Genomic DNA, 72,089 nt, shown 5'->3' on the forward strand with positions numbered 1-72,089 from the left:
TTGGTAAAATACACCTTAAAATGAAACAGAGAAAAGCGTGGTTTTAATGAAGATCTCATTTATTTCATGTGTGGCCCTAAAATGATGAAGCAAAATAACTTAATTGTTAGAAACTTACTTGCTATTTTTTCTCGGTGCTTAAAAAATGAATGTGAAAAATAGACAGTAATGACAATACTACTTGCATTCGTAAAATCGACAACTGAAAGAAATTAGAAGTCGTTTTTATGAAGAGCATAATTTAACCGTTTGTGGCCGTAAGGAGATGGAGCAAAACAATTATAATATTAAAAATTATCAGTCCTATAATTTCTCAATGTTTATCCTAGCATTGCAAAAAGAGATAACAATTACAATGGTACAACCAAGTGAAATAAGACAGCGCTTATGATGCTGTAAGCACAATGATGCTACTTGCTTGACTAGGTAAATTCAGAAACTTTGTTGTGATTCGTGACTCTAAGCTTTAACACAAAAACGACTGCCCACTTTCAACTATTCGTGAAAAAACTGAATGAAAACAGAGAAAAGCGTGGTTTTTATGGAGAGCTCAATTAATTCATGTGTGGCCGTAAAATGATGTAGCAAAATAATTATATTGTTAAAAACTTACTTGTTATATTTTCTCGATGCTTAAAAAAGAAATGTGAAAAATAGACATCAATGACAATGTTACTTGCAGAATGATACTATTTTCTTGACCAATTAATTTTTAAATAAAAATTTGATGCCAGTCGATGATCCCAGGCAGTACTGTAAAACTGATTCGCTGTTTTAATCGTTCGTAAAATCGACAACTGAAAGAACTTAAATGTCGTTTTTATAAAGAGCTTAACTTAACCGTATGTGGCCGTTAGGAGATGGAGCAAAATAATTATATTAATAAAATATATCAGTCCTTTAATTTCTCAAGGCTTATCCTAGCATCGCAAAATAAGACAACAATTAAAATGCTACAATAATGTGAAATAAGACAGCATTTGTAATGCTGTTAGCATAACGATGCTACTTGCTTGACTAGGTAACTTCAGAAACTTTGATGCGATTCGATGACTCTAGGCATTAACACAAAAACCACTGAAAAGTTTCAAGCATTCGTAAAAAAGACCTTAAAATTAAAGAGAGAAGAGCGTGGTTTTAATGAAGAGCTCAATTATTCCATGTGTGGCCGTAAAATGATGAAGCAAGCTAGTTATGATTTTAAAAAATCTTTTGGAATACTTTCTCGATGCATAACAAAGAAACGTGAGAAAAAACAGCTATGATAATGCTCTTTGGAGAATGATGCTACTTGCTTGACAAAGTATTTTCTAAAAATTTGATGTGATTCGATGGTCCCTGGTAGTAATATCAAAAACGACTCGCTGTTTCAATCATTCGTAAAATCGACAACTGAAAGAAATTAGAGGTCGTTTTTATGAAGATCATAACTTATCCGTATGTGGCCGTTATGAGATGGAGCAAAATAATTATATTAATAAAATATATCAGTCCTTTAATTTCTCAAGGCTTATCCTAGCATCGCAAAATAAGACAACAATTAAAAGGCTACAACAATGTGAAATAAGACAGCATTTATGATGCTTTTAGCATAACGATGCTACTTGCTTGAGTAGGTAACTTCAGAAACTTTGATGTGATTCAATGACTCTATGCGCTAACACAAAAACGACTGAATAGTTTCAACCATTCGTAAAATAGACTTGAAAATAAAACAGAGAAAAGCGTGGTTCTAATGAAGAGCTCAATTAATCCATGTGTGGCCGTAATATGATGAAGCAAAATAGCTACGATGTTAAAATATTACTTGGTACACTTTCTCGATGCATAACAAAGAAATGTGAAAAAAAACAGCTATGATAATGCTACTGACAGAATGATGATATTTGCTTGATCGAGTTGTTTTTTAAAAATTTGATGCAATTCGCTGTTTCAATCATTCGTAAAATCGACAACCGAAACAAAAAGGAGGTCGTTTTCATGAAGAGCATAACTTATCCGTATGTGGCCGTAAGGAGATGCTCAAAATAATTATTTTATTAAAAATTATCAGTGCTATAGTTTCTCAATGATTATTCTAGCATTTCAAAATAAGACAACAAATAAAAGGCTACCTGCAAATTGAAGCTACATGCTTGACTAGGTAAAATTGAGAAACTTGATCTGATTCGAAAACCCTAGGTAAAAAGTATAAAATTGACTTGATGCATATTTTCAACTATTCTTATCACATCAAAAAATATACATTCGATGAAAACAATAGTTTTCCAGGCCATTAATGATAATATTGAGCGATTAGATGATAAGCAGGTGAGTTTTCAAGGCTTAGAAATTGTTTTGAACTTGAACTCAAAAATCTTGACGTTTATCTGAGGAGTATTGCGGCTGTAACCCGCAATTTGTAATATTTTTGATTATTTCCACTGATTTAAAACATTTTCTGTTAATGTTGACTTCGATTTTGTGAGAATGGCGTTTAGCCAATAGGAACGCTTAGCGATTTTGATTGGTTGAAACTTTTCAAGCATTCGGTCCTTCAAGCATGAGAACCCTCACTGAAATTAGTATGCTCGAAATTTAAAATTTTGAACAATACTAAGAGGTTTTAAAATTTCAAGCAGTTTTCAAACAAACTTTCAAGTCGATTCGTTTAACCAATTTTTCGCAACTGAGGCATTTTATTCGAAATTTTTGATTATCATTCGAAACTCGAATGGAAAGACTTAAAACGATATATTTGCAATCAATTCTGTTGTTTTTTTTTTCATTACTGGATTTTGCGTGGAAAAAATTAGAATTAGCTGGTTGCTGCGCTACTGACCACAGTCATCTTCCGACCACATTCATCAAAATTCTTTGAAAATGTTTTCATGAGAGATCAATACGACGCGTATACTGTAATTGATTTAGGCAGAATCGACTAAAGTTGTTTTCAAAAAGTAAATAACAAACACAAAAGGAAAAAAACCCGAAATTTTTTCTTAACCTGGTTTTAGTTTTCGCAGGAAACTATTTTATACATGAAAACTTTTAATTGCCATGGAAGCGCAAGCTATGCTTCCAATACAATTTTTCCTGAAGCAAATCTAATTTTTCCGCTAGTTAAATAATCATAAAAATTCTGTCTCGCTGGTTTAACTCACAAATAAGACGTCCTCGCTCGCTTTACCAGCTCGAAGTGAATCTAAAACTCAGAAACTTAATACCGGTTTTAGCACCATTTAGCCCCCACCGGAACACATTTTTGCTCCTCAATTTTTAGAGTCACCATTGTTTGGTATGTTCAGACCGTGTGGACTAAAAACCGTGGCAAATATCTTGGAGACCGCAGTTTTTTTTTCATTTGTCAATTTTATTAGATTTTGGTTTTAAAATCTCTAAAGGAAATTTCTTTTAAAAAAATAAATATTTCAACATCTGAAATTTTTTCTGGAATGTTGTGTGTTTTTATTGTATTTCGCGGCTATACTCTTCTACTTTTAGTCTGGCTTTCTTTTACAAATTATAGATAAGATTTTAGCCGGTCTCAGACAACTGATCCTTATACTGAAAACGTTTTAGCCAGCGTTTTTTGGACTCAACGTTTCAGTATTCAACTTTGCGCAACTTTCATGCAAGACCTTAGACTACAATACTTTGAGTACATTTTTTTGATGAAAAAACTTGTGAAAAAAAATTGAGACTTAGACAAGAGTTTTCTCGCATGTAACTTGACACCTGATTTCATATTTTGATTCTTCTGATATTTCATAATTGTCATTTTTTATCTGACGAATAACATGTCATTTTAAGACAGTTTCATGTTCACCGGTTGTTGCTATCTCGATTAGGGAAGGAACTTTGCATTCTGGTGTTTAAGGACAATTTTTTATTCTATAACTGTTTCTCCTCACGTGACGTTAGTCATCAGACTGATTCCAATCTTCACTTTGGTTGTAAGCCGTGGTGTCAACCGTGAACTTAAAAGTTCCATAACACAGCGAACGTTGTTAAGTTTTGTATCTTCCGTTTTTGACCCCACATGTCTCGTAGCGCCCTATACCGTAAAAGCGCGATTATTGTTGAAAGAAATCTGACGCATTCAGGGCCAACAATGGGATCATGAGCTACCCATTAATATCAAGACAAAATTTCTTGCCTGGCACTCTGGTTTGCCATCTCTAGGAAAAATGAGTATAAAGCGCAGCTACTTCACCGCACCAGTTGAATATGTTGAATTACACATACACATGTTCGTTGACAGCTCAGAAAACGTTTTTCGTGCTGTAGCTTTTCTTCGCGCCCGTGTGAAAATTTCACTCGAAACACAAGTTGCCTTTGTATTTGGAAAATTAAGAGTGGCGCCCATGAACGCGCTTTTCATCACGAAGCTTGAACTGCAGGGTGCGTTACTCGCTACCCGCTTGAGGAAGATATCCTCAAAGTTCTAACGATTCCTGTGTCAAACACGTTCATGAGGACTGACAGCACCATTGTGCTCCAGTGGTTAAACTCAGGTAGTAAGCAACCCACGTTCGTGGCAAACCGGATTGGAGAGATTCTGGAAAGTACGACCGTAGACTAGTGGTTTCACGTTTTGAGTGGGGACAACCCTGCTGATACGGGAACTATGGTTTTGAGATTGTTGAGAACGTTTTGATATCACGTTAACCAAAAAATGTTTTCCCTATTTTTTCAGATAGTATTTATTTCTTGTTTATCGGTTTAAAAATGCCGATAAATTGCAGACGTTGAAGCAGAATTTTTAGATCCCGAGTCCTACAGGATACCAGAGTGAACCACACTGTCAGACTGACAATTTCAATTTTATAGCTTAGATTTTTTTGTCGCATGGAGAATTTTTTTCTCCGATTATTCGAGAAAAATTCACTCCGATCCAAAACTTAATGAACATGGTGATAACTGGCAACTTCAAACCCGGAAAGAACTGGTGAGTGCTTCAAATCACAAATTGAGACTTTCAGATGCGATAAGGCACAGTTTATAGTGCCAGTGAAAGTTGTCTAAAACTATTCTTGAAAAACAAGTAGTTTAAGTAATTATGTCCACTAGTGTAATTAAACGGGGCTGCACACCTATAGTTGATTTTTTGTTTAATCAGACAAGGTAAAACAATTAGAATGGTTACATAGCAGTAGATCAGCAACCTGGTAAACAGACAAGTCAGCAGCCTTTTGCAAAGCCACATATTTTGCAAAGCCACAAGTTTTCCAAACAAAGGGTGAATAAACCACTCATCTACTCACTGGCAAATTCGAACTACCCACCGCGACCTAAATGGGAAAGGCGCTAAACTCAGTAGTGGATCTAGGAGGATCTAAGATTTTCCAAATGGGCGGAGTTTCGAAAGTATTTCAAAAAGTTTGTCGACTTTTTTTAGGTCGACTAATTTGATTTTACGAGCTCTCCCAAATCACTAAAAAGCAGTAGCAGGTAAATTTAGCAGTAAAATAGCAGTAACAAGCAAATAAGTGTTAAAAGTATTAATATTAATTCGACTGTAGAAAAATTGCCTACTTTTCCGTTTTTAGACCAAATTTTGTAGTCGTAGCGCGGTTCAAATTAAGTTAAGTTTGCGGTGTGCAAATTCGAACCACGCCACGACTACAAAAATTTATAGATCCGACTAAATACTGTGACTTCTTTCTGGAGCTGGGGTTGAAAAGCCTGAGCGAATATTTGGGCGAAAATTACTCAATCATTCTATATATGAGTTAATTTGAAAAGATATGGATTGGTCCGATCTCTCGCAAAAAACGCCAATCAGCTTTCTTCCCCCGGATCTTTGGAATCAGTTTGAGAGAGCCCTAAATCAAAAGCCCTTCGACACGATCGAATAACGTGTACAAAAATTGTACTTGTTAAGTTTTTCCAGGTGGGGGGAAAAGGAAAAAAAGCAAAAAAAGGTCTACAAAAACTTAAAATTTCTCAAAAAACCGCCCCCTTCCTCTAAAAAACTTGTGCAAGCCACTGCACGATTAACCTCAAACACTTGGCATAGATAAAATTTTTGGTCCCGAACTTCATGTAAACCAGGAAATAAGTGTTTAAACAGAAGTAAACGTAAGTTATTTTCCAGTTTCCCGCACATCCCTCTCGTAAAATTGCGACAGAATTTTGTCAAAAACAGTCAAGCAAAAATTTGCTTAAAAGAAAAATTATTCAAATCTTTTCATTTTTTCACACTGCGGATATACTTTAGTTTAAAACTGAGAACAGCAAAATTCATTTGAATCGTAACTTAGGTATTATTTTAGCAAAAACCAAGAGTGAACTGAAAAGGAACCAATATTTCATTTTAATGTTTCAACTTTATATTGGACACTCTATATGTGACTCTGTGATGCCGGATGATGTATGAACACAAGTGCATCTTCGAAGTTTGGCTTTTTCGAAGGAATCACATCCGATCAAGGAGGTGAGTGCGGCATATATGTCATACCAGCCTGAGAGACAGTCACGAAAAGCATCTTCGCACTCCTCTTTATTCGAAGAACACTCCTCGTAGCAATAGTCGTGCTGGTCGCAACATCGTTCGGCTGAATCGGGGCTTATGGCGGCTATTAGCATTTTTAGCCACCCTGGTAGATCCCGTGGACCGCACCCGTTCATGGCTGGTTTAGGACAGCGTTTGATTGGCACTAAGTGCTCATCTGATCTACAAATATTTTCGCACTCGCTCAAGAACCGTCTGTCTGAAAATATCTATTTCTGAAGCAATATACTGGATAAAATGTTTTGGTCATTTTTTTATTATAGCCCGATTATGGCGATACTGACATTTGATTTGCTGATACTCAACTTGGTCGAATTTAAAAAAAACTTATGGTATTTAATATTTCTGTTTTCATAATTTTTAAAAAAAATTCTGCGAGAAACGGGACAATAACGTCAAATTGTGAATTTTAACGATAGGACCAATTTTTTATTCAAAGCTACTGCAAAAAATATATACATAACTTACCCGAATTGTTTCTAGCCTTTTGTGAATATCGCTTTATGAGCCGATCGTATCCATTATTAGAGAAATTGGGCGTCCCCCGCGTCACCCGTGCGCCTTTAACATTAATATTTAAATATTTCAAAACTACCAGGAATAGCAGGGACTGATAAAGGATGGGGTTTATCAACATTGTTGTGAGGTTAAAAACGAAATCTTGCTATTAATTCATTCGTCTAAAATAAATAAACCAAAACTTAACCGTGCTTGGTAAAAAAAAATTGTAAAATAATCAGTGCGAATTGGCGCCAAAGCTTCGGCGCCAATATGCACGGATGATTGTGTGAAAAAAAAAACAAATTGCGGTTATTTTTTGCTTTTGTAGTTTAAATTTTCCGGGCGATTAGGTCAAAAAGTTGATAAAGGTTCCTTTCAGAGGCGGATCTAGGATCTCTCGGGGGGGGGGGGGGGGGGCGGGTATGGCGGTCAAAAAAGTTTCAAAATTCTTTCAACCTTTTTTCTTTTTTTTAGGTCGACCTAATTGGATTTCCCGAGCTCTCACGCGGGTGACACGGTTACTTTTTGCTTTTGTAGTTTAAATTTTCCGGGCGATTAGGTCAAAAAGTTAATAAAGGTTCCTTACAGGGGCGGATCTAGGATTTCTCTCGAAGAGGAGGGGGGGGCAAAAAAAGTTTCAAAATTCGATCAACTTTTTTTCTTTTTTTTTAGGCCGACCTAATTGGATTTCCCGAGCTCTCACAAAATACTAGAAAGACCTTATTTTGACCAAAATTTCTACGCACACTTTACCCACTAATTGAGTATATACTGGCGCCGAAGGTGCCTTTAGAAAACATTTAGGGTCCGTCAGCCAAAAATGAAGATCTTGAAACAGTACAAAGGGGGACCTTTTGGGTCGGCAGGGCGTCGAACCCCTGAGGGGGCAAGGCGTCCTCCGCCCCCCCCCCCCCCCCCCCCCAAGTCCACTGGTGGTTCCTTACTTGCCTAACGCACACTATTTTGACAAGCCAACTCAACAAATTTTTGAAGGCACATAAGTTTAAGTAGTGTTGGGTTAGCTTGTCTAGAGTTTATGCCCATGGCAAGTACGGAAAAGTTGGATGAAGAGTTCAAATTCATGACTGGACGCGCTCACTCATCTACCTTCGCCCTTAACCATGAACGCGAATTTAACCATGAATCACCTCAAAACACACCTCTACAAACTGTATTCGAATTATGTACATTCATTTGTGTTGATTTTTATACCAGGAAGATTGTGAGATAAAGATAGTATAATAGCACCATTTCTCCACAAAAAACCGCACCAGACAATTTGATCATCAAGAACCGCTATTAGGCGCCCAATTGATGCCGACAATTGGGATGCTTGGGATGTCATGGGACAAGCTTGTCGGGATAAGCTTGTCATGGGCCGGTTTAGGAGAAATTCGATCATGTGCAAAAAAACGCTCAAAAGACATTTTACGGCAAATGAAGAAGAGAATTCAAGAGCATAAAAAGAAGATATGATTAACATTTTTTTTTTTCAAAAAAAAATGGATTCAAGATAGTATAAATTTAATACCAATTTGTTTGTTCAACAGTAAACCCTGAGAATTAATTGTCCTCAAAACCGATCTTTTTCTAGAAAAGAAAAATCAAATGGAACATTAACAGAGGCGAAGTCGCATACACAATCAAAAATATGACCTATAACGCTACTGGGAAAAACTGAAATAGTAACTCTCTTATTTCACTGCTGGTCTCCTTCCCTACCTCTATACTACAGATCAAAGATGCCATGAAGCTTAAGTGCTAATTATAATATAATAGTCTGTGTTAATATCCTTAGCATTGGCAAAAAGAAAGTTCATACTATAACACAAGCTATTTGTGTTTGTGTAAATAAGCGTACCAGAAAAAAAAACAGTATTTTTAAAACTGAAGGTCAAAATTTTGTTTCAGATATCTCGGAGTCAACCAAACTGGCACAGGAAGAAGGTCTTTGTCGTGCCTAATAAATGTCGTCGCCATTATTGAAACTGAGGGAGGAACAGTTGCCATATTTGAAGTGCGAAGGAACTGAAGTACGTGTCCAAAAAGGTCGGTGCTGTTTCCCTTTAACTTTGCTGTCACCACATCATGAAATAATTCAGTGAATAAAAAATTGAAAGGGAATCAAGGCTCCACAAAAATGAAATTCAATTGAAACAATATTTATAATTCGAATTATGTGAATATTTGTTTGATATTGCTCAGTTGAGTATTCAACAATAATAAAATAACAATGCGGTCGTTGCTATTTTCCTTAGCGTAGTTGATTCTTTTACCTCCAATTTTAAGATAAACACACCAGTTGGTTTGCTTATTATGTAAATAAATGCAAATGAACGCAAGCAAGTGCAAGGTAATACGCAAAGCAAAGCCGTATATTTGAGTGGTGAATTTTCAATGGTAGGCCGGCTTAGTCAAAGGGATACTTCGAATTTCAATTTCAAACATGCTTGTACGAGAGGACCGCTAGTTCGAATCCGCCTCGGCGCCTAAATTTGCATCTCAGTTTGTACCGGAGCATTCAATACTTACTAGCTCTGTTCAATACAGTAGCTTGAGTGAATCACTGCCGGTGGAATTAGATGTGAGAAGTGGTGCTAGTGTGGTTAGATGTGTTCAGGGGGCTGAGACCTCCCGTCAGGTAGCCACGGAAGTTGGCATCCTCTAAAGAGTGTGTAATAACTCAGCGGGACTAGCCCCCCACAATCAATGGCCACACTCGCAGACTCAAAACCCCCCTGAATCCCTTGACGCAAATCGGCTTTTTGCATTCTGAGTACATAACTCCATGTTGAATGCACATTGTTTAAACTGTACATGTTTTGAGCGGTGAAATTTCTGTGTTTTATGTAATTAATTAAATTGCACATTGTACAGTTATTTTATCATTCAGACTGCTGCTCGCAAAAATAGTCACCTAAGAACAAATTATTTAAGAAACACACAATGAAGCGAAGTAATCGTCATAGAATCAATTCAATAATCAGAAAAATAAATTTAAAATAGACTTAAATTTACGGTCTACGAAAAAGTACTGCAACTATTGAAAAATTTGGTTCTCGCACTTTCATTGCCATGACAAGGTATCGAATAAACTTCAAATGAACGCATTGTCACTATGCTTTATTGCAAACTGTTTTGGTGTCTATATTTAGACACTGAACTAAGATCAAATCTTGGTGGGCTGTCGGATGTCGCGACGACTATGATTTACCTCTGGAACAAGTGGCGAAGAGACTTATCAGAATCAAGGGCGCCTGCAAGGACCGTCGCCGATGTTCTGTACACGTACGAATATACGAAAACGATTATACGCATTCTTATTGGCTGAAATCATAAGTTGATATAATGATATTGTAAGATTGATTGCTACTTAGAGCAATTCAGGTGAAAATGAGAAAATTAACTCCCTGGTGATATTACAATGAGAGATATTATTAAGCCAAGACAAAACGGAGCTTTGCACCCATTTCAGAAATAATTTGATAAAATCAAGAAAATTGCAGCGTTTTATTTTTTTTTGAAAAATATCAGCAGAAAATATTCAAAGAAAATAATACAAGGAACGAAAAACGAGCAAAAAAATTATCAATTCATTGGTAAATTGCGTAAAAGACTGAAAAAAGTTCAAAACTCACTGTTTACTGATTCATTTTTCAAATCAGACAAAGATATCTAAACACTGGTCAATATTGATATAATTTTACAAGATAAATTAAGACAAAGAAAACAATGCAAAAACACGAAACCAATATAGTATACAAAGAAAGCTCACTAACAAACTATTACTTGAATAAGTGAAACTAAAAATGAAACACAGAGGCGAAGCTGAGCTTCGCACCACTTGCGTTTCTCCAGACAGGTAAAAGACTGATAAAACAAAAAACACTGCAGTATACTCCAAACTTTCAAAATCTACGGCAACTACGAAATATTCCCTAAATTAACTTGAAGGAAAAATAGCTGAAAAAATTAAGCAAAAAATAAATCTACAATTTTTCAGCAAATTTTATTGAAAAAATACTACTACCGGTTGAAATAGGAAAAATTTCCCAGGTTTGTCAATACATTAGCTCTAAATGACCGAAATCAGTTGTTTCTACAGACTGACTTTATAAAGTAAATTTTAAAAAATGAAAGACAGAATACTAAAAATTGCTAACATTCAGGTGCCGCCAATTGGTGTTAGTCGTGTAGAGGATCGCACAGAAACTGCGCTCATAACTATCCAAAATTTCAGAAAAAGTGAGGCAAAACTTTTCTCAACAGAAACCAGTGTTCTCAATATCCAGAAATAATTTCAAAAGATTGAATTCGAGACCAATAAACGGACGATAAATAAGGCAAATCAGAATCAAGGAAATTGGAAAAAAAACGATGCAAAACGAAAATCAAAAATTGCATTTTTTAACAAAGATTTTGAAGAAAAATTCAGATATGATCGAAAGAAATCTCGAATATGTTAATTACATGCAGTCAATGTTTGAACTAAGTCTTCAAAATTTATTAAACATTTTAATTAAAACAAGTATTTTGAGACAAACCGATTAATCGGATAAAACCGACAATTTTGTTTGATGAAGTTTGAACTGGAAATGGAGGTTTTGTGTATCACTCTAGAAAATGAAGGAACGTGAAGTAACCGGCCTTTGAAAAGTATCCGAACCTAAGCCGACAAAAATTAAACTAAATAAAGAGAAACCGAAAAATTAAAAAAAAAAAAAAGTTTAAGTTAAACATTTACCGCATATAGTTTGGCAACAATATATAGTAATTTCTAAAAAAGGACACTATAATTTATATTTAAGCCGTTCAACGAACGAAGTAGAACGTGAATCGCAGAACGGACGCATGTGAACACAATAGCAAGAACGCATACTGGAATCTGTTAACAAGTTGTTTACGGGAAAAAAACTCTAGTACCTTGTAGCAAGACACTTGCTATCGCAAGTGTAAATAAGCATGGAAAAAACTATACACTTGAAATTAATCAAAAAATCTTATGATGAACAAATTTCAAAAACTTAATTTTGAACTTTGTTTTATCGCTTTTAATAGATGAAAAATGAGAGAAAATTAACAACCGTATAAGGACAAAAAACAATCAATCAAATATTACGTTTCAAAAACTAATATTTCAGCAAGCATTATCTTAGCCAAAAAACGGTTTGAAAAACTATACTCAGAAAATTGTTCTCATAAACTCTTTTACAACACCAAAAAAGATGTGAGCAAAAATGCACTCTGCTCAATAGATTCATTGAAAATGAGAGATCCATTGAAAATTTTGCACAGAATTGAGATTGATTTTGAGTTATGGAAACAAATTGTCCGAATTAAATCGACTTCAAATAAAACTACCAGAAAACAATAAAACACTTTAATTAACCTTAATTTTTGTCGCCGTTATTGCAGTACACTTCACTGAAGTGTTTGATTTTGGCCTTTGCTCTTTGATGTGTTATAGCAACGAGTTATTGGTTATAATTTTACTTTATCTTCAAGCTCGTGGTTCGAGTTAATTTATTCCACTATCTGTTGTTGAAACAAAAATTCATCATCTTGATTTAAAAATACAAGCTAAGTTGGTTAACCACGCATATTCTGAAAAACTTCAGTGGCTAGTGTTGGGAGATTTTAATATTCCGTCTGTCAAAATCGAGGATGTGATGTCAAGCCGCTCAGATGATCAACATTTGTTTGAACTAGGGAATGAGAATTGTCACAGATAGTCGCCACCCCTACTCATAAAGTGTGGTAATTTTCTTGATCTGGCCTTCTTTTCCAATATTGATCCTTGGGGTTACCAAATATTGTTCTCCACTATTTTCTTTGATCATTATCCTATCATCCTTTCGCGTAATGCAGAAATAAACGAGAGAAATTTTGGCAACACAACTCAATTTTCGGTCAACTCCTTTCATCACAAAAAATTTAGACTGTTTCTTGAATTCGACAATCATATATGAAATATGCATCGCTATAATTAAGAAGCTTTCAGTTTCATCGATACGTAAGAAGTTTTCAGTCGACATCTTCCTTTTTATTATTCTTCTCTAACTGTACATGAGCTTAACAAGCTGGAAACAACGCGGCGTGGCAGAAGTGCTCTGAAACAATTGCATGTTTTTGAAGCCAATGTAAAAAGTTTTTTAGAATTAGATGAAACAGTGCTTCTTCAGAAAACTGGTTTTTTTGACAACCAAGGAAGCTTTTCCATTATTTAAAACCTTGAACAGTGCAAAAACGTTTCCCTCAATTATATATTGGGATGACAATAACGCTAATAATGATTTTGAGAAAGTCAAATTGATCAACCAACTGATTCGCCCAAAATTTTTCTTAAAAAATTGACGTTAACGTTAAGATTATAACAAAGTATCTTGCCGCAGTTCCTAATAAAGGTTTCAGTGTCTGTGGTAAAATTCCAAGTTTTGTCTGCAACCGCAACTCAGTTTACATGGTCCCATTCGTCTATCTTTTATTTAGAGGAATCCTTGATTCTTGTTCTCGGCCCAATTTTTGAAAAACTGCACATATATCTCCAATTCATAAAGAGGAGCACACAACTTGCCAATCTCGACTTTACCACGGTTGTCGTTAATTTTTCTCCCAATCTCGATTTTACCACGGTTGTCATTAATTTTTGAAAGATTTTTATTTAATTTTATCTATGATCAAGTAAGCCTTGAACTTAACAGCAAGCAACATGGCTTTCGCTAAGGTCATTTTTGTATTACGCAAACCCTGACTTTTTTGATAAAGTCTATTCGAACTTCGACGACAATGTGGAGCAACTGGTGTTAAATCTCGACTTTAAGAAAGCATTTGACTCAGTGTCGCATGCCATCCTCCTTACAAAACTCTCTTTAATCGGTTTTGACAACGGCTCTTTGCTTTTATTCAGATCGTACTCAGTGAAAATTAATGGAGCCTTGTCAAGCATTTTTTCTGTTACAAGCGGAGCAACACAGGGCAGTGTTCTTGGACCTTTACTCTTCCTGATATTCATCAACGACATGTTATATTTACCCATGAACTCGCTGTACTATTGCTTTATAGATGATACTAAATTTAAGTTCCTTTCCATTGTTTTAAGCAATATGCAGGCAGATTTAGATGTTCTAGGATTATGGTCGTCCGATCATGAGCTGAATTTCAATGCATCAAAATGCGGCTCGCTACCAATTGGCCTTAAACATCGCGCTCCACTGTTTCTGGCAATAACGAAGTCTCATTTCTTGATCACAGGACTGATTTAGGCCTTGAATCTACTAGCATCTTAAAATGGAACTTCCATGCTAGATCTATGTGACAAAAAATGGAAGGCTTTTAATTACCTTCGGCACAGTGTACCTATAAGTATTCCGCGAAACCTAATATTTAACGATCATGCGTGTTATCAGTTTTGATGTATGGTTACCCTGTGTGGTTCTTAGACAATACGACTCTCCAAACGTTTGAGAATTTCAACTCTGGAACACAGGGCAGTGTTCTTGGACCTTTACTCTTCCTGATATTCATCAACGACATGTTATATTTACCCATGAACTCGCTGTACTATTGCTTTATAGATGATACTAAATTTAAGTTCCTTTCCATTGTTTTAAGCAATATGCAGGCAGATTTAGATGTTCTAGGATTATGGTCGGCCGATCATGAGCTGAATTTCAATGCATCAAAATGCGGCTCGCTACCAATTGGCCTTAAACATCGCGCTCCACTGTTTCTGGCAATAACGAAGTCTCATTTCTTGATCACAGGACTGATTTAGGCCTTGAATCTACTAGCATCTTAAAATGGAACTTCCATGCTAGATCTATGTGACAAAAAATGGAAGGCTTTTAATTACCTTCGGCACAGTGTACCTATAAGTATTCCGCGAAACCTAATATTTAACGATCATGCGTGTTATCAGTTTTGATGTATGGTTACCCTGTGTGGTTCTTAGACAATACGACTCTCCAAACGTTTGAGAATTTCAACTCTGCTGGTTTTAAATGGTGCTACGGGTCCAATTCTTACATCTATTTGCTGACTTTACTTAATTCATTGCCAATATGCTAACAACTAATTGAACGAGATCTCAGGTTTTTCTCTTCTTGTCAACTTGGGAAAAAATGCCGAAATTTCAATAGTTTCATTGAGATTCAGCAACCTACTCGGTCATTACAAAACACCCACTTCATGAGGTTGAAGCCGCAAAAACCCTCGAAAAATCTCACTTCAAAGTTGAGATGTCCGCACAATACTATAGACTCATCAGAAGTGCCAAACAGGCAGATTCGGATCTTTCTTAACAAATTATGCTCATCTAAATTTAACTTAGACGTTTCTTAAACGTGGTCTTTGAAATGCCGATTTTCTTTTAGTACATAATGTTGCAACAAATTTTGACTGTACTTTTGCTCATTATTAGTAATTCGCCAAGGAGTAAATTGAAGTTTTTTTTTTTACTAAAACTACTGACTACTACTAAAACGACACTCAAAAATTGAACATCAATCGAACATTTTTAGCGAAAAAAAAATTCGAACGCAATAATCTGCATACATCTACATATTATCCACGAACGATAAAATACTAGTAAAATAAAATAGTACGACAGAAAAATCAATATTGCTAATTTTCGCTGTTTAGTGGCAAAGTTTCAACGAAAAAAAGTCTAGGGTACGGTAGCACTACCCTTGCTTGCGTCAAGAGGTAGTTCAAATAACCAAAAGAGTAGTTTGAATAAGTGCCAATGATTTAGGAAACCGAATTATTTGGAATTTTGAAAAAAAAAACGCATCACATCAAAGCGGAATTTCAAGAATCTTTTATGATTGACAGTTTTTACATAAAACTATTTCAATAAGATCAAACTGGGTCAATAGGAGTTTTAAAGTCTATAATTTATTCTAAAAATTGAAATATACATTCGACCTTGAGGTCACTCACGTTTTTTGCGCCATTTGCATTTTCGTAATTGGAGCGTAACACTTTCCTTTCAGTAAATGAATTGGAAATTCAAACGAAATTATAAACCATTGAGCGTTAACAAACTGAAACTGAGACTTAATCTTGAAAAAAAACACACTGCCTATTTAATTGTCCTCATCTTGTTCATTGACACTTAACAATAAAACGTAAGCAAATAAATTCCTATGAAAACTTGAAGCAGCAGTAGTTTAATAAGAGTATTAACTTCAATTTTTACGCTTATACCATATGCCATTTAAACAGCAACTAGAATAAATTACTAAGTCTTGCAAGATTGTCGGGATAAACTATTAAGCAAAATCGTGCATAATTTATTTCAGCAAACTGCCTATTTACAAAACTTCAGGAAAAAATAATCGTTCAATAAATTGCTTTTTACTGTTGAACTCAGGCTGCTCTACTTTTGAATTCAAAATGCTCTCAGAATTTAAAAAACGCTTGAGAAGATTTTTTGAAGACTTCACATCGCAAACCCAAGCAAATGCTCTCAAAATGAAAAACAAAAATATGCCAGGAAAATCTTTTAGCAGACTTGAAGATTAAGAGTCACTGGCCTTAATAGCTTCGCCATACGAAGTTCCTGAACTATGAATAAGAGCAGTACAGAATACGTCTAAATTCAACTAATTGCCGATATAGCTCGTTTAATATACAAATGACAAACAAACTAAACGGCGAGGGTTTCTTGAGTAAAAAGTGGTATTGTTCCAAAATATGCATATCTAAACAGGTCTGCTGGCTGCGTATCATAGCCTCAAACAACATTTATTGCACCATCAGTTTATCGACAATTGAGCAGGTAGAGCATTTTATGTTCATGGGTCTCTTTATGAATGGTCGAGTGGTGTTCACAAGATTACCGAGAATTTCTTCACCATAATCGTACGTTCAAGATTCTAGCAAGCCATGACATCCTTAATCATTACGCCAAATTCTGGGCGAGAACAAAGATATGCCTTCTCAAAGACACAAGAATACTGAGAATGATGAAACCTATGGAAGAAATTAGGAGAACAGGAACATTTCCTCCAGAAATTGATAAAATTTAGGCCATAATAAAAATTTGAAAAAAATAATGACCTCATGGAACTGACCGTCCAATGGTAGCGAATTTAAGGAGATGAGGGATCCCTTAGCAACTCGAACCCTTGACCACCCCCTTTGTTACTATTTTATGACATCCATTTATCGCCGCCCAACCCTAAAAACTTAAAAGGCGCCAAATTCTACTAATTTTGAGGATGAAGCGCGTGCCAAACAACGCAATTTTTGTTTAAACTGTTTCAGTCGCGTTTTTAGCCTGTTTTTTAAACCTTTGCCTGCAGCGCAAAAAAAATTGTCAAAACGGATCGATATTGTTTGGGGAGAGCTCGGAAAATCAATTTGCGGACCTATCAAAACTTGTAAGAAATCCGCACCCCTCGAGAAAATTCTAATACCAGGCCTGAGTATGGTTGCTCCTCTGTAGATATAGGTCAACTCAGTGCTGAAAAAATTGGTTTTAACTTAATCAATTGTTCAATTAAATAAATTCACTAGTTTACCGAAAATAAAAACAACGCCACTCACTTATTTCAAATTTCAGTTCATCCAATCAAATCTCATCCGAAAACCAAGTCCAAGTTTTTATTTTTTCGTTCCTTTTCCAGTGGCCTTTTTAGCAGTCGTCTTTCCACCTTTACCGCCTCGAGAACCTCCTGAAGCTTTACCCTTCGATGATGCTCCTCCCGTACTTGACGTTTTCGGCACTTTCTTAGAAATCAATCCTGGTATGAAATCGTCATCTTCATCATCCTTACCATCCACTTCGTTCTTTCCAGCAATAGTTCCTTCTTCTCCCTCGCCAGGAAGCAATCCGCTCTCTTCCGTATCTCCTAATTTTCTCTTTTTAGGCACCGAATTAGCGTTGGCACTTTTGAATGACTGCTTATTATACAGTCTCGTAAATGCCGACTTGTTTTTAGTGCTCACGCGTTTCCAAGGATCTTCATTTTCGCTCATTTGACTCATCGAAAAAATTGTGTCCAAATCGTCACGAGTTAAGTCAAGACCAAGCAATGTGTTCACGCCGTTCTCAATTCCGTTTTCTTGATCAGAGTGCAAACAGTCGACAAACTTCTTTCGCAAAACGGGCATTATCTGCATGTTCAAATCCTGTTTTGAGGCGTTAAAATGAAGGCGGGTGTGCACTTGCAGATCCTGAAATAAATACATTTGTTTATTAGTTAACATTTCGTGGGCATGATGAAAAAAAATGGGATTTTTCTTCAAGTAAACAGTCAATTGTGTCAAGTATAGCATCATATTAAAAATTTTCAGCCTTGATTTACAATGCATTCCAAATTACCGGATTTTTTTGTCGAATTTGGAAAGGATTTGAAAAGTATTGTTATATCCCAAGAAACGAATCTCAGAAAACATGTGCATTAAAAATTGCATCTCTTCGATTTTTCAAAAATTTCGAGTGAAATGAACTTCAAGTTAGAAATTTAGAGATGAACTTCAAGTCAAGTAAATATTCTGCTTTCTCACTCATCAACCGTTTTTTATTTGACTTAAATAACCGATCCCCAAAAATATTCAACTAAAGCAAATGCTATTAGATTATAGCGTGCAATTTCAATATTATTCCAAAACAGTTGTTCTTTCAATGGAAAATATTTCCTCTTTATGATTAGCAAGAACTTAATTGCATCAAAAATAATAATTTTCAATTACTATTGTAATGATTGTCATTTTTTTCAATTGTCATGTTTTTTTAATACATACCTGCAATAGTCTGTCGTTTTTCGACCTCTTTGAGTTCTGTCCTAGCCACTGAGGAAAAGCCACAAACTGGCCCATTCCCCCTTGACACAATTCACCCGGAATCACACATGTATACATGCCCACTTTGGGCAGAAGGGACCAGCTGTTCGTGGACCTGATGAGCTTCGAAGCCAAATCTCCATAGACAAAAGAGTCCGCGGCTTTAGAAATAGAGGCTAAAGTCGATTTGTTGCTTCCGCGGTTCATATTAGTTTGCAGGTAGTTTTCCTGCATGAAAAGAGGCATCATACTGTAATCGTAGAAAAAGTAGTTGAGTTTAATTCCTAAGGACAGTTTTCGTCTTTCTTCTCCAAAACAGAAGGAAGCTCGACAAGCATCGAAAGGCCCCATTTTCTGATCTTTTTTGGCGGCTGTTGCCTTTTCTTTCGCTGTATCATAGTTCAAAGGCTTTTGCATACAGAACCACGCTTGCAAATGGTGAATGACTTGCCTGACGTCTTGATTAGCCCCAATAATTAATTGCTCCAATGCGTTCGGTTGGATCTTGAGACCCTCTTTGAAACACATGGACATCATTGCACTTTTCAACTGTTCAATTCTTGGTCGCTGGAACCTCAAATCTAGGCAATAATTGGCCAAGCTTCTCACTTTCTGGTGTTGGCGGTCATTGCAAATACAAATTACTGGGATTTTAGATTTCTTAATTAGGTTAATTAACTCGCTCATTCCGCCTCTGTCTTCATTGCCCGCCATTCCATCAACTTCGTCCATAATCAAAACGTGTTTCAAATCAGCATCATTCGAGCCTCCAGTCACGTGATTACTAGACGTCACAACTGACTTCGATGACGTCATTAATGCGGTTAGAGTTCCTGACTTGAGAGTTTCGGCAACTACATTGTTCAATAACTTCTGAGATCTGGTGTCACTGGCATTCATACAGATCATTTCATATCCCAACTCTTTGCAAACGATCGTCGCTGTTGTAGTTTTACCTATTCCAGCCACCCCTGAAAGAAGAGCAGCTCTGAACATCAAACCATTTTCTTTGTTTGGCGGCACCCCGCGGTACGATTTATGCGTGAAAAGGGCGTGCCAATTTTGAAGCCAATAGCTCAATTTTCGTGCATTACTTTTATCGCCCTGCTGACCGATGATTTGTTTCATGGATTTCGCTTGATATTTGTCAACCCATAACAACGTGCGAGCTGGATTGTTATCAATAGGAGCATTTCGAGTGGCAGAAGCGCTAGATCCGGGCATAGCATCAAAAATGGTTGACTTTGAAGTTTCTCTCAGGGTTTCTTCTTTCACATGCTGTTTGGGTGACTTTTTCAGCTCCAGTGAAGTTTTTGGAGAATTTTTGTTCATGTCATGTGAACAAATAATTTTGACCTGCATTGGCTCGTCTTCAATTTTGGCCTTATTATCAGACAGTTTATTCGGAGAATTTGACTTCTTTTTCTCCTTACCACGCGGCAGTACTTGATCAACTTTCTGTTCACTCATTTTTGGTGGCAAAAACTCTTCCTTTACTTCTTTTTTCACGTGTTTTGAAACCAGATCCAAAAGCTGATCTTCGTCCAACTTTTCAGTTCCGCACTTTTCAGCCTTCGATGTTTTCGACTCTCCTGCGTCTCGACCAATCACAATATACGACGTTTTCGAGCTCACTGTTGTCACAACTTTTCCTCCGTGCCTCTCAATGAAAGATTTCACATCGTCTCTCTCGAAACTTTCCAAAACACCCGTCAGAACGAAAGACTTCCCGACTAAACAATCATCCGGTCCACTGGGCAATTTCTTAGAACCTACATTTTGGGGTCCCTGACGGTTCTGAAAGGCGAAATAGGCTGCTCGGCTACTGCTCTTCTTCTCAGAATGATCGGCCTTATCGCCTTTATTTGAAACATCCTGAGTTTTGGGAGTTTTGGTAATGACTGAGGGAGTTTTTTCCAAGGTTGGGGTTTTTGTCAAGAATGGCGTTTTGGTCAACGTTGGAGTTTTTGTCAACTGTTTTGAGCTTACAGAAGTTTCTGAGCTCTCTTTCTTTTCGGCTTTTCCTAGAGTTGCCACCATATTCGATGTAACTGCACTGCTGTCAACGTTAGCTGTTGGAGGCGATTTGTTCTCTCCTACTTTCTCAACAGATGTCTGTTTTTTCGGACTTGATTTTACTTTCTTAGAAACATTAACTTGGGCTTCATCGTACTTCAATGACAACATAGGATCATTGTCCAACTGAACCAAAGCTTCTTTAAATTTGGGATTCCTATGGACTTCAGCGTCGATAGGTAGGTTTTTCTTGGGACTAACTTGCTTAGCTTCACTTCTATCGCTCTTCGAAACTTCATGGGAGCTTTTGAAATCACCTTTATTCGAGCTTGTATTCGCATTTTTGCTTTTGGTAGATCCCTTTTTGAAATCATCTATTGGTTTCTTGGCCTGCTTGACCGTCGTTGATCCGAAAAAGTCATCAGCTGTAGTCAATTGCACAGATTTCTTCGGCGATGCGCCTTTGGACGTGACTCCACTAGAGCCCACATCTTGGTGTTGCTTTTTCGGAGCTGGGTTGTCATCTGCGTTTTCGTCATCAGAGTCTAACATAATCACTCGTTTCTTCTTTGTTTTAGACTTCGATGAGCTACTTGATTCATCGCTGCTTGACGTTGGAGGAGCTTTCGGCCTGCCAAAAAAGTCCCTAATATCTTCTAATCTCTGCATTGTTTAATTTCTCATCCTTTCAACATTATTTCTAAAATCAATATGAAACTTAATCCATTTTCTTCAAAGTCACATCTTAAACTTAGGTATTCCATTGAAAGGCTATTTTATACAACTAGGAAAACCCATACAAAACTTCGACGCTAAGAAATGAATTTCTGTTCTTATACGCGACGAAATAGTCATACAGATAAGGAGAGACAGCTAAACCGAAGACACATAAAATGATAGCATTTTTTAATATTGACAACAGTAGCTAGCGGCTGTAAGAAAGTTTAAACATCCCATTCAACTCAAGAACTCAAATATTTCGATAAGTTTTTCGTAATTACCGAGCAGCCACTATATCAACAAAACGTGGGTAACCGCCCATTGAACCGAAAACACAAAAATACCATAGGAAACTGTTGTCATATAAGACTTTGAGCTATTAAGTTGAAAAACTTTTAACTTTGACACCACAACCGACTAACATCATAACTCAATTGTTCCCCTTCAAACCACACAAAATAAGTCGACAAAGCCAACAAAACATAAGCCAAAACTATTCAGGTCGAATAACAAGTTACAGACGTAAATCATCAACACTTGTAGTTACAATGAAATTAACTGAAAGCACAAGAAAAAACCATGTGGCAGCTAAGTCGACAAAACATGAACAGACGAACAAACGAAAGTGCTACAATTCAATTTCAGTTTCGCATATACTGAACAAAACAAGGTCGGGAGGTGACTCGAAACCCAAATTTTAGGGTGCTAAGGAAACCGCTAGACCAAATGGGAAGAAACTTGGAAATTGTTTAACTTCAATAAAAAAGCAAGTTCAATTTTCTTTCACAGATTTGTAAGACGATCTGTTTACTGGAAAAAAAGTCAACATCCCGGTTACAAGCCACTTGCTTTTAAAGTATAAACAATATTCAGGTAGCAGTCCGCGCCATGATAACGTAATTTCCTGGTCAAAACCTTCCAAAAAAGCCCAAAACAGCTCTTAAAAGAGTCCAACAAAACACTCAAAGCTACAGGAAAAAAATTACTGCTAAATACGCTTCCTAACGGAAATCTTACTTTTGCCTGATTGATTACATTTCAACCTAGTTTTATCAATACTCGCTTTAAATTCTAGGTTTTCGTAGTTTCAGCATATATTTTTACAGTGAAAAAGTAACAGGGCAAGCTTCATCTATGTGCACAAAAACAGTTTCAGTAAAACTGTTGCTAATTACATTTTTCAACTCAAAAAGTGCTCACTAAAAAGATTCTCTTTGCTACAAGGAAATGATCTGCTCACCACACAATAGACCTTTAGTCTTATTTTACGACATCCGACCCTATAATCTTTCTTAAGGCCAAAACTATCTGATCCCAAATATTTATAGCAAATTAAATCATTTAAGCAGATTCCTGTTAGATATTCCTGATCCAAAGTTTTGAAGCAATGAAACAAACCAATTTAGTACCAATTAAAACTAGCTATTCCACTGAGAATTTTTGAAATTAAATTACAGTGGTAACAGAAACAGCAGGTTACTGTGCAAGAAGTCGACAAGTTCCAAAAAATTAACAAGAACAATCAAATGAAATTTTTAAAAACTTTGTTGAAGAGGGCTAAAAGGATTTATTTGATTCATTCGGCAATTTTATGTTTTCTCTATCACTCGACGCTAATGACGTTTTTTTGCGGTAAAAGATTTAGCGCGTGAAAAAATCACGCTCTTATCGAAAGAGCAATATTTCGTGCCATTTCTGCAATCGATCTGGAAATACTTACATTAAACAGTTTCGCTTGAAAAACTCGACCGGCTTGAAAAGTAATACGACTAAATAAAACATGAAAACAAAAAGCACGCTTAAGTATCTTAATAACTTTAGATAACACTTTAAAAAAGACTGCGATTAGTTATAATGGAGCCGATGAAATTTTTGCTGAATTTATGAAATGAAGCAATTTGGCCCTAACTTGATAACGAACGGTGTGCTGAAGCTGCTCTTTTAGGCTCAAGCTGATGCTGGAATGCGGGGTTCGACAGAAATCCATAACTCCCCAAGTTTAGGTGCTGATGGTTTCGTTCTCCGTCAATTTCAAAAGATGTTTGTAGCAAATTTACAATTTGAAATATTATACCAGAGACTAACTGTATTCGGTGGGTATTTTCATCATGGTGGACGGCTCGAATGATGGAAAAAGTTCAGCAAATCAGAATCTTTGGCCATTCCTATTCGCTTAATAATTTTTGCTTAAAAACTAAGTCAAATTTAGCAGAAAAAGAATTTTAGAAGTACAGCCAATTGTTGTTATACAATTCGTCCAGATATGGAATACATTTATCGTTTTTTCAATTTTATAGCTTAATCTTTTATAGCTTAATTTTTCTCAATGAAATTTCATTTGTCTGTTTTTTTTGCAATCGGTCAATAATAACGTTAGTGGCCTGGATTTATTTTTTGAACACTCAAATTTGATTGTTTGAAAATAACTTGAAAGTTGTTTCTATCATTCGATCCCTCCATCACGAGGGACTCCACCATAATGTTCACCAAAAGTAACGATTCTCATGATGGAGGGACCAAATGATAAAAGAAAACTTGAACAAATCAGAATCATTAGACGTTCCTATTGGCTAAATATCTGTTACACAAACTGAAGCCATTATTAACAAAAAATGACTTAGCAGCACAACAAAGTTTTGCTGTACAATTCGTGCAGGTATACAATAAAATGTTTGTTTCATTTTCAGTTTCTTAAAATCGGTTTCAGGTTTTTTCCATTAGCCGACTTCGATTTTGCAAAATTTGGAAATTCATTAATCTGCTCCTTCTCAAAATAGTCAATATTGATTCTAATCGCCTGGATTTAGAGGAGCGCCACCACAAAATAGTTTTGCGTTATTGGAACATTATGACAGAAGCGTAGCAATAAGCAGAATGGTCCAAGAGCAGACAGGGTCTAATAAAAGAAAAAATTTGATTATTATCGGCTATTCGCCAAAAACAACTACTAAAATTGGCAATACTACAGGTGAAATGAATAAATTATACACTGTTTGGGTAATTGCATCAATTTTAACCTACTCATTTATTCACAATTTAATCTTTTCATTGGTAATATTGAAAACTCTTATACTCGTTTTGATCGATTAGCTCGTTTAATTCAATTTCGTCTGTTTTTCTTCTCTTTTTGCTTTTCTGCTCTTAGAATATTTCTGCTTTTCCTGCTCATTAACCCGTTACCTGTCCCGACAAGCTGAAATGAAAGATTTCACGAATCCGAAATCTTTCATTGTTCCGACTTTCGAAGAAAAAGCGGATTATTTTTGCTTCGGCTGTTGTTTTTTATTCAGCCAATTTTCGACTTTTATACTGAGAGTTTTTGTTTAAAACTGTTTACATCATCTGATTTTTGTCCGAAGCTCAAATATTTAAACAAATTTCACCTGTGATCTTTTTCCTTTAAGCTCGGGGGGTTTGAAAGTTTGGGATAATTAACCCGCAATATATTGCGTTCTTATAATACGGGTACGTGACAGATTAATGTGTTCCAAATTGAATAGAGGCAAATCATTAGTTCTTATTATTAGGATTCGAGAAAATGAATACATCACTTTGCAGTTTACATTATCGAGTGGGGGATCAATTGAAGACAACAAAAATGAAAAAAAAAAATAAACTTTTTTTGATAATGTCAATTTTTCTGACGCAAAAGTTTTTAATTGGCCTCATGCTGCCGTCGAAACATTCAGGAATTTGCACTGATTTACGAGCAGTCCTGTCTAAATTAAGGATACTTTGAAAACAACTTGAACAAAAGTGGTTGCATTAAATTCGATCTCATACACCAAATCTCCAATTAAGACGTATGTCGGTCGCTCTGGCATGCAAGTTGATTCCATGTACATTGTACGTGGATTTCGAGTGATCACAACAAGTTCCACTAAATTTCTAAAATACTTTGAAACTTAATGCAGCCTGGCGACAAAGAATTCAAAAATGAACAGTTAAAACTTGGCAACTCTTCTTCATTTGTGACCATATCAAGACAAAGCCTTGAACGTTCCAACTGCCCTTCAATCTATCTCATTTTTTAGATTTAACAGCGAGGCAAACCGGAGATTCGCATTATTGCAATCCATTACAAAAAAGTATCTAAAGCTAGCCGACAAAAATGAGACAAAGTCACGAAGTCAGCAAAAATTTAATCTATTAAAATTTTCATAGCCCAATTTGTCTCGACTGAAGTTCTTTGCGAAGAAAACATGTCAAGACGTCACAGCCTAAAAAGACTTAATGAGTATCGACCAAAACAGGTAACATTTCGAAACTTTTAGAGTTCAAGCCAAGACTTTAAAAAGGCTTTAAATTATTATGCCCCATTCAAACCATCTGACCTAGTTATTCGCAGTGGAAAAAAAAAGATAGTCCCTGAAAAAAATTGAGGTCGCCCGATGACTCGACAGGTTGATAACAAAAGCTTGTTTTCAAGAAGAACAATGATGTGGAGTCGAAGCTTTAATTTAGGGTCGTCCACAGAAATAGCTCTGAACAAATCTTTTGAAGCTTAAGACTGGGTATATCAAAATAAATTCAACTGTAGTATTACTACCACAAACTAAAAGCATGAACACGCATGCATCTTATATTACAGAATAACACTTTGGTGTCCTTGTCAACTCTAACGTCGACATCCAGAATTTGGAACAGAAACTGGCTTTCGATATCCGAGTGATACATCTGCGCCATAGGTTCCACCTGGAACATGCTTTTCCAGCCTCTCACTTTGAACCCACTGACAATTGGATAGTTTAGAGAGGCCAGATGACTGTCGAGGTGGTGCAGTTTAGCGCAGAGATGTTTGTCTTCAACCTTCAGAAGGGTTTTGACCTCATCGAATTCTGCTACGAGTTGGTGACCCGAGAACCTGGCGATGAATGGGCTTCCCATTATGACCAGAAACGCCGATATAACATCTTCTTTCAGCTCGCTCATAAGAATTTCTACTGCTTTGATTTGCTTAGCCATTAACGAAATGTTGATAATACTTTCTTAAGCACAAGGGTACAATTTTTTACTTCTGGCAATTTTTGTGATCGAAGAAGGAAGTAATTGTTAAATACTACTCGAACATGGACAGCGAGAAATAAAACAAATAAGCGATTAAATAATAATTTTTAATTTCTGTGATCCGATGAGGATTGATTATATATTTTTTTCAGAATCTATCGCTGTTTTGCTTTTGATGAAATGCGGAAGGGAACAATAAATTCAAACGATTAAAGAAATTCAGTGAAAATTGGGCTATAATTACTACTAGAGGCGAATTTCCTTATCACGCTTGATGTCATTTACCACGTTAGAAAATGCTTCATTTTCTAAAGCTTGCGGTAAAAATTTATCTTTTCAAAACTCATTAAAATGTGTCAAAACAATTTAATGCGTCCAATTGTAAAACAGAAACTGATGCCTCGAACCTAACCCGATAAAAATTACTTCCCATCCAAAAAATAGCTTCTAATCATATTTTAAAACCCAAACGCATTTCAAAGCACTGCATTAAGACCTGGTGAAAGAACCGTCCATGGAAACTTAACAATCAACAATTGTTAATTGGTTCCATCTCAAAAGCTTTTCTCTTAAAGGCAAATGTCATTCAGAGCAATTTAAAAGCGTTATTCAAATGTACCTAAACAGAGGTTAAAATCACCACCTTCAGCAAAAATAGAGAAAACGAACTTGCTCGCTTTGGTCAAAAAATACTCAGAATGAAACTATATGTTAAATTCGTACATAAGAATTCCTTCCATCACAAAATTATGTCACTCAACTCACAGGATTGGATTGTACATTTTTTGGACTAGAAAAGTTTTTTCAATGCGAGGGGTTAAAATATCAGTGGGGTCAGTAATTCTGTAATTCTAAATCCCATTTGATTTAGATCATGCCGAAATTGGCCAAAAATTTTAAACATTAAAGTTCCATGAAATTTTAAAGCTTCAATTGTTTGGGTTGCAAAAACAATTATTTTTTATTCGGAGCTCTAGAAAACGGCATAATTTTTAAAACTCTGGGAAAATTTTCTTGGTATAACAAATCCGGTGGTGTCTTCAGATCCGTGATTCTTCCGATAAATTCTCATTCAAAGCAAGGCTGTTCAAAAGTTAAAAGAAAAAAATCGTCAAAATTTCAAAAAAAAAACGCAAGGAACGCAATTTCTTGTACCCATAAACGAAAATAAAACAAAGCGTCCAGATTAATTTTTTTAAAGTTATTTTAAGACGATACATACAAGATGATTCTATTATAATTTCATAGAGAGGCGCAGCGAAGCTTTGCAAAATTTGCAATAAAACAAACACATCTTGAAAAAAATTTGAGAAAGCATAGGTAAAGTTTTTAATCCGCTGGAAAACCTAAAAATTAAATCCACTTTCGACATTAAAAATCGATCACGATTTTCTTTTTTGTAATTGGAGAGCGAATTTTGCCTGCCTTTCAGCATAGCAAGTGAACTTGAATTGATCTCAAAAGTAGTTTAAACCTACGGGCATTCATAAATGCATTAATATGTATTATTATGTAGCTATTAAAGCATTTTGAGACTTATCCTGAAAAAAAAATCATCACGACAAAAAAAAATAGTCTGAACTACGTTCATCGAATCTTAAAAACGGACTTATACTTTCGCATATGCGTTACTTAGTTATAGCGATCATTTAAAAAAAATTATAGATTGGCCTTGCTTTAAATTGCAAAAAAACTTTAAAAAAATGGAAAAATTTTCAAACTCTTTCATTAAATATGCAAAAAATTCCGTTATACATCATTTATAATGGAAGGCCTTTATAAGTCTTGCTCTGCTCCTATTACAATACTTTGCATACTTGAATACTCAGAACTAAAAAGGTTTAGATTTAAGACTGAAATTAGCTTTAAATTCTGTTAAGTTCATCAATAGAAAAAGGCAAATTGCATTTGAAAAACATTGAACTATGCCATGAGGTCAAAACAGTCCAGAAACCAAAATTTTGAAACTTGTGAGGGAAAATGCTAAATCGACAGGCAAAAAGTTTTGTTCCCGATTTTTAGGCACTTGCTTCCACGAGGGAAAACTAGAACGAAACGAGATAAAAAACGACCGAAAGACACGCACGATTTTAATCTATCATAAAACACAATCGGCAGCATTATATATGCTTTTGGTAATAAACGAGCGGCCACAAAGCCAAAATTTCGTGGGTAGACACTCATTAATCCGCAAACGAAAAAAATGCCACAAGCAATTGTGGTCATTAAAAAATTTTGAGCAACTTAGTTTTAAAATTTTGAACTTTTACTCCGCAAACTATTTGAATCATTCTTAAAAACAAAAATCAGTTACGCGCTTCAAATGAATCACAATAAGTTTATTGATTCGACAAAACAAAGGCCCAAAAGTGAGTCCGAATAAAGCGAAAAAAAAGGAAATATATAAAATCAGGCTCAATAAAATTACAGGAGAAAATCAAAAAATACTTATAAATACAATCGTAAAATCCTTACAGCACAAGAAACGGCCATGATGTGGCAACTAAGCCCATAAAAATAAGCAGACAAACAAAAGTCAAACCCTTCAACTTTTTCGCTATTTTTTCTTAAAAAAGGTGCGGTCGGGAATCGGACCCTTGAGCGTAGGTTACAAATGCAACCGCGTTACCTCCAACCAAGTGGAAAGGAGTCTAGAAAACATTAAGTTCAATAATTGAGCAATTTCAATTTCTTATATATTTGTTTAAAAAAAACCTTGTTTACGGTCTAATTTCCGATTACCAGTTCCAGAGCAAAAAATAGTGCCTGGGCATTGGTCGATTTCATTAAAGATCAATTAGTAGGTCCACTGCAGCTAAAACTGCTACTGAAAAATGGCAAGTTAATCCGAAAAATAAGTTGGAGGGATGGATGGCTATCTGGTTGTAGGGATGGCTGGATAGGAGAATAGATTGCGGGCAGGATGAATTGATGGATAACTGAATGGACGCATGGGTGGCTGTTTAGATGGATGGCTGGTTGGATGGAAGGTTGGAGGGAAAATAGCTTGAGTGAACTGGCTGGATTTATGGATGGCTGAATTCAGAAGAGCACCGATGGATGCGTTAGATGAATGGATGACTGGTTGGTTGAATGGCTACGTGGACTTATGGCTGGATAGATGGCTGGCTGAAGGTGGATAGCGGGATAACTGAATGGATGGGTGGCTTGTTGGATGGAGAGATGGCTAGTTCGATGGATGGCTAGAACGATGATGGATGGTTGAAAATGGAGGACTGGTGGAATGTATGGATGGTTAGAATGATGCATGGCCTGATGGGTGAATGCGGGATAGATGGATATCCAGATGTATGGAGGAGTAGATCGATGATGAATCACTGGATGAATGACTGTCTAAATGTGTGGATAAACTGCCGGATGGATTGCCGGATGATTTTTGGCTGTCTAATGCGTAGATAAATGGATGAACTGAAAGATGGCCAGATGGATGAAGGGCTAGATTGATAGATGGATGGATGAATGGCTGATCAATAGATTGCTTCGAGGATGGATGGATGGGTCGACGGATGGCTAGAAAGATGTATGGCTGTTTGGATGGATCAATTGATCGCTAGATAGATGGCAGCTTGATATGGATGGCCAGTTGAGTGGATGCATCGGAGTATGGAGAAAAGCTATCTGGCCATTCAGCGGATGAATCGATCAACGCATGAATGGCCAGATAGATGAACGAATGGATAGCTAGATGACTGTAGCCAGTAATAGATGGCGAAAAGATGGCTGAGTAATAGATGGCTTGAATGATGGATGACCGTTTGGAAGGATGGATGGATAGCTTGTTAGGTAGATGATTAGTTGGTTGGATGGTTAAACAGGTGATTGGCTGTATGGCTTTATGAATGGACGAAAGGATGAATGGACAAAAGGAAGAATGGATGGATGACCTGATGAATGGATGGGTTGCTTGATGAAAAAATGGCTTGATAGATGGATGGATGGCTGAATGGATGCCCGGATGAATGGATCGAAAAATGACTAAAAGGATGGACCAATTTCTGAAAAATTGGCTTGATGGCTGGTTTAATGGATTAATGGCTGAAAGGATCGATGACTTGATGAACGACTAGCTAGTTGGATGGATCGTTTGATGGATGACTGTTTGGATTGATGGATGTGTGGATGGATGAATGGTTGAATTGATGGATTATTAAACTGCTAGATAAAAGGATAGCTAGATGGATGGCTGACTTGCTGGAAAGATCGAATGATGGTTGAAATGGCTCACTGGGTCGATGGAATGCTGGTTAGAACTGAGAGGACTGAAACGAATCTAGGCTGCCACGTAGGGAAGTCTGCAACCACTGAAAGTAACGCCATAGCTCGAGAATTTCAAAGTAAAGATTTTTTAAACTTTGAAATATGAAAAAAAACGTCACGTCTCGGATAGTACATAAGTTTGAGCTTAAAACGCATGCAGATCACATTTTCAACTGCTGATAGTAAACTGACATCGCCTAATTATAGAATTAAAAATTTCAAACTTCTCGAAGTTAATGAAATCTAAAATCAATTTTTTGAAAATTTTCGAAAAATCAAAAAGTCATATCGCAGAAATTATAAATTAGTTATTCCTATTTGAAAGCCAATTTAGCATCTTCTGGTACTATACTAAAAGTGCCCCACGATTGGGTTCCTAATTTCAAACTTGAAATAAACGCTGCAACGAAAAACGAATGTATTGATGGATGAATCCGAACTTTACAGTACTACACTCCGCTTTCCGGCTCCTCCCTTCCCATGCTGGCATCATAACTACAACCTTCCATTCGGTGCTTCCAATTGGCCTAGCAATCATAAACTGGAACACGAAAAAAATTTCTGAAGCCTTGCAATATACGATATAGCTTGAACGTGCAAAAACTATTTCGTTTTACATGCAAAAACTGATACGCTTTGACATTATGAATTACGTGTCACGCGCATTTAAATCAAGTAAGACAGACATTGATAAAGATATACAGTCACGAGACATGGAAATGCAACTTTTTGCTTTCAACGAGCAACTGAACGGATTTTTTTTCACGATTTTTTTTTTATGATTTTCATTTTCTTTTCATGATTTTTTTTCACGATTTATCTTTTTCTGTGCAACTATTGAAGATATCAGATTGAACATTTGACACATGCTAGATGATGCTAATTAAAAAAAGCTAACCGAATCAAATATTCAGAAATTCAGTGCGTAAAATAGCCAGTTAATCATAACTAGTTTCAGAAGTGTTTTGCTCTGGAAACTTTCTCTGGAAAAAACAAAGAATTTGAATTTATGGGCTCAAATGGGTTCTTTGGGAAGCTGATGATCTTCACTTACTCTATTGGTTAGGATTCGATTAGCTGCTTTCAATTAGTTTAATCTAGCATGTGTCAAATTTTCAATCCGATATCTTAAATAGTTGCAGAGAAAACAACTAAAACTAGAAGAAAAAATCTGTTCATTAGTTAATTGAAAGCAAAAAGTTACAACTTCAATGTCCCGTGACTGTAGATAGATAACAACCTCTCTTTGCCTATAAGTGTTTTGGTATGTATGGTAACGCCCAAAAAATGCTGTGTGATCAGCAAGAGATAACATTCAGCATTAAAGGCAGTTATTTTTTAGTGCAGAATTTTATTTTTAAAGATGCAGCGTGGTAATTTGGCCAAATAAATATGAGACAAGATTTCAAGTCACAAAAACTAATCAAGTTGGAAATGCCACTACGAGCGTAAACATCGACACTTTCTTCGAAAGTTGAAACAAAAACAATACACGAAATAGATGGTATACGACAAGCAGAACTTCTGCCAGTTGCAAAATTTCGATGTAAAAAAGTTTTCTTTTAGACAACGAGAAAATAATAATACGTGGCCGGAAAATTTCAAGTTTGTGGTGAACAGTTTATGAAGACAATAGTATCCATCTTCTCGGAAACAGCACCAGGCACGTTCCAAAATGTTGCCAGAGATAATCAGTGAGCTGCTGGCAGCTAAAATGATAACCTTACAATTATTATATTGGTCACACAGCTCTGTTGCAAAGATTGTATAAAATAATTTTGAAGATAAAGTGAAACCGAATTGCTCTTACTGACAACAACGTGTCTCAGTAATCAGGCCCAGTGAGAAATAATTACAACTGCTCTCCCTGAAATCAGGAAAGGTTATATGGCACTACATCCGGTATAATATTCTGACTGTACTGCAGTCCCTATCAAAATGGAGTTATCATTAATTGAATTCCATCCCTGAAAAATTGGGGCTCAATTATCAAATTACGGAAAGGGAACATACATTTTACATTGGAAATACACGAAACAAAAATCAAAAACTCTTGATTGAGGAGCTCAATTGCGGAAAGAGATGCTTATTTTAGCTGAGCTATGATTTTGCTACTACGATTAGAAAGATTAGCGAGTACTTTGCCAAGATCAAATCAAACATAGCGGAAGAAAACTTCACACTGGATGTTGCAAATTTAAGCTCTTTTTCTTTTTCCTTCAACCCCCCCCCCCCCCCAACATGCAAATTTTTTAAAGTAATTTTTCTGTTCACATTGTCGAATTGTTATAAAATACGCACTAATTAGGCCATGACAAACATATTTGGTCTTCATACTTAACCTTGTAAAACCACTCGTTACACCATGAGAAATCGATACGTATGTGAGGTAGGGAAAGGGGGGAAGGAAAAAGAGCCCAAATTTATACGCTACTATTTCTCGACCATCTTTTCTTAAGGCCCTAATTTCTTCGAGCAGGAGAAAACGAACGAAAGGGACAAGATTTCACTTTGCTTGATCTGGACTGGTTTCTACCAAGCACGACACTTTTTCTCTATTTGATTTGTCCAAAAAGTCGAAATAGTGACTTTATAATTGAACGAGAGTAACAAAGACTAAATAACATTTAGAAAAATATTTGTCGCAATAAGAATTAAATTTACGTTCAAAAGAAAAAAAATCTGTTCAAAGCATTGTTCAACACCCATCTTCATACAACTTGAAGACCAGCGAGCCTTTAACTTAGCTTCGCCTCCGGCATCTCGACTGGACTCGGAATCCTCGAAAGAAAGATCAGAAAACTTTTTCAAAATTTGCTCTAATTTAAGGATCCTCTGCATAGCGGACTGGCACATAGACAGGGGATCTTTTCGTCCTCTAGTGGGAATTTGTAGTCATACGTGATTTCTCCTCCAGCCGGAATTTCCTCTTTTGAATAAATCACAATCCGTTTCGTGTCATCTACTGTCAATATTTTGGCCGTGCAGTTTGGCGTGCATGAATGATTTATGAACCTTCCAAAATTTCCACATTTAGTTGCATCAATTATAGTCTCGCTGTCGATTCTGAACATGTAGCTGCTGCCTATTCCTATTTTCTCGTATCCCTTTTCTCTTGTGTCGGCCACTTGTTGGCGTATCACTTGACCAACGTACTCGATCACCATTTCGTCCGCAGGTATGGTCTCCAGAGCAAACAAGCCCCAGTTATGGATTCTGCTTCTTCCAAATGTCAGTTTCTTTTTCCTGAAGTGAAGCTGATTGTATTTCATTAATTCAGAGTCGTAATCTGCCATTTGTGATATGGACATGAGCTGTCTCTGTTCTAGTCTAGCACCGCGTGACAGAGTTGTCGAGCTTGAGGTTGAGGAGGAAGTTGAGGCTGATAATCTGCTATCTAATTCTGTAACATATTCCACTTGGCGCACCAACAGTTGGTTGGAGGAACTGCGTTTCGTGGGTGCTTTTTGTGCCGCTTTCTTGGCGTCTTTGTCGTACAACCGACACCTCGAACAGGTGCCGGGCGGTGGAAGTTCTTCCGAAGTGTGCTGTGTTGCTTTTTTCCTCTTCGTAGGTCGTTCAGGAGGCGGCCCTGGAACACAATTCGAGTCAATCCATTGACCTCCATGCAACTCCGGGTGAGACTCCATCATCATGTAAGCTTCTTTCAGAAACTTCAGATCCTCGGAATCCAATCCTTCTGCTAAGAAACTTCGCAAAATATCCATTTCTTCGTCGGTATCTCGCAACCGGCTCTCAACTTTGGGTTTTTCTGGTAAACTATTGCCGCTATTTGAATTGTCTCTACCCATTCTGGACACCTGATCAAACGTTTCTTCAATTAATTTCTCCAACGCCGTTTTCCTCTTTTTCAACTTGGGTTGAATTTCTTCAACTACCTCTGGAATCTCTTCTTTAACCTCTATTGCACGTTTTCTACAAACTTCTGGTTTATTCACAATTTCACTTTGATCTCTTTCTATACTGATTGATAAAGGCAGCGGTTTTATTTCTTGAGCATAATTGTGATCCGACATTATACTAGAAACAACCGATATTTGATTCTCAGATTCAACCTCATCTGTGGGTGACACGCTAATGCTTTGATCGTTTTCGAGGCGTGAAAAAATTCCACCTTTCGACACTTCGCTTCCATCAGATCGTAATTCATTGTTAATTTCATCATCTTCGTTATTGTCTACTGAAAGAGGAACTAAAGTGTCGTCCGACACATCAATGCCACTTTCCGGTTCTTTTTTCGTTTTTGAAACCATGTGCGCTTCATTTTCTTCGTCTTTTTCGCCAACCACTCGAACCAGTGTTCGATTCTCAATCGAGTCTTCAACCTTTTCACTTTCAGACTCATCGGATTCTTCTTCCTCTTCACTTTCAGACGATTCGTCGCCTGATTCTTCCGACTCTGAGGTTTCGACTTTGATTCCTGGTGCCCTCGTTCTTTTTCGAGGCGTCACCTCTTCGTCTTCACTATCCGAATAGATTTTGTCCGAAGCTTTCTCCGACCAATCAGATTTGTTCTCTTTTGCACTTATAGTCTCAATACTGTCTTTATTCTTATCAACAGATAAAGAATCATCCGCAGCATCGGCAAGATTCTTTAAGTTACTAAAAAGTGGTTCAATTTTAGGTTCAAGTCTACTATCATTTGTCAGGTTTTCACTGTTTCTCAATGCCTCTGGTTTCTTTCGAATCCTGAAGCTCGCCATAGACATGACACCCGATTTGAAGCCAAAGCCAGAAAGATTTCTTGAAGTTCTGCCATTCATCAGTGAGGATAAATCTAGAAGAGGAGCCAATGTTTCTGGTTCTTTGAACGCAGTTGTTGGTTTCTTATTTTCCTGATCTTCTCTTGTTAGCTTCACTGCTTGCTCTTGGAGCCTTTTCAACTTTTCCGTTTCATCTTCGAACCAATAATCAAGTTCTCTGTAAGCCACACTTTCAACCATCTTTCTATAAATATCTCCCTTTAATTTGGATCTAATGTCCTGTAAGAGTCTTCGGACAGCTTCATTAGTCAAAATATCCATTTTGGCGCGCATTGGAGGTTTTTTTGTGATCATACTTTGGTTGTCTATAGCAACTGGTGCCAGTAAAGGCGTACCGTCAGGGCCAAAGGCCTGCATTAAGCTAGGCTGCCGAGGGAGCACCAAGTTTGTCGTCAAACTCGGTTGCGGGTAATTCATATTCATCTGGTTCATTTGCTGATGCTGGGCTTGGTAGTTGTTTTGCGGGTTAATTTGATAGCTGTTGTGGAAATTCTGCTGTAAAAGAATCTTTGACTGCTTCTGTTGATCTTCAGCGTCGCTCAGCGGCGACAGCATCATGTCGTCATCGGCTGAGGGCTGGGTCACTACTGGAACAGTACTCGACAAATACGTCTGCCCGTTGGGTAAAACCACAGCTCCGGATTGTGTCAAAGGTGGCGGCTGTACGAAACTCGGCTGCTGAATCATAGCAGCATTTACCTGGTTCGATGGTAGCGCTTGCTGCGCTAGCCCAATAACATTCTGCGCCGGAACTTCAGATTGTAAGGTCGCAACAGGAGGCGCCGATTCTTTACTGCTATTGTGTTCCTCTTGCTCTAAAAGTTCCTCGTCCGAAGAAAACTCGTCGTAATCCGGGTTCGACTTGGTGCTCTTTCCGAGTAATTCGTTGATGCGGTCGTCCAAACTTTTCTGGTTATGCTGAATCGTGACAGCCATTTCAGGTTCCTCCTCGCTTTCATTTTCCGTCCCATCTTTTTCGTCATTTGTCTCAATGGCGTCACTTTCCGAGTCAATTTTCTCATCCGCAACTCCATTCACCACATCATCTTCGTCTTCTTCTTTCTCTTCCGAACTTCGGGGTGGCTTTGGGACAAAATCTCCCATTGGAGATTTCGCATTTTCAATTTCTTTCATAACTTCTGCTTTTTCAGAGTTGTAATTCGAGGGAAGAAACTGTGGATTCTGGACTATTTTTTGCATAAGTTCATTTAATTTTTCCATCCCAGAGGGTAAGTTCAGAACTTTAGTATTCGATTTGTTTTCCATAGGAGGTTCGGGGGGATTTAGGGGTGGACTAGGCGACGGCGGTCGTTCCTGAGATGTTTCTTCTTTCGTTGGCTTACTACTGTTAATAGTAATAGATTCTGGATAATTACTAGAGGGCTGGATCAGTGCCGCCTCTGAACTTGGTCGACCTATTTTCTTCAATGAAGGTTCAGCAATGTGGTTGTAATTTGAGTTGTGGTTCTTATGGTTATTTATTATAGAGCTATTATTATGATGGCTATGATTATTTTGCCGATTTTTTGGAGCACCTACTGAGAAAGTGAGATTCGGTTTTCCTGAGAGAGTATCGAAAGTCAATTTATTTTGCATGGCCAACTCGTAAGCTTCTTGTAGTATTGTTCCTTTGGAGTCAACCATTACATATAAAATATTTCCCATTGTCGGTTTTTGGTGCAGAGCGTGTACCGCCGACTTGCATGACGTAACTGCTTGATAAACCACACGTCCGATACCCAAATGTTTCTTAGTTTTGGGGTTAGTATATATTTTCGTTTTCTCCAAGGCGCCAAAAGCAGAGCACATTTCCTGGAGGAAGTCATTATTTATATTGTCGTTGAGGTTACATATCGTTAACTCCCGAGGGGGTGGGGTACCGACGTAGTTCTCGTCGACTGTGAACTTCGGAAGCGGAAGGTCGGCAATTTCTACCGACAAAAGTCGAACGAAAGAGTTTCTCGGATCATGTACGAGGTTCAAACTACTATTATGGACTCCGCCAATAAGCGAATCCCCGGGTTCTTTGCCATCGTATCTGTAAACAAGTTTGGACCCTTCATCTATCATGGGGTCCGAGACGACTCTATAGGCACTGAAACTATGCGGTCTATGCGAGCTTGGTGTCTGTAACGATGATACATGTTGAGGATGAACAGTCAATTGTGATTGGTGGTGTAGCGTGGAAGGGTTGAGAATAGGCGCCGCTGGCATGGTTGAGATGATCTGATCTTCTTCTGCATGCGAATTGGAAAAGTTATGATAGACAGCTTCAGCTGTAAATTTACCGACTGGGGTCGAAATGGATCCGCAGTTACTATTCACGCAGCATAACATCAAATTTGTACCTGAAACGAATATTCAATGAAAAATACACCCAGCTTAAAAATTTATTCATTTCTAGGCTATTTCGCCCTCGCCGAAAAAAAAGTTTGATTTCAAATCTCAGCTTTCAAAGTGTACATTTACAGTCACTTTCATCTACTAAGAAAAACTCGCAGTTCTTGGCAATTCAAATTCACAATTTGCAAATGTTGCTGTGCACTGCTGCAATGCATTAATTCCACAGCAAGAGCATACACATTAGCAACATAATTCAGAAAAAGTGTTTCTTCAATAATGATTTAGTTCTTATTTATTGCTACGACCAATCTCAATGAGTGAAAAGTAGCTATGGCAAAGTTTTGTCTTTTCCGCGCAGTTTCAGGTACCACGAAGAATACTTTTGGGGAGCCGAGTGTGGTGTACTAAAAATCATGTCAGTCGCTCTTGGGATTCCAAGTAGATATTTCAAACCGGCTATCGCAATGTTGAAACTTTCTGCGCTAAGAAGATTCTTTGATATTCAGGTTTACCGATGGGGAAGTAGATCTGATACTCGCGAAAAGATGGAACCTGAACCTTCTTTCTTTTTTTTAACAATAGTTATTACTAACAATGGAGTATATTTCATCTACTATTACCTAATTCCTGTAGTTTCATCTCAACCCTTCTAATTGCCCAAGAAAACAGAAGAAACTGAAATTTTCTTATCTACTGTGGTCGTAACACTCTGTGCTCCTAGCAGAGAGACCGGGTTACTCCTGTTTCGTTTAAAGCTGTTCACATTGCCCCAAAAAGAAGAAGATAAAAGCAATAATATAAAAACCATTTTAGAAAAATTTAAAAACAGGAGATTCCTAGCTCCTCACCTCTTGCCAGACAAATATATAGGTAATCAAAATGTATTATAACAAGTGTAGCCGGTTACTGTGCAAGTAGCACAGAATGTTCCGACCACAGTCTTGAAAAAATACAAAGTTTTCTCAATTTGCTGTTTTTTTCTACTTTTAAAAATTTGAACGAAAAAAGAGCAATTAGGCATATTTGAGAATCATAGTTAAATTATTCAATTAGAAAACAGTTTCTGAAGAAAAATGGCTAGAAAAACGAAAAAAAAAATGTAGATGCTGGTAATGTTCGAAAATCAACAATTCCGTCAAGTACAAAAATTATTTAAAGCAGCAACAGTCTATCAACTCTTTATCATTGGAAGCTCTGAGTATTTCCCAGTTACGACCATCCATCAATACTCGCGACTAATTCAAATCGAAGGACTTGTTAGCGAGATTCCATTGACTCGAACGGGGGCATACGTGGTTCAGTATTGTTGCAACTTCGTTGTCGCCTACCCATAACGTTTACAAAACTTCTTTCTGGTGCTGACAGTGTGTGTAATTTTATTGCTCTTTTTACAGTGTTTTTTTGTTCTTCAGATACGTCCTGATGATGAGTTCTGTTACTCGAAATGCATTGACCTTTTTCATCTTTTCGTTTTTTATGAAAAAAATTGCTGAAATTTGCAAAAAATTTTCCAAAAAAATCGTTTTGCAGAAAGTTTTTGAAATTTCAAACTTTCGATTCTCAAAATTGCACTAAAAAATCCAAAAAAATCCTTTACCCGAGTAAAAATAAGTTTTCGCGGCTTAAATTAAGCTTAAATAAGCTATTGCAATTACAAACTATCTTACTAATTAACTCGAAATTAGACCAAAAATTTCAAACCGGTTTTTCTCAACACTGTGAAATTTTTTACAAACTTCTAAAATTTCGTTCGAATCACTAAAAGGGCTTTAATTTGATATAACACTTCACCCTGTCGATGAATAATTGTGGTAGCTGATTTTGCGTAGAAAAAAAAATAACACACCCGAATCCAGTTCCTCCCCATTTTCAATGGTCGGAACAAAAAGATGACTTTGCGACATACTTCCTGTTTGTTCAAGATTGACCACTATCACTGAACCATGAAACCACAATCAATCCTTTGAATCAAAAACCTAGCCAACTAGCAGTTGGAAAAGAGTAATGAACGCAATGAGCTGAAAAAAAAATTGACTTGTTTTTTCAAGGGCCTTCAACTTTTGAATTTTGAAGAAAAACAATAGATGGCCTAAGAGCTCTTTGAATTTTAAAAAAACAATTTGAGAAAACTGGATCCATAGGTAAAATTTTTATTTCGCTGGGAAATCTGAAAATTAATTTCCATTTTCGAAATTACAAGTCGATCACGTTTTTCGTGACCATAACACTTTTGCTGTTCGATAGTGGAATTTGCCTTCCTTTTAACAATGGAAATGCACTGATTTAAAAAAAAATCACAAGTCAAACCGCGAAAAATCAAAACTGAGCGTGAACAAATTTTAAGACTTTCATAAAACTAACCAAGCTTGAGAATTCTGGGTCAAAGGGTAATTTTTTTTATTCCGCTGGAACTTAAAATTCCTCAATCGAAACTATAATTGGATCTTGTTAACTATTTCACCCACTTAATTGTTGATATTTTTGAAATGCATATTTTATACAGATATGGTTGTGCAGAAAATAATACATGCATAGGGGGGAAATAGTTATCAAGGTCCAAAAGGGGGGATAGTTAACAAGATCCCTAAAATTCAATCACGTTTTTGTGCTATTTGATTTTGTAATTGGATAGCGTAATTTATCTTTCTCCCAGCAAATGAATTTGGATTGATCTTAACAATTAAATCGAAAGAGAAACCGAAAAAAAAACTTTGCTACTTTCGTCACTTCGTTCTATGAACGTTAAAAGATCAGCTTCTGGTCGGACTCAAACCTCGACCGTTGTCGTCCCAATCATCTCTACGTCAAAATAAGTAAACGAAACTTGGTAAGGTAATAAAGTAAGCTAATGAAGTTTGTGAATAAGTGTTGACATTAAAAAAAGGGTTATAAATGGCCATTGCTGAGCAAGTTGGCGGAGCAGAAAAATGCTTTTTGAACCTTAAAACTTTCCTCAAGAAGGACATTCAACGAAGCCTATGATTCATAGGATCCATAATTCGGAGTCAATGTCAATCATTATTCATGACAATTTCGGGAAAATCCGAGTCTGATCTCACCAATACATGAAATACCGATCACATCAGCTTTTCTAACAATTTGCTGTTAAGCCAGGTGGGATGTCTAATTCTAGTGGCTTCCAACACCTATCTGAACGGCAAGCGCAATGCAAGAATGTCCTTGGTAACGCCCCCGAAGAAAGGTTCGCAGTTGACAGTTATAAGGCATCGGAAAAAAAATAGTGCCTACCGTTAACAGAAAAGGCCATGTTTCAAACAGACGGCCATGTTTCAACCTGACTCGGGAAGTACAACACCCCAAATTAATTCATTTGTTCAAAAAAGCGCTACTTATGGCAAGAATAACTTTGAAAGCGATAAAAAAAAGCACTTGAATATTTTGTTTATTTGACTGAGTCCGAACGGAGCTTCGCACCATAAAATACAAGAAAGCCGGAAAAACCAAAAAAAAAATCGAATAAGTCAGAAAAACTAGATCAATCAAAACAAAGAAAAAAAATACGCGAAGACAAGAAAATGTAAAAGTATAATCGGAAGAAAATTGACCCAACGGTAACAAAGCCGAAGAAGCCTGTGCACAAACCCTTTGCCAAAAAGAATCAAAGATTTAACAACAATGAAAAATTTTCAAGTTCCCGTCCCTCTCAAAAACACACGCACACAAACACTTTTTTCCGCTCATCAAATGAGGCAAAATGAGCACACTAAGCCGCTATAGTAAGAGTCGACATCTATCAAGCCAAAACAAAAGCAAAGAACAAAAAAATGCCATTTTAGAAATTCGACAATTAACATTAAAAAGAAACATATTTCGAATAGGGCGGAAATTTAAAACGCTTCGAAGTATTTTTGTTGCAGTAAAGGGCCCACAGAGATAATTCTTACGATGCTTTATTACAGGATATAAGTCCTGTGAACAAGATTATTCATGGGGAAAATTCTAGTATCCGATTACAATACCCTTGCAAATCGCAACGGCAAAAAAAACTTCCAATTTTTTTGAAATATCCATATCACGGAGCTTAGCTTTAAGACTCTCATTCATTCAATCTCTTTTCACAGCCCTATAAATGATTATATAAACAGAAAGTTATATTGAGAGCGATAAAAAAGCAATTGCATTGGCCAAAATTTGCAAGACATGGCTAATTAAATTTAGGTGAAAATTAAATTTTGCCAGATAAGGCATTGCTCAAACATGCAAAAATTTGACGGTTGAATATGTTTTTTGAGTCACTGATGTCCCAAATCTCTGAGCTCCTCTGCAACGTCTGGTACCTCGAGGACAGCTCGCTTGTGGCTTAAGTGAACGTCCTCGCTCATGCCTTCAGCTTCATTGGTTCTTCGATGTCTAGTATTGGTCTTCAGGTCAGCGTTGAGAAATTTGAATTGTGGTCCCCCACCCCTGACCTGGATACCAGCCTTCTCCCGCCAGAAATCACCGTCCAAAGGCTTGGCTTGAAGAACCTCGGCGCTCCAGTATCCGACAACCAAGAGTTTATCAGCGGATGTTTTCCAAGCGTGTCAAGAAGTGCACAAAACTCTTGGAGTTTATATGCTTGCTTGAAGACCCTCCAGTCGGAGCTTCACCTTCGCAGCTGCGCTGCGCTTCCGAAGATAATTTTCAGCCTTCGGACCTGCGACCCCAGTTCCGTTTCCTCTCCCCTCTCAGATTTCGACAGCGCAGTTCACAATGCTCTTGAAGCAATAACCGGCTCCGCTGTTTCTGAGAATCAACATTTGCTCTTTGCTGCCAGTTTCGAAGGGAGTCTGTCTAGGCAGTTATGTCGACACCAATACCCTCGCTGACCAGATCATAAACAACTCCTCCCAGCAAGCCCCCGGCTTGGTTCAAAGCTGTCTCCGCCCTCCGAGGCCGGCCATGAACCAATTATTCAGTCTGTTCCGTGTTCTTTCGCACCTAAAGCTCAAACCAAGCTCACCATCATCGCCAATGCTTCCAGCTGGCGTGGGTGTCGTGCTTCGGCCACCACGGAATGGGAAAAAGCCAGGTTGTTGTCCTGCTCTCTGGTCATTGGTGGCGACTGGTTTTCGCATGTCCCTTTGAAGGCCCTCGGTCTCTCCTTGTCTGCCGCTGAGTTCAGAGTCGACTTGCGTTTCCGGTTAGGCGTACCTCTGTTAAATTAAGAGTCTTCATACCTTAAGTGCTCCAAGAGCTTGGATGTCTTTGTCGATCACGCCCTCGCCGGTTCCTCCAGTGGTGACCGCATCCACCGCCACGACCGTTTACTCGACACTACCTACAACCTTGCCTCCAAACCCACCTTTTCTCCAGTCCTTGAGAAAGATTATCTCACAGAATCGAGTTCTCGTCCAGGTGTCATTTCCCTAGCTTCCTGGTCTCGCGGTCGTCCCGCCGCTTTGGGCGTCGCCGTTATAAGTTCCAGGCAGCCTGCCACCCTCTCTCGTGCTGGAACTTCTGCCGGTTACGCACTTGAAATATCTGACGATCGAAAAATTGCAAGCATGTCTCAGCCTGCAATGAGGTAGGTTTCACTTTCATTCCTCTATCCGCTGAAGCTTCGGTGGCTGGTGCCGTTTAGCCAGCAAGAATCTCTGCCGTGTTACCTCTATGGCTGCCTTCCGCTCCGCCAATCGTGACGCGCGAATAACTGCTGCGTACCTTTTACGGTTGTTTTCTGTCGTTTTGCAAAAAAGGTAATGCGACGCTACTGCTGGCCAGGTATTGGTGTTAACGGTTCAGCTCCTCACTGCCCACTCACTATTTTATCACCTGAATTTTGTTAAATTGTGAGGTTATACTCGGTTTACTGATCTATACAACATTGGATACCTTATACTTGTTTCGAATTTAACGGTTGAAAAGGAATATGAATAAAACAAAAAGCTAGAACATGACGATATAGTAAAACCTGGCTGATTAAAATCCGAGACGAACCGGAGATTGGTAAAACTTTGTAAAACCTGGCTAATTAATATCAGAGGCAAAGCGAAGATTGTTACAAAAAACCTATATTTACAGATAGTTTGTCCCGACCTATGTTCATTTTCAGGAAAACACTAGATGAATATTTTAGCAAACAAATTTAGAGATAACAAAATTTGAAACTTCAAGGTTCCCCAGCTATTTTAAACTTGATCCCTCTTCTGAAACATAAAAATCTGTTTTCACTCTTCAAGCGACGACCAAACAAAATAAAACTTAGAGAGCCTAATCCAAAAAACAGTTGGTCAAACTGGAAAACTCACAATGACCTTCGCTAATAGTAGAAAAAGACGTTCAAATCAGAGAAAACTCCATTACTCAATCCAACGATAAATGCAGCTCAATCCACATTTCCCAAAATAAGAATCAGGTGTTTACGAGGAAAAAAATTATTTTCAGATTACAATTCAGATTAATCTAGCAAGGTAAAACATGTACACAGAAGCGAAGCTGCGCATCGCATTACTTGCGATACAACACAAGAAAGCCGCTAAGCCGGAAAAAAATTGAAAATGTCGTAAACACTAGATCAAAATACATAAAGCTCGTTTTAAAAAAACGCCGAGACAATACAATGTAAAATTAACCTACGAAAAAACAGTTACGAAGCGACGACAAAACGGAAAACACCTTAGCAGAAACCCTTCAAGCCAAAAAATAACCAACAAGACTTAAGACTCATAAAAAATATTAAGTCCCCCTTGCCCTCAATAAACACACAATTATTTAACTTTGTTTGCTTGTCATATAACACAAAATGAGGCCACTCAGCCGATACAATATAGACCGAAACCTATTTAGCCAAAACAAGAAAATGACAAAAAAAAGCTAATTAAAATTCAAAAAACTTATTAAGTCCCCCTTGCCCTCAGAACACCCGCACACACGCACATACAATCTTTATTCGCTTCTCAATAGACACAATATGAGAAAATTAGGTCAATTTACCATAAATTGAAACCTATCAAGCGGAACAAAAAAAAAACTAACCGAAAAAAAAATTGTTTTCATCAAATCTATAATTACGTTTCCATTCAAACAATTCAAAAATAGGACACCAACCCGATTAAATATCAGCCGAAATCATTTGGCCGGAATAAAGTTTTTAAGCGATACAAAAAAGAAACTACACGATGTCAAGGTAAGTAAAATTACAAACAGCAGAAAAATTCGATTCAATTAAACAACTACAATGTAATTGGCGTACAACAAAAAACAATTCTACGATGTGGCAACTAGGCTGACAAAACATAAGCAGACAAATGGTAGGCAGACAGCTTTTTGACACGGAAAATTTTCCGTTTGAAAAAAGTCCTGTCAGCTTAGAACCCAGGCACTTTACCGTCCCAGGCGTATTCGTTACTTCCATAACAAGTGCGATGGAGACTCAGAGAAATTTGAATTTATTATTAACTGAACCTAGAGTTACCATTTCAAAATTTGACCATTAAGTGAATCAAGTTATTCACGGGGGAAAAATCTAGTAACCGATTGCAATACCCTTGCTTATCGCAAGAGTAAATAATAAGATAGATTATTTCAAGATAACTTTTTAAACAATTTTTCTAAAATTGTGTGGTTTTCTTTGCGAGTAAAGGGGAAAGCACAAAACTGAGCTTATAATAGCATTTGCTTAAACACAGGGACGAGAAACACAAGCGAGGAAATGCAAAAAAGAGCTCTGATCAGGCAAAACAAAATAAAAAGATAAAAAACACACCGAAAATGCAAATTCGACCAAAAAAAAACTATTTCAATGTTCCGGATTTGAATCTCCAACTTGTTGATTAGGAGTCTCTCGTCCTCACATTTGCGCCACGATCGCTTTGATGTAAGCTAGTGGCCCAGCTGAAGCAGGATATACCTGTTTCAAAAAATTAACCTTTGAATGTATTGATACCTATATGGGTAATTTTCGAAGTTTCAAACAACGGACACGCAAAACCCTAGAGACTTCCCTACTTAAATAGGGGATTAGCCGTTCGACTAAAAGAGAAAACTATTATTCGCTCTTTCAACTGAATTCTTTTTTAGTTTCGAAAAATGTGAAAAAAAGCACGTGACTTGCATCTTATGCAGAGAAGACTTTCACACCCTGATTTTTATATTGAATTCTTAATTATCAGACTTAGCTGGTAATTTTCGTGAAAAAAAGTTTGATATGTCTACAAAAACGGTTAAAAAATCCACAAAATGGACTTTTGCGACAACCTTATCGGCTTTTCTTTAAAAAAACAGGGTAAAACACATTGAACATGGAAAATCTAAGCACCATGTTAGTTTAATTGAAGTAACAACCTCAAATCATCGGGTAAGTTTTTGAAAACAGAATAGGTTTCCAAGAAACCGGGCAAAACTTCAAAAAAAACTTCTGAGGACATATTTTTTCAAAAACACAGGGCATAGCTAGCCACTTACACAGAAAGATTCGCATAATTGTTTTTACTTCTTTCGGTTCAACCCTTAATCTCCGATTTCGCAGGGTAGTTTTTGAGAAGTCAGTTTTAGAAATTAGGAAAAGGTTAAAACTTTAACCGAATTTAGGGAATAGCCGCTTAACAAGAGATCCCCATGATTTGTTCTTTTGAATGAACGTTCATCTCAGATTAGCGCATTTAAAATTTGAAATGAAAAAAAAAAATCAAAAACGAATAGGTCAAAAATCCCCTTCCAAAACTTTCGAAGGCCGTAGAACGTGGGTAAAATAATACAGACTAGCACAATACGCAGGCACCTTAAATAGCCGCCAGTTCGTCGATTTGTACCATTTTTTTGAACATCGGTTCAGTTGTTTTTGAGAAATGAAAATTCTGCGAAAACATCAAATCCCATATATTTTCATAATACCTGTTGTTTTCAACGTGACCTTACACTAGCCATAGATAAGGCCGCATCATATGCTATCATATTGCATTTGCTCAAATATGATTGAATTAAAGTTAAACCAAAAGTGCCACCAATGAGCACTTTTATTTGCGACTTAGGTTGGAAAAAAAACCTTGTAATAATACACTACGCTTCGCATGTGTAAATATGCATATTCTTGGAATTTACTCAATGTTTTCATTTCATTTTAATTATTTTTACAGTATCAACAGCAGAAACGAACAAGAATAGCTGGTTCCTAGCGCAATGTTCTGAATACATCGAAAAAAAAACGAACAACTAAGTTTTTCAAATTACGGTCGTTTCTTGTGCGTAGTGTGATGAGAGAAACATACACCGGCATAAAAAGTTAGTAAATTGGGCACAATCGTCAACAGTTGTCTTCAAAATTTAAAAAAAACAAGCAATTTCCTAGAAAAAAAAACACTTACATAACGAACAAAAAATATTTTAATTGCCTAAGATACTTTAATTGCCTAGGAAGCGCTAAGCCAAGCTACTAAAACTAGTTTTTGTTTAGCATAACCAAGTTTTTAGCTAGCCTAAAAAACCAATTTACATTTAACGAAGGAATTTTAAACCGGTTTTTTTCGAAATTCTTTCATTGTCGTTCAAATCACGACTGAAATTGCTTTAATATATTTCACTTGACTTATTTGGATGATTAATTGTAATACCTGATTTTGCGCGGAAAAACCAAAAAATGAAGGTAAAAAAAACTTTTAAAACAAGGATAGCCGGTTCCTGTGCAAGAAGCACTGAATGTTTCGACCATATTCATTAACAACTACAATTTTTTTTCCAATTGCGTTATTTTTTTTCTCAATTTCGGTTTGATCAATGAATTCAAAGAACGCCTAGAACTATTTAGTGAAAAAAATGATTACATTTGACAACAGTTTCCACGTGAAATGAATATTTAAAAACATTCTGCTTGCCTTACTTGCTATATATTGGACTATCAAATTTTGAGCCCGACATTCTCGACAAATTTTTTATGGTTTTTTTTTGCCCAGAAGAAGCAGAGCTTCGTGCCATTTGTGATAATTTAAGATATGCCATGCTTCAAGCAAGTGTACATATCGCTCGGATCACGAATGAAAGACCTTGCTGATGATATACCAATCAACCCTGGCCTTTATTCGTAATAACTGATTTAGCTGGAAAATGTGAAACCACAACCTACGACAAAATTTCTTCACATTCGGACAACGAGAGTGCTATCAAATGGAAAACATTTCAATTGCAGATCGGATAAGGAAAATAAAATTTAAATCTCAATGTCCAGAAAAACTAGTCTAAATACTTCTTTTACAAGATTTTTAAATGAGAGGTCACTCACCGCCTATTTTCAAAAGACTCATAAATGTGAACATCAAATTTTTCGTTCGTTTTTATAATTTTCTCATTGATGTGATTACACTTGAAATAGGCAATCATTGCAATTGTGGACAACAATCAGGTTGTATAGACTTCTTTCAAGCCGTCCCTTAATTAACAATATTGCGACCACTCATTTTCAGTTTACATCAAGTAAAAACTACCAAATTACTTGAAAGCCATTCAATACGCTGATAACAAACTGCTTTCCTTGAAAGCCAAGATCATGAATGCGGTTCAAATTAGCTGTAAATTTGTTGTGACAACTTATAACACTATTTCAGAAAATATTTACCAAAAATGAATGATCAAAAGTTCATTTATTTTAGAAAAGTGGGCAAAATTCATGAAGACAAAAGGACTTCTTTGGTAATGAAGATGAAGCAAGACTGCTCGAATCAGGGCGAAGCCCTGAATGTTGCGACTGCCTTTTAAGGTTATGGAGCAGTAATAACATTAAAAAATAAATGTAATGAAATAAAATGAAATTTTTTTTCTATAATTTGAAATTTTTTGTGAAAATCATCCCCCCACACGCCATATAAAGTACAAAAAGATAGATTTCGCTCATTGTAACAAATCAATTATGGCAAACAAGCTTCTTTCAACCACCAACTTGGAACGATTTCTCAGACGGATTAAATCTCCGCTAACGCGTTATTAGCGCGAAACATATCGCGCGTTAATTGTCACAAATTGGCCAAAATAGCAATCTTTAAACACTCATAACTTTACGGGAAATTATCACAGGTGAAATTTCTTTTCAATTTTAAGCTCAGAACAACAACACCTTTCAAATGATATAAAAAAAACTCCGTCAAAAATGGATACTTAAAAAGTCGAAATTTGTCTGAAGAAAAAAACCCACCCCGAGCACAAATATTCCGTTACTTTCGTATCGAAAGTCGGAACAATAATTGGAGGAAAACTATTCGTCAAATATCTCTTTGAGTTACTATTGATCGAAGTCTAATCTATCAGCAGCAAATCAAAAGATTCCTTATAAAATGACGTGTGGTATTAAAACATTGCAATCCATTAAAAAGCATACACAACAACAGCGATATTACTCATAATGAATGCACAAGTTATGACACATTTACTCTGTCCAGCCGTTTTACCCAATGAAACATCAAAGCACCAAATAGTAGCACTTGAGAAACAATTAAGCTTAGTTGTGGGGCCTAGGAAATTAGACGATAAGCAATTTAGACGGATGCTACAAAAACGAAATTAGACGGAATTTATTTTTTACATATCTGGCATTTTAGACGAAAGGGAAAGGGCCAACAAAAATTTTTCTTAAGAGTCAAGTTTCACAAATACAAAAAGAACATAAAATGTCAATACCTATCAGAACAATTAGTTTAAATGAACATCAAATGTCAAATCTGAATATTACAGGAGAGTTTTGAATTGAATAAATTATGCATGATTGATTTGTAAAGTTTTTGGCCACCGAAATTGAACTGTTGTCTACAAACAATTTTATTTTTCTAACGCAATTTGTGTGCAAACAAAGTTAATTTCTCTCACTTTCGTCTATTTTCTCACAATTGCAGTTTTGCAAAACCGTCTAATTTCCTTTTAAGTACCTCCGTCTAATTTGCTTATCGTCTAATTTATCAACCCCCCTTAGTAGTATAAACTAGTTGTAACACCGTATTTAATGCAATTCCGCGTCAGATTTGAAATAAAGTATAAGTGATCGCAGACTAAGCTCTTTTTAGTATGCAAACTAGGATGCGTATTCCCAATTAACTGGACTATTGAAATCATCAGTAACCGCACATTGTCGAAATAAGACTCTCATCTTCAAATAGCGACGTTTAACCATTTCTATTTTTCTTGAGAACTGTTTCAATACTCGATCGACATACGAGAAAAACACAGAGGCAAAGCTGAGCTTCGCTCTACTTGCGATACAAAACAAGAACGCTGTTAATTCGAAACAGAAAATATCAAAAAACTAGATCTCTCGAAAGGAATAAGCCTAAGTTTGAAACAAAAACATTTAAGACTTTTCCTGAAAAAAAACCATCGCGAACTATATAAGAGTCTCAACTACGTTCATCGACTCTTAAACACTAGCCACCAATAAAGCAGCTAAACATGCTAATAGTACACTAAAGGCATCCACAGTAATTTTGCATGTAAAAATGGGCAGCATAAAGCCAAATTATGTTTCAATTAAGCATTTCAAAAAACTGCCAGATATAATGAGTAGGAGGTTTTAAGAAATATAGTTTTAATTATTGTACTGTTGTCTGAAACAATTCGCTTTTTCGGTTGAATTGATGAATTAAAAACGCTATCCGAAATCCGTAAAGGTGCTATCAAAAAAGACACTTATATTTGGGACTTAGAGTGAGAAAAAGAACAGCCGCACTATTTATTACACAACGCTCGCTGCAACTAGCCTGCGTAATAAACTTGATGAAACTGTTTATTAGATTATAGCCCGAATAATAAACAGTGAAAAATGGTTTTCAAATAGTCATTTTGCCATTTAATGAGAGAGCAGAAGCAGTTTGAAACTTTGGACTAAAAATATTCTTCGGAAAGCTAATATTCTAAGCTAGGCCCTCATATAAGTTTCCCCTAGCTTCAAAAATAATACAAAAACTACTCAGCTACGAAATAAAAATTAACTCAGATTTTGGCATTTTACTGTCTAAGCGCTTAACAAAGGTTTTAGTTCTTACTTATGTGAAGGTACACCTACATGTATGACTAGCTTATATCCATAGTTTTTCAACGAAAACTTTTTAAGTCCAACGTTTCAACTGCTTCGGCTGTTTACGGGTATTTTCTCTGACGACCTCTAATTAAAGGCCAAAGGACCCCTTGGGAAATTTTTTTAAAGATTTTTCCATCCTGCTATATTCTACGCAGAGGCGAAGTTGCACTTCACATACACAAGCAGAAATATGACCGATAACGCTAGTGGGAAAAACTGAATGAGTAAAACTTTGAGTCTACATAATTTCTTAAGTGACGCACTCCAATTATGAGTCTATATAATTGCTAAGGCCGCAAGCCAATTAGGACGCATTTGCAGTACCAGTCACTTCGAAAAAAAAAGAAATTCACCAACTAACATGCCTCAATTTCTAGAGCGGACGCATTTTAACTAGTGTACGAAAAAGTTCATTAAAAACATCCGACCCTTCCCAGGTTCTAACACTCTTATTTTGATGCGGGTCTACTTCCCTACCTCTACGCTACCGATCCATGATACCTTGAAGCTAAAGTGCTATTTGTAATAGACGGTGTTAATATCCTTAGCATTGGCTGTACATATTGATCAAAATGGGCACTTTCACAAACAACACATTTTGTCGCAACAATATTTGCGTCGCAACAATATTTGCAACTTAGGTTGGGAAAAAAGAGAGTTCATACTAGCACACAAGCTTTGCTTGTGTAATCAAGTGGTAACAAATCCAAAAATACCTTAGGAAAAACCCTTCCGGCCGAAAAAATTCAAAAAAAAGATCAAGTCTCCTCGCCCCCAAGCAGACACAAACTTTATTCGAGCATTCAATGAAACAGTATGAGGCCACTAAGCCGATATAATGTCGTCCGAAATCTATTTAATGAAAAAAAAAGAAAATAATAAAAGCCGAAACAATCAAAAAATTTTAAGACTAAAAAAAATTATTCAGTTCCCCTAGCCCTCAAAACACATACACATAAAAAATCGCTCGTCGAACAATATAACGCAACATAAAGTTACTAAGCCGATATAATACAGGCCGAAACCTAACAAGCCGGGAAACTTTCGAGTTGAGAAAATTTCAGCCAACATAAAAAGATTAATTCGAATAACACAGATATTTAAAAAGCTAACACGAACAAAATATATCTGTAGCGGTAAATCTGTTGCTATCAAAGGCTTCCAGGAAAGTAGTCAAGATGAAAACACTCTTGCGAACAAAGTTATTTACGGGAAAAAATCTAGTACCTGATTGCAACACCCTTGCTCATCGCAAGGGTAAAAATGCTCCAACAGAATACAAATAAAACTTTTTGAAAAATCATAATCTTAACTTGGAATATGAAGCTCTAATAGCTATGGAAAGATATCATGGAAAAAATTAAACTTCATTTGACTTAAAATTTTGTTTAAAATTTTAAGAGCTTTTGTTTAAAATTTTTATGCTTTATTTTGTTTCAACGATGTACATAAACATCACTTTAAATATTTGTACATTCATTATGAAAAAAACTCTTCGGTTTTCAATGTATTCGGAACTGTCTGAACTATTGCTTCTATTGATTATTTCCTCTCAGTTATCAAAACGTGCACAGCCAAAAACAGCGCTACAAGTTGAACCGTTCCCCCAAAGAGAAATACATAACTGCTCGCTTTAAAAAATTGCTAGAAAAAAATCGTCAATTGAAACCTTTCAATTCTAGTAGCACATATTTTGGTATGGTTCAAAATATGTGCTATTAGAATTGAAACAATTGAAGACCTAAATAATTTGAAGATTACTGACTGCGTTCATGGGCACCTACAAAACAATGGCTGTCAATGAAGAGTTAATTAATCAAACTAAACCAAAAAGGCAGATTACTGATATGAAAAAATTAAGCAGCCTGATACTCGTTAGATTAGATATAAAATTGAATAGAAAATCTAAACTATTTAATTGAAATATTTTTTAAAGAAACTATTCGAGATAGATGCAATAATCTTTTGACTTTATTTATTATCTTTCAACATCGCAATTCTCCTTGGACAAAGTTGATCGGTGACTTTTGCAAGAGGCTCAAACTCTTTGTAATCTACCAGCTGAAACTCTGTTACAAAGTAAACAAAATGTTTGTAGCATTGATTGACATGTGCTTCAGATCCTAGAGACACGATGGGTTCGAAATGATGAATATATACATGTATAAATACCCTATTCAACCTCGTCAGAATTTTTTTGCACAACGCGGGAAAATGCTTTGGAAATGGCACATTCGTTGTTGTCGGGAATTCCTTCACATTGTTGATTTTCGATTCGATCCAGTCCATGAGGTTATTCATATATTCAGGAGCTGGCAGGGCCACTGGCTTCTTATTTGTCTCATCGGCCCAAAAGTATTCAAACTTCGCTCCACCACTCATCTTTGGACAACTTGTCACTGTGCAATATTCGCTGATGACTCCGTAAATGAGGTTCACTCGATTGAAGAAGTCTACCACGTGAACTGCCATCCAATCATTCTTATCTTCTCCTGGTGGAAGCTTAACTAATTCAGAAAAGTCTAATCCAGCCTTCAAAGACGCTTTGGCATATTTATGCAAACTTGAATGACCTGATCCATCTTCAAATTTCTTTTTTGGTCTAAAAGTTTGATCTTTCCGTCCTCGCAACAAATCCTTGATAGCAGACATTATTTCTAAAAAAAGTGATCTCTGAAATCAATTCTTTGAGAAAGTCTTTTCAAAATAATCAAACACATCAGCCAGTAACAAGACGACATACAGTCGGTAGGAAGAAACAAAAAATTAAAACGAAGACAGCCTCCGGACACGACACGTTCGTGTGATAATGTAACATTCGCCCGGAAGATACATATCGACGGATAACAAAACTAAGTCTTAAGACGACTGGCTAGCGTCTAAACAGAGCTTTGCATGTTTTTCACCGTCTCTACCAAGCCAGTACTTTTCGGTGGTCTTTTCTAACATCGGGTCGACAAAAACGTTACTGTTCTCCGGCTTCGACCAGAACGCTCAAATTAACTGAATTACATGCAAAAATAGTGAGCTCGTGGCTGGGTCTCAGTATCCCCAGACCACGAGGTCACTCCTAAAAACAGGGCTACTACTTATTATATTACTATTGTTTTTGTTCAGTAGATAAAAATCATCATCTCCATCGAAGATGGATCAACCCTTTCCCCCAACTCCTAGCACCTCATCCTTGTCAAAACTAATCCAAATATCAATTAAATTCAAGTCAGGACATGACAGGATGCTAAAAGTTCATATAATAGGCTAAAAGTTTCAGTCCCGAAACCCTTCCGGATTTGTGAATCCACTGAATCAAGCTCCTTAAGTTCGATTTCACAATAACACGGAAGGCTGTCTCTTACCCTTCACCGTTGCTCGCAACGGCCTTGCAACTATTGTAGCAGCACAATAGTTGCAACTCGGAACGTCCTCTGCTATTCGTTGTCGTTCTCTTCAATTTCGATTTCTTCAATTTCGATAAAGTTGTTCTCGTCAGCGCAACTAATGTTGTTGTGTTTCTTCTCTCGTTTTTTGTTAAAATGGCCGTTTCAGCATTTCTCAGAAATGTGACGTCATCATTCGAATTTTTGAAATTTTTAAATACTAGAATATTCTAGCCCTCACCGTTTGGCTAAACGTTCCAATAACGCCCTTAGTCAGGGATGTCGAATACTCGGATTTTTTGATATTCGTTATTCGCCGCGGCCCAACTATTCGATATTCGACTTCGGCCGAATAGTGCCCTTACTATTCGGATTCGGCTTCGGCCAAATGTTACTACTCGAACAACTATTCGGATATTTGGTTATTTTCCCAAAAAACTTAGCATAAAAGTTTGATACAACAAATTCTATAAAAAGTATTGAACATAGCATTTTTCAAGTAGAATTGGCTGGGACTTGCGTAATAATGTAAAAATCGCGGGAGTGAGTAAATGTTAAAAATCAGTCACAACCCAGTTTTTCGAGCTAAATCGAGTGACACTATTTAAAAAAGAGACCGTAATTTTAAAACAAGTTTGCTAATGAAATAGAAGTTTGCTTCTACATTAGCCATCTTAAAAAAAAACAGAAAAATATTGTGAAACAAAACAGTAAACCAATATTCGGAATATTCGGGTTTTTTAGCAGTGGACCCTGGATTATTCGGTATTCGGCAAAAAAAAAATATTCGGATTCGATATTCGGATTTCAAAATTTTAATATTCGGATTCGGCTTCGAAGTGCCGAATACTCGGTATTCGGGTCGAATACTCGGATTCGAATCGATATCCCTGCCCTTAGTTCTTAAAAACCACCAATCCGGAAGGCTTACTGCTAAAATTCCGAATTCTGCAGAGATTGCATTTTGGCCATTCTGGTCGAATGTCACATACTCCCCGGACAGTCCGGTCAATGTCCTCATTGAATCGCGCAATGTTCGTAAAATGGTTACAGTGTCATCGAACAGAATTTACAAAATGCACGAAATTACTTTTATCCACGTCACATCGACTCACTGCAGAATATAAATGGCATCATACTACATCACTATAGCCTCCAAATTCTTTCATTAATCTGCACATTAAGGATATGACTTAAGATAAAACATATTTTCTGACTTCCATTGTCAATGTCCCGATTAAAACTTTTTCTCTTAGATTTAAAAGGTGTTGGCTTGCAGGACAGTCCTGCCAGCCAACAAGCTAAAATTATCCTACTATGCTTCTTCCCTTCGGAAATCTTGCTTGTTCCTGAATATTAAAACTAAGAAACTCTGTGGTTAGAAATAACAATGAAACAATCTCCCTCTTCGAGAAGTTACTCAAGTTTTTCATGTCACCACAAAGTGATCAGTCTTCCTAAGTGATTAAAAACAATCATGCAGGCTGGAATGTTTAAATATACTCTTCCCTTAAGCCTTTCTAAATAAATAATAAGTGTCTCTAAAGCCACTTCAACTAAAACCAAAATGCAAATTTATAAATGCAACAATTTCAAAACTCAACAAAATGTTTCAGTTTTCTATTACAACTTGGTTGCTTGGTTTCTCGCTTGAGTTTTTCACACACATAAAACAATTCTGAGTTTTGACTTTTCTTCATCATTCCTTTGTTCTCTGTTTTTTTTCGTCGTTTAGAAGTTCTAAAACTTCTAATTTCTTCTAATTCTCTTTCTTGTTGCCTCTTGTTTTCTCGACCATTCATCAATGTTCCATTTCTTCCTCCTGTGATACTGACTCCGCACTTTCGGTTTCCGTGTCTTGTAGCACATCGTTGGCTATCCTGACGCTGTTGGAAGCCGTCCTCTAACACTTCTGCTCTTCTACCCTCTGTTTACAGCAAGGTAGGGGATCCACGTTGGATTCTCTGTTTCTACAGAAGCTGTTGTGGAGACACAACGTCACGTTTCTCTCCAGATCTTCTTTCAGCATCTCTGCCTTCTCATTTCCACTACGCTCACTCGTCCTGGAAATTCTCTTCACAGCGGTGGTCACTGCATTCCGATGGGTCACGAAAGCTCGCTTGAAAGCTCCTGCCCCAATGTCCAGCTGATATTCACTGTATACTCTGCCATGCTTCGACATATGCTTTTTCGCATACTCGTACAACCATGCAGTCATGCTAGCTCTGAACCATGGCATCAATCGTTTTCTCGCCCATATCTTCTTCACTTCCATCGGAATGTTTAGAACTTTGCACATTGTCTCAAAAAGATCTAAATCTTTTAGACAATCTAATTTCCGCAATTGTTCTCTCGTCGGTGCCTCCTGTCTATTATTTTCTCTCACATGAGCTTCCAGCCATCGTATTGCCATCATAATTCCCACTATCACGATTGTTGTGGGCTGTGATGAATCTGGTAAACCCATGGAGAGCAGCTCTCCAGAGTCCCAGATCAACATCAGATTACTACGCTTGGGATACCACCAGGTCTGCAGCAAGCAGTGGCAAGGAAACTCGTCATGCGTCAACATGATGCTCCTCCAATTACGTTTTCCCGAAGCTTCCAACAATGGTTCCACTTCCATCATCACTCGGTGGATTTCATCATTCTCATCTACTGCATTGTAATCTGAGACAGTTGATCCTCTCTGTTTCTGTTTTTCGAAGTCACTGAAGTTCCCGCTCACATATCCCATGAACTTCCTTCCTAGTATTGACTCCAACTCTTCTTTGGTTCTCTCTGGAATTGCTGAGAACATCTTACATAGTAACTCGTAAGACTTTTCAGACATTCTCGCCAATCTCACACACTTCGGCACTGAGAAGGCTTGATCCACGATCGTTCTTGTAGTTTTCACGTCCACAGCCACGAAATGCACAGGATATCTGCTCTTGCACATTGGAGCCAACGTTGAACCCACCAAATATCGTGCTCCTGATGGTCTACAGTAAGTTTCGCTGTGTCTGATGTTCATCTCCGTTTCGATTGCTTCCCTCCATTTTCCTAGATATTTCTGCTCAGTCTGCAGAACTCCTGGGAATACTTCTACGCCGATGGCTGTGACCATCTCATGTTTCTGTTCTAGATTCAATAGTGACTCTAAAGAACCAAACATGCTGTAGAATCCTAGTGCAGTCACTAGATTCACATCGGTTCCTCCATGGCAATCTGCTATCAGTTCCGTCTCCGTTCTTGCTTTCATCACCACATTTCCAAACAATACTGTCAATTGCTTGTGTTGTTTATCCAGGGTTTTCACACAGTCTAGACCTCCACAAACATGACCCTCTAGTCCACAGACTTCCGCCAGACAGCTACCAGGTTTGACCCAGTCTTCTGGTCCCCAGCCAGGCAACTCCACTTTATCTTCTCCGTTGTTCTTAGAGGCTGTTATCACCACATTATATATGATGTTGAGGTCACGCAGGTTACAGTCTGCATTCAGTTCCCTCTGTACGTCTTGTGTCGCCCGTAATATTGAGTCAGCGTTGGGACTAGGACACCATGATGGCTTCATCGATTCCCACACTGCCATCAAGCTCGTTCTCAGTAATTCATCTGAGAATCCCAACCCAAACTCCACTCTCTTGTCGGATTTTGGTACTGAAGGTGCAGTCACCTCTTCTTCCAAGACCAATCCCAATTTGGCCTGTGGATTGTTAACGCTCTTAATCGTTACAATTCTGGACGTCAAGAATCTTAGTAACACCGCCTGCTCATAATCAAAGAAGCAATCGCGTATGTCTTCACTCAGGAAAGGATTGTACGCTATCCCTATAATCCCGGATACGTAGCTATATGACTTCTTCTTGATCGGTCCACAGTATTCACTGGATTTCGGCAATGCTCCCATAGATTCTTTAGTGAGTCTCAACTCCTTGTTTGAGAATCTCCTGATCTCGTCTATCTTTTTCATGGGTTCCAATTCTTCAGGTTCTTTCATGTTCACCCTCATCGGTTTACTTTGCTGCATCTCCAGCATTGCTAGTAAAAACAAGGCTTTCGTTCGCTCATCGCCTTCCCTCAACATTTTAACACAAGTGTTTAATGCAGGTACTGAAATCTGCTCTATCAGGAATCGAATGAAACAGAGAGCGTCTCTCCGCTTCGCACACGCTACTGCTGCTCCCTCCTGGACTATCAGATCCCTCAGATTCGTCATAAGGAAAACCTTTTCTTCTTTTGATCTCTTTCTTTCTTCTGAATCATATTCTTCGCGAGTCAGTCCCATCATACACCAGGCGAACCTGAGTTGTAACTCTGTCCTTACGTAAGGTACTGCTACGAGAGCATGTATTCTTGGCGTAGTCCTCATTTCTTCCTCGAAATACGTCAACACTACTGCTTTCCATGGAAGGCTCACTAACTGCTCGATCGTTTCCGCCTCTACGTCAGACGACGCCAAAGTTCCATACGCCTTCTGCTTGAGGGTGGTGCCTTGCAACATCATTTCCAGATAACCCTCCATGGCTTTTTCGTCTTCCAGGGCCATTACATACCATCTAGCCGAGTTTCGGTATTCCAACATCTCCATGTATCCACCGGTGGGTTCATCTATCGACACTGTCTCCGACACGGTTAGTCGGTTGTATTCCACTGGTGTTAGTTGTCCTGCAACACTTCCCTTTCCATGATTCATGGGAGATGGCTTGAAGTCCCTCATTTTGCTCTCTCCACATTGGCTGAGTATTTCCATTTCTAACGTTGCTCCAGTCAGAGTGGGGTCACTCCTTTTGGATTTATAACCGGTTGACTTTATCCCCGCCATGAGAATGGGTGGCACCATCGCTATATCGGTTAATATTCTATCTGTGCCAGACAATTGATAATATCCTTGCCCCAAATCCATGACTTCTTCGAATCGCTTCCTTTTCGCTGAGTTACCAGCTTTCATCGATATTTCTGAATCCACTTTCGTCTTTCCAATTCTCCTCGGCATCACTCTGCTGCCTAACTTCATTTTCATCGCATTGATTTTATCAATCACCATTTTCGATCGCATCGTTCCTCTCCTGGTCCTTGACAGGTACACCACCTCTCAATCGTCCTGCGGTGTCATCTTGATGGGAGAATTCGCTTCACTCTCATCAGTAGCTGAGTCGATCAATAACTCACTCAGTCTTCCTTCACACTCATCAAGCTTGTCAAGTACTTCTCTCATCAAGGGTTGATTGAGACCTGTTTTGAGAATGGACTGGGTCCCATAGCTCTGAATCACAGTCCAGACTTCTTCCATGAACGCCACTCTGTCCAGCTTACATCCCGTCCTACTCTCGTGGTCTCGGTGATGTACTTCCCATTCTTCTTCGGGCAGCAAATTCCGTTTCATTTCCTCAAAGGCTGACGGAGGCTCCAGTGTCGAGATGCCTTCATCTGCTGGCTCAGTCGTTTCCAACGTGTCTGCATTATTCTCAAGATCACTGAAGATATTGAAATCCAGGCTGGATGTTCCTCCTGTCGATGCCCTGTCGTCTTCCCCACCAGCTTGATCTTGTTGCATGGGTTCTTCCGTCTGACGACTTCCACCCTGTCCGTCATCTCCTTCTGACTTATCCTTGTTCGAGCTCGATGGTCCTTGTTCGTCATTGTCAGCTTCTTCCTGGAATCTCGGTATGAGCAATATACCGGCTGATTTATCTTCCTCTTCTCCATGGACCACTTTGATTTCTTGGCAACCAAAGGGTGCTAGGAAGGTTCTCGTCTGCAATATTCCTCCCACTTTCATCTCCTTTTTCACACTGGTCAGGATTAATGAGGCTTCAGGCAATTCTGTCCTGCCTCTCATTCTCATCGGAGTTAAGCCTAGTTCCTTCCATTCCTCATCAAATCTTCCAGGCTTGGGAGTAGCGGCGTTGCTTATTCGCCTTCTCGTCGCTTGATCCGTGTATGCAAATCGTGTGTACTGTAACACGGCGGCATTTCTCCCTACGAAGTATGGATCCATCGTTCCCGCGAAATTCCCTATTCTCCTTTCATTGGTTTCGAATGCTCTCAACCTAGGAGTTTGTACTACGGAGACTGCTCCGAGCAGCATCCTTCTTATCAGAGGGAATTCAGGGATTGCTTCCGGTAGCTTCTTGTAATCGCCCCAGTCCTTCGTCTCTTCTCTCACTTTGTGATAGGCTGCTGTGAGACGAGGCACTCTGCTCATCTCACCATTCGTTTTGTCATAGGGCCTCAGATTCCAAAGCTTTGGAAACACCTCGATGTGTCCTCTTTCTACTTCTCCCATGCGGTCACAGAAGTGATCGTCAAAATTGATGACTGTCATCTCCGGCTCCGATATTTTCGCAAACAACAGATCTTCACTCATGAGCTCCCGCAGTGTGTGCTGCTCACACCAGTTCAGTGTACTACCGTCCACTGCCGATATGAGGTTCAGGTGCAGCACCGACCTCCTATATGCTTCCACTTTAACGTCAGGGAACGCAAAGGTGACTGCTGGTCCATAGATCACTGTCACGAACTCGGTGACTCCTCTGATCAGCGCCAAGGGATCGGTCCTCATAGCCAAGCTCAGATCTGTTAATAGCGGCATGCCTCCAACATGTCGTCTAACATCTTCCTCTCTATCAATTGTTTCGTCTTCTCCGGTTCCAAAGCGATTTTGCTGCAAGAGATATTGGATCAGAGTGTGTCTCAGGTCTCTTATTTTGTTCCACGAGTCCGTGGACTTCTTCATATCCAGGCTCCTCACTCTCTCTTTCATCTGCTCTGGACAACGTACTAGTTTCATTAGTCCTCCCAAGTTTCCGTGAGTTATTGCGATCAATGTCAGAAGTCCATCTAGTCGCAGGTTCTGTATTCCATCCGTAAGCAGTATCGCCGGTCCTTTCACGAAACTCTCCGCTCCGAATGTCACGAACAAGGCTATTAATTCCACTATCGATACTTTCACTACTGCTTGGAGGAATTCCTTTATCAAATAGTGCGAGACTTTCGGGTAAACTTTTGCCAAGAAGGACGCGGTCCATCCGGCTCCCAACCCTTCTAGCATGCTGTCTGTCTCCTTTCAAATCCCTCCTGTCCCTTCACTTCCTGGGTCCAGAAGGTTTCCAGAGTAATCTGACACATTCTGTTCACGAACTCAGCTGTCTTTTCTCCGGCATTTTCCGCCAGGTTCACCTCCTTCAACAAGTAGGCGTGTATCTTAGTGATCATTACTGGGCCTTGCTGAAAAGCATCTGCACCCAATGCCGCTACTCTAGGATTCAGGTGTAGCCACTGGTTTGCTTCCGGCTTGGTTCTCAGCACCATCGCTTCCAGATGAGCTCTCGTCTCCAGTGAATTCTTTCTTCTCGTGTCTTCACTCGCCACTTCCATTGCTCGGAACCACAAGTCGTTGGACATTGCCGTGATCACTCGATGGTCATCATCTATTCCTGGTTTCAGTTTGAGTTGCCGACTGAAGTTGGACAGTTCCAACCCCAGCACTTCGTCCAACACTAACATGTGTAGCGCGTGGTCCTTGAATCCTCTCATCGCGTTTGAGATATCTGACCATACTGCAGGCAGTTCAGCCTTAAGTGGCCTCAGGTTCTCCATTTCTATCATGCGATTCGGGGCTGATATGATCACATCATATTTTCCTTCCGAAAGTAAGGCTACCATTGCATACACAAATTTCAGTCCATCCGGGAGATGTGCATATCCCGGAGACAACGCAAATACTACTCTCAACGTCACTTTGTTGAATGATCCCTCCTTCGTCGCATCCACCACTTCACCCATCGACTCCAGGATGTCTTTTATCGCTGGCCATACTGCGTTTTCTGCTGTTGCAGGATCTCTGAGCCTGCTCAGAAAACCTCTACTGTGTAGATGGTCATTGATAACAGCAAACACAATCGTTATCGGGTTCATTTCTGTCTGCCTTTGTACCCCTATAGCCAATGACACTGATTGCAATAGGTCTAGGTCAACTGCGGCCAGCATTATGACGTCCGGCCAAAACAAAGACTTAGAGGTGTACACGAACTCTGAATTCGCTACTACCATGATTTTGGCCTTTCTCATCTCTGCTTTGTCGTAGGCGGCGAAGATGGTCTCATCTTTCTTTATCGCTGTCAATCCGCCATATCTCTGGGCATCACCATCTTGGTTCACTAGTTTTGGGTACACTCTCTCCTTCACATGACCAGGTGGTGTCGTCAGTTGTCTAAATATCTTCACGTGTTGTCCAATCGGCGCTCTCGCCATCAGGAATCTTCCTGGTCTTTCTTCACGATTCCTCTCATCATGGTTCAATCTCACATCTTGCAACGGTCTTGCATTCACAGGTCCCATTGTGTTGTTGGAGGGCAGTCCCTCCAAATCGGCAAATCTCAAGGCCGTCGTGGAGCTGAAATTTATGCTAGCGGCTATCAACCAGTCTACGCCGGTTATCGAGTACAATTTGCTGACGGATAGCATCGCTCCATTCAACATCCTCCTTGCATCTTCGATGAAGCTTACTCTCTGGAGATCCAGCTTCATTAGTTCGTCTTTGTATATATGCCAAGGAGACGGTATGGACCTCGACCACAACAATGAGCCTCTGCTCGGTCTTTCCTCTCGACTGGTACTCGTCGTCTCCGATCTAGTGTCCGATCTAGATGTGCCGGCTACTTCTTCGATTGGTTGGTTGACAGGTCCTATCCTTCTCCTAGGATGAATTGTTCTCCTCATCGGTGCTTCTCCCAACCGATCCTGCACGTCTGTTCTTCGACCTGGTTCGCTGGAGCTTTGTTGCCGGTAATTCGTGACGGCTGGGACCGTACCCAGGCGTGTTTCCAGGCTAGGAGGCACAAAGGTGGTAATTACCGCATCACTCACCGTTCCCCCTTCCTTCAGCACTCCTGTGTCAAAGAGTTCTGCCTCCAGCTCCTCCAATCGTTCTTGGAAGACTCGATTCAACCAAGCTTGTCCTTCGATACTGTCGAAGTGGATGCCATCCGTGGTCAGTCTGGCCTGATCCATGGCTCTCAACTCATGCTCAATGTCCATGAGGATCATCCTTCCGGCATTTCGATTTGCTAGGTTCCTCAAGATGTTGTTTCATCTTACGACTCCCTCGTTGTGCCTTCTTCCTGAGGCTGTCAGGCTTCTCGTATTCATTGGCACAGTGCAAACGGTCAGTACCGCGCAATTGAATTTCTACCAGAGGGTAGTAAACAAACACACCATCATTGACTCCCATAGTGCTTCCTGCTCGTCTGAACCTCTGGAGATGTCATTCGTCCCAACTAAGATCATCACATTGGGGATATTCCCTGGATTCATCAGTTCCACTATCCGATATAATTGGGCTATTGTCGCGCCTCCAAAGGCCATCACCGTGGTGACCCACGAGGTCCTCAAATTCGACAGCACTCTGACTAAACTGTCTCCCAATATCAGGTGAGATATCCCGAGTGGTGGTTGCTGCAGGTTCACAGCCGGGCTCCAGGTAGCTCGATTGAAGCAGGCCCTCGGATCTGTCTCCGGAACTCCCGTGAAATCATACTTCAATTGATTATTCTTCTGCACGTCTATTACACGAGACACTTTCTTCACTGGCATCTTCCGTACTTTCCTCTCTGGGATTCTCGAGCTCCCCATGAGTGGTGTCACGTTACTCATCCCTTGTCTGATTACTGTCTGGGAGAGTTGTACTCTGCCCGTATCGTCAATCGTTCCATAGGGTGCGATCACCCCGGAACCTGGTGCATTCTTGTTAGCGACCAATCGTCCAGCTGTCTCTATCAGTTTTCTCACTGTCTGTTCTACGACGGGATCACCCAAGGTGTCACTAGGATCCGGGATTGTTACTCGGTTCGTCTCTGCTGGAAGCCGTGTCTCCGTTGTTTGACTCATTTCTCGAGGTGTCAAGAGCTCCATCGGGGACTGCCCACGAGGAATATCCCTTGCAGGTATCACTTTCTCAATGGCCGTTGTCAACGCCACCTGTTCCAATCGCTCTTTGTATTCCTGCCTTAAGCGTTCGACCCTGCTTTTTGTTGCAGTCTTCAAACAACTTTCTCCACATGTCCCGGTCTTCCTCCATCGCCAGCATGGTCTTCGTCATATCGTCTAACTCCTTCTTCGTACTTCTCAGCTGATCGTTCATCTCGTCCAGATCTTGTATGGTTTGGTTCGTCTGAACCTTCTGCGTTACTTTCGCCCTTTTTGGTGGCACAGCTGCTCTCAGTGATGAACCAGACGAGGTCGCCTCGCTGTTCATCTCCCGATGCATTCTCGTCAGCCCAGGTTTAGGCTTAGAGGGCATTGGCATCTCACCTGGTTGGTAAGTCCTAGAACTTCCCAATCCAGGCTCATTCGCCAAGTCACTCCCTGAGAGAGCCCCGTTTCTCCACCTCATCACTCTCATGTTATGGCGGTCTAGTACTCCTCTTTCTCCATATGCTGCCATCAACAGGACTTCCGTGGGGCGGTCCCCACGGTTGTCGTGCCCCAAGATGTTGATCAGGGCGGTCAGCAACATGACCACCTCTGGGTCCTCCAGAGCGAAGTCTCGTTCGATCAGCCGACGATAGATCGCATCTACCATCGGTCCTACATATGCCTCTGCCAGGTCCATCAATTCATCCAGGTTGAAGTTGTCCATTCTATTCTTTTCAAGTTTGATTTGATTCGATTCTTTGACTCAAGTGAGTAATTTAAATGATCAATCAGGATCTAGAAAAGAAATCACGAATGTCACACTTGTCAGTTTCACCTTAACATATATCGTTAAAATTTGCTTAAAACAGTTCAGATAAAAAGATATTTATCCTAAAATTTGTTAAAATCAGTTGGTTTCTAAAATTTTGGAATTCGACCTAAGATTGGACAGTCCAAACTTTGGATCTATTCCCAAGATCGTCATTCAGTTGTTCATGGTCACTAACCCCTACTTACCCATGATCTTAATAACCTAACACATAACATAACATAACACACATATCACATGTTACACACAACTTAATCTTTGGCCTAACACTCTTTCACACTTCACTCAGCCTATACTTAAGTAATATTTCTTATGTAGATATACTTGTATGTTTGTATCAGAGAATATCACGTGTACAAGCGCGTACAATTCCCGAGGATGCAGTCTTCCTCTGTTTTGATCGTACACTGGAAGCGAGAGCTCCTTCACGTCCATTTCCACAAGGAAGTCCCTCAGCCTCGTCAAAGACAAGACTAGGTTTTCTGGGTCCACGTGCTGCTTCTCGGTCGCCCTCGTTACCAAGAAGCATAAGTACTTTCCCGGTATCTGCGACACCGCCGGAGGTAAGGCTGCTACGCCCCCTATCCCTGGTCTTTGCTTCCAAAGGAATTCCACGTTTTTGTATTCTCTCTTAAAATCTGCCGCTAACGCTGTCCTAAAACTCATGTCTGCGGTGATTGCTATCGCATATGTTCTGTTTGTGAGTATGAAATCACTGTCTGTTAGTATTATGTTACTAGAATATTCATTCGGTAAATTAAAATATGACTCAACTACCCTGCCTATGCCAGGTTTCTTAGGTTCTTCGCCTGTTTCTGCTTCTAAGTCTCCTGTTTCTCTTGCTATTCTCAACTTTTTTATTATCAGGTTTTCAGTGTGGGTAAGTCCTACCCCCACTCCCCGGACAAAAATATCCATCGGCGTCCCCGTCGATCGCATACCGGATATCAAGTCAAGGTTAGAAGCTGGAATGAGAAGTTGTCCTTCCTGGGCAGCCCAGGAAGGATCATCTCGTTCGATCTTAATGTATTTCGCGCTTTCACGATCTACGTCTTGAATCGTAACGCTGGTCTCTTTAGGGTCTGATGTCATTTCGTTCAGCCACTCTAAGACACGCAGGTTCGTCAGGTCTTGTTCATTTGACTGCTGTTGCTCATCGTCGAATTCTACCTCGGGTTTCGACCAGTCGTCAACCCACTCATCGTTGTGATCATCGACTAGGTCAATGTCTTGTGACACGGTTATTTCCTCTAAACCCACTACTTCCTCCACTATTCTCTTCAGATCTATCCTATCCACTACAAAGTCGTCACCGTAAGGATTGTATTTCTTTCTTGGTCTCGTCCCGTCCTTCTGACGAGTCCGCATCGTGAACGGAAGATCTGGTTCCAAGTTCTTGGGAACCTCTATCTTTTCGGAATCCTGCCAATCTTCCTCTGCGTAGGGCAAGGTTTCATCGTCCGTTTCGATCTGTTCGTTTGGATCCAGGTCCAATGGTGTATCCGTGCCTTCCTCTACGACTTCGTTTCCATCGTTCTTCTCCCTGGTGCCTTTTTCATTGACCTCACAAGCAGGATCCATCATTAGATAATCCCCTTCTTCCATGTCTGCAGGTATACACCAGTCTTCTGTCGATGGATTGTGTGGCTTGATGTTCTCGTAGTGGGCGGCTCGGCCAGTACTCAGTCTATAAAAGCGTCCCTCCTGGTGCACCTCCGTAATCATGAAGGGTCCGCTCCATTTCTTTAGAAGTTTCTTTGTCCCTTTCGGTGGTATAACGTTCTGAAATACCCATACATAGTCTCCCACCGAGTAAGCTTTTGCGCCAGCTGCTTTCTTGTCGAATCTTTTCCTTTGCATTGCCTGTGCTTGCTGAGTATTTTGACTGCACAGATCGTTCAACTCCTGTTGACGTCTGATCACATCCCTTACGTAAACCTGTGGAGATGTTTTCTTTCCCTCATACTCTGGGTACAAGAATGTCAAGGGTAAAGACTTCTCGTGCCCCGTCAGCATCATGTGTGGACTGACCCCAGTGGTGGAGTGTTGCGTGCTATTATAAGCTCCCATCACCTGTGGAAGGTATTTGTCCCAATCGGTCATGTACCTGGAGCAATATACCCTCAGCATCGACACTAACGTCCTATTCTGTCTTTCCACTAAGCCATTCGTTTGAGGGTGGTATGTCGTGGAGTGAGCCTGAGCGACCTGTGAGCGTCTCATAAGCTCTTTCGTAAGCTCTCCTACGAAAGCTGTTCCATTATCCGATTGAAACGTCATTGGACAACCATGTCTTGCTATCCACGTGTTGATCAGGTGGTCGCATGTCTTTTCCGCCGAGGCTGTTATGCAGTGCACGGCCTCTGCATACTTCGTGAAGTGATCTATCATGACCAAGACTTGGTTATAACCGCTGTCTGTCATGCATATCTTTTGGTGATCTATCTGCACCACCTCGTTGAATTCAGACGACTCAATCGATTGTAAAGGAAATCGTAATTTCCTTGGATCCTTGACCTGTTGGCATGACAGGCACGCTGTTACCCATTTCTCACATGCCTTTTTCATTCCAGGCCACTCAAAGCGCTTCAGGATCCTCTGATACACTTTGTCGATCCCTTGATGGCCCATCTGATCATGCGACCTGAATAATAGTTCTGTCTGATAGAGTTGCGGCAACACTATCGCGTTATATTTGTATAAGACCTTGTCTTCTTCTCTTCTCCTGCAAGCCACGATCCCGTCCTTGTTCAGATATAATCTCCCATCCTTCTGCATGAAGTATTGTCTCAGGATCCTATAGCTATCTTCTTCTAGGTCACCTTTGTCAGGTGCAGTGTTTTCTATCCACCTTTTTAGGTTGCTTGTCATGCGATCATTTCTCTGCGCCCTTAGAAGGTCCGAGAGTCTGTATCTCGCCTTCAAGTACGTCTTCATGACTCTAATCTGACTATTCAGCTCGTTGGGCTGATGTGTGTCTTCTTCCATCTTAACGCACCAAATCTTCGCCAACGGTTGTGTTTCTTGCTGAAACGGCTGAAGATCAGTCCTGACTACCTCTTTCTGCGGCAACAGGCTTATCGAACGTTTCGATACCGCTATCGTTTCTAAGTCATCCGCTGCGTTATCAAAGACTCTTTCGCTTGGTATTAGGTAGCGATCACTGTCAGGATCCTGGTACACCTCTCTGTCCAGGTCTGTCGCCCGAGTTTCCACTAGTAGCGTGTGTATCGCCAGTTCTGACAGTTCGGATCCCGAACTCGAGTTCCTGTCTGAATAGGTGTCCATTCCTGAGTTTCGGGAAGCATCCTCCGTCGAAGAGGTTGTGCTGGAGACTGCACGCTCCTCCAGATCATGTCTGTGCTTTCTTCGCATCCACCTGAACTCCCCGGACAAAACCTTGTTCTCTGGGTCCTGTCTCTCGTCAGGAATTTCCTCGTTTATCTCAGACTCCCCGGACAAATTTCCTTGTCCCGGGTGTTGATCTTGTGATTGCCGGTTTTTCTCCTCATCCTTCTCCCCGGACAAATAGTCTTGCGGCAGATTTTGTTCTACAACTCCACCCTCTTTATCCCGGTCTACAAAGGTGACGGTTTTCTTTCGCTTGCTGCTCCCCTGTTCTTTCTGTCCGTAAGAAGTACTTGTTAAAATCTCCTGGGGTATTGAGGATACTAGTTGCTGAACTATTGTCCTACAATCCCTTTCGTTCTCTTTGTGCTGTCGTCTGGACGGCATGATCTTCACCTTCTCAATGACTGTTAGCGATGCCACTGCTGCTGTCCACTCGGGGTCATCTCTGGTCACTTCTCTTTCTAACAATCCACCCAGCATCCGCATCACTTGAGGTGTGACTTGCACCGTTTTATCCAATAATGAGAGGCTGTTTATATTCATGCGAGAGAGTTCTTGCTGGACCAGGTTCGAACGCAGCAACAAATCCAAGGGGACCGGATCCTCCTTGGACAGGATCTTTATCTCGTTTGCTTTCCCTACAGGTAACTCAGGGTGCCCTGGAATTGGATGTCCTGATTTATCCAACCATCTCGTTAAGGGAAGCGCTTCATAAGTTTCTTTGTCCAGAAACGAGAATCCCTCCTTTATTTCCGCCTGATTGGCCTGCTTCTGCTCCAATCTTTCATAGAACTCAGTTTTCTTGCTGAGGCTGTCAGCATTCTGGTGTTTATCACGCATCCTATGTTCGATTATCATATGGTAGGCCATCCAATCTTACTATCCATCTACCAATATAACTCTGATCCATCGAGTAGGTCTTCAACCAGGATAACGCTCTGTTGTCCACGCGTAACTTGAAGGGAGCGCTCCCCAAGTATGCACGGTACTTCTCCACGAAGGTGACTACTGCAAACATTTCTGCTTTTGGTGCGCCATATTTCATCTCTGTGTCACTCAAGACCTTGCTGCCGTATGCAATGGGACGGAGAACTGTTCTTCCGTTCCATTCTTGCTCTTGATGCAAGATTCCTGAGATGGCCACCACCGATGCGTCTGTGTCGAGAACATACATGCCCTCTTCTGTAGGCATGCCCAGCACTGGCGCTTCGCACAGTTCCCGCTTTATGTTCTCGAAAGCAACCTGTGCCTCATCGTTCCATTCGAACTTTTTCCCTTTGTTGCGCATCAGCTTCTGCATCGGGTACACCTTGTCCGCATATCCTTTTATGAACTCGCGGTAATAATTGGCAAACCCCAGGAAGCTCATTAGCTGTGTGTCCGTCCTCGGAGCCTTCCATGTCAGCACAGCCTCTACTGCTTCCGGATCTGGCCTCACACCATGCCTGTCCACCATTCTTCCCAGGTACTTGATCGAATCCCTAAGGATTTCACATTTCGATGGTTTGCATTTCAAGCCTGCTCTTTTCATACATCCGAAGACCTCATCGAGCCGATCAATGGGATCCTCCAGGGTCGGTGTCGCTATGACTACGTCATCCACGTAGCACATCAAGAGATTCCCGTACTTTTTGGTCACTCCTGTCAAAGCCTGAGCCATCAGCCTTTGAAAAGTTGCTGTTGCATTGCACAAGCCGAAGGGCATCCTCTTCCACTGGTACAACCCCAATTCGCACGCGAAACCGGTTTTTTCCTATCCTTTTTCCGCAAAGGAACCTGCCAGAAGGCAGAACCTAAGTCCAATGTGGTGAAGAACTTGGCATCACCAAGTTTAGATAGGCTCTCGTCTATTCGCGGTATCGGGTACGCATCTTTTATCGTTACCGCGTTCAAGTAACGAAAGTCGCAACAAAATCTAAGCTGCCCCCCTTTCTTTTTCGCCATTACTACTCCGCAAGCCCATGGCGATTTCGAGGGTTCTATCATGTCGTATTCAAGCAACATTTCTATTTCCGCTCGGCACGCTTCCGATTTATGTGGCGTCATTCGCCTTGCGCCTTCCCTATGGGGAACGGCGCCCTCTTCTAGTTCGATTTCGTGTTCGACGAAGTTACAGCAACCGATGTCCGCCTTATGTTTTGAAAATACCTCGGCGTTCCGATTTAGGAGGTCCCGCAATTTTTCAAAATCTCCCTCACATATTTTCCCTTTTAAATGTTCTATTTCTGGCAAAACCGGTTTGTCAGAGTCTAGTTCATATGACGAGGGGCGTTCCGGAAAATTCGAGCAGCTTGATAAGCCGTCGTCCGTTTCGGATTTCATTGAAAACAATTTATGAATAGATTTTAATTCATTAATTCTCTTTAAAATTTTATCTTTATTTGCATGATAAGGACAGTCTTTCACACCATATTTCTTCAAGTTTTGTGTCTCCTCATAGTCGGTCCTCATCGGCAAAGCGTACCCAAGCTTCTTTCCACGCTGGATTGAAACCGTGGTGTCCAGTGTGTTCAACAACACACTGACACACAGTCCGTTTCGCGTTACCGAGAAGCTCCGGCCTAAAATCACCGAACTCTGACTATTTGGATTCGGTACCAAGCAAACCTGTTTACTATCACTCAACGAATTTAAATTTCTCATTCTAAAAATTGCTACTACAGCTTGTCCTGGTTTTAATTTTACTTTTCTATCCAAAAAAACTGGTACCTTATTTTCGTCTGTTATTATCCTATTAATTGGTCTCTTAACATACTTTCGGTCCGGGTTTCTAATCCGTATCAGACCGTTGTTCAAATCAATCATCACGTCAAAATTCCTGACAAAATCTCTGCCCAAGATGAATTGGTCGGCATCGTCCAGATTCTCTACCACCAGGAAGCTCATCCAAAGATCTCGTCCTCCCATGTGAAGGACCGTTATCGGTGTTCTTCCGGCTACGTAGATGGCTCCTCGATTTGCGGCTGCCAGTCGGAGATTCGTAGGAATCAGATCTTCCCGCGTGAAGCCTATTCTTTCCCAAGTTTTTATCGGCATCACACTCACTACCGCTCCTGTGTCCAGAAGCCCTGTGACTCCGATTTTTGTTCCGTTGGTGTCGAGCAGATGTGCTGTCACATCTGCTTCATATCCAATGTGTACTGCGTCTTGTTCCATCATGGCGTCATGGCCTATCCTGCGGACCTTGAGTTCCTCTTCTCCCAAATAGATCTGCCCTATTTGGTCATCATCTGTTGTTACATAAGTCCTGGTGTAGATACTGATCCCATCCACGTTCAGCATCACTTGATACGGCCCATAGACTTCTAGGTAGCGTCCATGAAGTTTCTTCATGCGAGGGCCACCCGTCGTTAGTAGTGCCCTCACAGCCCTCGACTCGGTGCGTGGCTCCATCTGCCTCAGATAGTCCGCATATGTGTCCAAATGCATCAAAGTGAACTCAGACGGTTCACTCAGATTTCTGATTACCTGATGCCCTGCCACCGAGATTATCGACTGTATTTTAGTTCCTTGCAGTGCCATACCGAACCTCTGACCAGAGATAACATTAAGTTTCATGCTCAAGCTGCTTGGTGCTTTTGCCTCTTCAACTTCCGTTGCTTCGAAGGCGTTCAGTTGCTCCTTTAATTTTTCATTCTCCAGCTCGAGTTTCACCTTTTGTTCAATCTCTTTCGTCACTAGTTCCTGCTGTACTCTATTT

General features: G+C 39.0%; 3 protein-coding genes across 3 annotated transcripts; all 3 read right to left on the reverse strand.

Annotated features, from left to right (window-relative positions):
- Window positions 1-17,478: 17,478 nt before the first annotated feature.
- On the reverse strand, window positions 17,479-21,500 carry LOC134844270 (replication factor C subunit 1-like). Its single transcript, XM_063860864.1, has 2 exons — window positions 18,749-21,500; window positions 17,479-18,178 (listed from the first exon to the last, which is right to left on the reverse strand). The coding sequence occupies exons 1-2, from the start codon at window positions 21,470-21,472 to the stop codon at window positions 17,606-17,608; spliced, it is 3,297 nt and encodes a 1,098-aa protein (XP_063716934.1). The 5' UTR covers window positions 21,473-21,500; the 3' UTR covers window positions 17,479-17,605.
- Window positions 21,501-33,446: 11,946 nt separating this feature from the next.
- LOC134844254 (histone-lysine N-methyltransferase SETD1-like) lies at window positions 33,447-37,936 on the reverse strand. Its single transcript, XM_063860846.1, has one exon. It carries the CDS (start codon window positions 37,927-37,929, stop codon window positions 33,628-33,630), a length of 4,302 nt encoding a protein of 1,433 aa, XP_063716916.1. The 5' UTR covers window positions 37,930-37,936; the 3' UTR covers window positions 33,447-33,627.
- Window positions 37,937-52,724: 14,788 nt separating this feature from the next.
- LOC134844026 (MOB kinase activator 3B-like) lies at window positions 52,725-53,598 on the reverse strand. Its single transcript, XM_063860480.1, has one exon. The coding sequence runs from the start codon at window positions 53,579-53,581 to the stop codon at window positions 52,901-52,903; it is 681 nt and encodes a 226-aa protein (XP_063716550.1). The 5' UTR covers window positions 53,582-53,598; the 3' UTR covers window positions 52,725-52,900.
- Window positions 53,599-72,089: the final 18,491 nt, after the last annotated feature.

The sequence above is a fragment of the Symsagittifera roscoffensis genome, chromosome 4 (genome assembly GCF_963678635.1).
Source record: "Symsagittifera roscoffensis chromosome 4, txSymRosc1.1, whole genome shotgun sequence".
Lineage (NCBI taxonomy): Eukaryota > Metazoa > Xenacoelomorpha > Acoela > Convolutidae > Symsagittifera > Symsagittifera roscoffensis.

Excerpts from the sequence above, each read along its gene's own strand:
- LOC134844270 (XM_063860864.1), bottom strand. The coding sequence starts at position 21,472 with ATGCAGAGATTAGAAGATATTAGGGACTTTTTTGGCAGGCCGAAAGCT. Across the intron at positions 18,179-18,748 it reads AAAACGACAGACTATTGCAG|GATCTGCAAGTGCACACCCG; the intron begins GTATGTATTAAA and ends TATTTATTTCAG.
- LOC134844254 (XM_063860846.1), bottom strand. The coding sequence starts at position 37,929 with ATGTTATGCTGCGTGAATAGTAACTGCGGATCCATTTCGACCCCAGTC.
- LOC134844026 (XM_063860480.1), bottom strand. The coding sequence starts at position 53,581 with ATGTCTGCTATCAAGGATTTGTTGCGAGGACGGAAAGATCAAACTTTT.